Below are 72,089 nucleotides of genomic sequence, written 5' to 3'. Positions count from 1 at the left end.
CCCCATGTACAGACATGACGGAGACGGGTAATCCCCATGTATAAACATGGCAGAGACGGGTAATCCCCATGTACAGAGATGGAGGAGACGGGTAATCCCAATGTACAGACATGACGGAGACGGGTAATCCCCATGTATAGACATGACGGAGACGGGTAATCCCCATGTACAGAGATGGCGGAGACGGGTAATCCCCATGTACAGAGATGGAGGAGACGGGTAGTCCCCATGAACAGAGATGGGGGAGACGGGTAATCCCCATGTACAGAGATGGAGGAGACGGGTAGTCCCCATGTACAGAGATGGGGGAGACGGGTAATCCCCATGTACAGACATGACGGAGACGGGTAATCCCCATGTACAGACATGGAGGAGACGGGTAGTCCCCATGGAAAGAGATGGAGGAGACGGGTAATCCCCATGTACAGACATGACGGAGACGGGTAATCCCCATGTATAGAGATGGAGGAGACGGGTAATCCCCAAGTACAGACATGACGGAGACGGGTAATCCCCATGTACAGACATGGAGGAGACGGGTAATCCCCATGTACAGACATGACGGAGACGGGTAATCCCCATGTATAGAGATGGAGGAGACGGGTAGTCCCAATGTACAGACATGTGTTCCGTGTAGTGTTTGATTACTATGACATTGGTAGTTGGTATTGGAATGAAGTAATTTATTGTAACCTAGTTAGAAAACTAAGTAAACATAATGGAATCATATTGTATCATACAAAATAGGTATTGAATGCTCTTATACATGTATATTAAGAAAAAAAAAAAAAAAAAACGTAACTAGACGGATTCGTTACATATATCCATCCATACGAATGTTAGCGTTGTTTCGTCGTTTCCCTGATAATAAACAAAGAAGATAAACCTTAAATTACAGAGACAAAATGCATGTTAAAATCATATTTGCACAATACGTGAGAAACTATAACTTTCCTATTACTTACATACTTAAACACATTACTTGTACCACATATGTTTACGGTAGAAATGTTGGTTTTTTTTTTTGGTTTTTGTTGGGTTTTTTACGAAAAAAGTAGTATTGATTATGTAATTATCTAACTACACTATTTTATATATTTATCAGACAGTATTGCATAATCTTATTTATCAGTTGAGTTTATCCCCGTCCTCCGACAATATCCTGATATATAACTACTAGTTAAGCTGATACAAATCCTCTTATTTAAATTATAAAGTTACAAAATTTCTTTATTCACATCTTCCGACAAAATAATGATACATATTTATCTAATAAATCTATAAATCTAATAAAGTAAACCCTAAACATCACGACCGAATCCCGACTTACATTTTTGTTCAGTAATCTGTTAAACTTGACTAGTGTCACTGCTCGGAAATCCATGACAAAATGTTGATGTCCCGGTATTTAAAAAGATACCCGGACATATGTTTGACATAGGTTAATATATGGTCACCAGACAAGATATGATTATGTTTATTCTAAACTACACAAATACTCTCAATCCATTCTATAATATTGACAACTTCATGTGGCAGTTAATCCCCTGATAGAGATTCGGAATCTAGTGATATCATATGAGATATAAATACTCGTCATATGAAATATGAAGTAACCTTAAATATCATTGTTCGAGGCTCTACAAATCTTATAGTCCAACATGAGTCTTAAGATAAAGTGTTTCGGTCCGGGATCAATACTGATCAGCACCCAGATCTAACACAGAACTACCAATACTCCAAACGACACTTAAAAAAAGACAACATATTGAATCATTATAGAGCAGGCCTAGATCACAGATTCTGAATTCATAGATTATTGATATATATACACTAAGAAATAAAAGGATTACGTTTTTATTCATGTTTTTATTTATTCATTCATTCTTCTGTGAAGTTTTATGTGTATTTGAATACAAACGAATTAATTCAAAGTCTTCTCTAACATCTCAGAGTTTTTATTCCATTATTTAAGTTTGCGCATGAAATATTGATTTGTGAACAGTGTATGTCGAGATGACGACAAAGATAGACAAAAGAAAAGCGAGTATCAATTAGATATTCCTCTCGTACCATCTATTACTGATCTGTACATAAATCTTTTATCTTTGTTTTCAAATTATTAAAATAATCATTAAGTACAAACATATTGTTACTAGGGTATAACATGTTTCCTTTCTAATTTAGGAAAATTGATGGACATATTTTTATTCAACATCGTAAATGTAACTTATGATATAATTGCATGTTTATATTGATGCAGTTTCATTCCTATAACAATTGATTTCAAAGTAAAAACAAGCAACTTTAATTACAATACAGCCATGACTTTGACTTCTTGAATTAATTCAATTTACAACAAGAAAGACAAATTTCTGATCAGACAGTTGTTCTAAGAACTATCAGTCATAGATACAAGTGTAATTTCTATATAAACCGTTGACTGTTTAAACGGATAAGCGGACAATAGGTTTTTCCATTGTTACTTTTGACATATATATTTTAGTTACGTTTACAGACAGGAATGCGATTAGTCGACCATTAGACCCTAACATCCGAGATTCCATCGCATTGTTTGTTCAACAATAAAAGAAAAATGAAGACAAAGATTATCAAAAATCTAGAACCAAAATACAAATTCCAATCAAATTCGTACCTGTTCAATGCATAGCGATTTAATAGATGTATTCGTCTGACCGGTGTAATTTAATGTTTTATATTTTCTGCTAAAGATGACATGACATGAAGCATTTATTGGATATAACCATAAATATCACAGACGTTAAAGTGGTATGCATTGTTTGTATTACATATCAATGAATCCACATTCCCCGTCCCGTCCGTCACATGTGTTAACGTAATGATTCATCTCCACTAACTGGCATACATTTTTGGTACATTTCTTTTTCATTTTATATACATTGTTATATGTCTTTATAAAACTCGTTTACCAATTCATCATATTCGTCTTATTGTACAAATCTTTCATTTTGAGATCATACCTGGTCCTGATGGCCAGTTATACATGTATATATTGATCTTACCTTTACGATCAGAACTGCTGAGAGTAACGTCACCTCCCTATGTAGTCCTTCCAGGTCTTACATGTCGCTCTGGGTACAAATGTGTTATTCGACAGAACAAATTATTTTGAATTAGCTTTGCTGGTGTGAGTACAAGACAGTTTCCACTTCCACGTTTGGCCTGTTTTTTTTTTGTATTTATTTAGCCATTTTGCTACAATAATAGTTATTGTTTTTGTTATCAATTCTTAATATTGAGAGAACAATGAATATGTCCGTCAACATGGCTAAAAGTAACAAGAAATAGATTATTTTCACAAAAGTAAAATATATATATATATAATATATGCCATATGTTTGTGCACTATTCTATAAGTTTTTAAATAGTTACCTAAATCGAGGAATGGTGTTATTTAAGAAATAATTAACGATGATTCGTGTATTATTGCAGGATATACAACGAGGACGAGGATATTTTGCAATTAAATTAATAACGAAGGCCGCAGGCCTGAGTTATTAATTAAAATTGCAAAATATCCGAGTCCGAGTTGTATATCCTGCAAAAATACACGAGTCAAAGTTGATTATTTCTATTCTACCATGTACTGTTTAGTTCTGAGATCGACCTCTTTCTAATAGAAAAACAGCAAAGAAACCCCGGGAAAACCTTGTAATTTATTTCTTGAGTATTGCATTATTTGTTGATGAAATATACAGGCAATACAGTACTACGATCAAGAGCATCTATCATTGATTTTGAAAATTAAAAAAAAAAAAGGATAAAAAAAAAGAAAAAAAAGAAAAAAAAAAGAGAGGGGGGGGGGGGGGGGGCTCCGTAGGATTCGAACTCGCGTCGTGATAAAAATATATTGAAAGACTAACCCATTAGCCCACTCGGCTATAGTAACCTTTTATGAAACGGGTGAATATTAGATATTTAACAGTAACAGCCGTGACTCACGACCGTGTATTATTGGCACGAGCGTGGGTTATTGGAAAATAATACATGGTTTTAAACCAATCAAAACTAACGTTACATAGCAAACATGGTAGAATATGAAACAACCACTGTTCCTGCTTCTCAATTTGTTTCGAATATTTTGCAAGCTGTGTTGGAGGACATAACATAAAGATTATCTTACAAAACTGTATGAAAATGTTGTTTGAACTTTTATTTCTACATTTTTCAAGAAACGTTGTGGATCGATAACACTGTGAGATCAAACTCCCATCTAGATTATAAATACATTTATATGGCAACATTAATCATACATCAATAGATGTATATAACACGAGTATGATATTGAATCTCGACATTTTAGAAACTATCTTTTGACTTTCATGCCACGTTTTTTTTTTTTTTTTTTTTAATTTGTGCGTTAACTATCGATCCGGGCCACGCGCAATTAATATAAGTTGATATCACTTGTTTCGAAATTGTTCTAAATAAATAAATTTTACTATATACCACAATCACCTGAATGTCTTTAAAAGGAGTCGTTCTTGTCCAATTTTGTAGCAATATCTTTTACCAGGACCACTTCATGTTGTAATGATTTGTTTTGGATTGAGTCGTCCTCATGTTGTAATGATTTGTTTTGGATTGAGTCCTCATGTTGTAATGATTTGTTTTGGATTGAGTCCTCATGTTGTAATGATTTGTTTTGGATTGAGTCGTCCTCATGTTGTAATGATTTGTTTTGGATTGAGTCGTCCTCATGTTGTAATGATTTGTTTTGGATTGAGTCGTCCTCATGTTGTAATGATTTGTTTTGGATTGAGTCGTCCTCATGTTGTAATGATTTGTTTTGGATTGAGTCGTCCTCATGTTGTAATGATTTGTTTTGGATTGAGTCGTCCTCATGTTGTAATGATTTGTTTTGGATTGAGTCCTCATGTTGTAATGATTTGTTTTGGATTGAGTCGTCCTCATGTTGTAATGATTTGTTTTGGATTGAGTCGTCCTCATGTTGTAATGATTTGTTTTGGATTGAGTCCTCATGTTGTAATGATTTGTTTCGGATTGAGTCCTCATGTTGTAATGATTTGTTTTGGATTGAGTCGTCCTCATGTTGTAATGATTTGTTTTGGATTGAGTCCTCATGTTGTAATGATTTGTTTTGGACTGAGTCCTCATGTTGTAATGATTTGTTTTGGATTGAGTCCTCATGTTGTAATGAGTTGTTTTGGATTGAGTCGTCCTCATGTTGTAATGATTTGTTTCGGATTGAGTCCTCATGTTGTAATGATTTGTTTTGGATTGAGTCCTCATGTTGTAATGATTTGTTTCGGATTGAGTCCTCATGTTGTAATGATTTGTTTTGGATTGAGTCCTCATGTTGTAATGATTTGTTTTGGATTGAGTCCTCATGTTGTAATGATTTGTTTTGGATTGAGTCCACATGTTGTTATGATTTATTTCTGATTGAGTCCTCATGTTGTAATGAGTTGTTTTGGATTGAGTCGTCCTCATGTTGTAATGATTTGTTTTGGATTGAGTCCCCATATTGTAATGATTTGTTTTGGACTGAGTCCTCATGTTGTAATGATTTGTTTTGGATTGAGTCCTCATGTTGTAATGATTTGTTTTGGACTGAGTCCTCATGTTGTAATGATTTGTTTTGGATTGAGTCCTCATGTTGTAATGATTTGTTTTGGATTGAGTCCCCATATTGTAATGATTTGTTTTGGACTGAGTCCTCATGTTGTAATGATTTGTTTTGGATTGAGTCCTCATGTTGTAATGATTTGTTTTGGACTGAGTCCTCATGTTGTAATGATTTGTTTTGGATTGAGTCCTCATGTTGTAATGATTTGTTTCGGATTGAGTCCTCATGTTGTAATGATTTGTTTTGGACTGAGTCCTCATGTTGTAATGATTTGTTTTGGATTGAGTCCTCATGTTGTAATGATTTGTTTCGGATTGAGTCCTCATGTTGTAATGATTTGTTTTGGATTGAGTCCTCATGTTGTAATGATTTGTTTCGGATTGAGTCCTCATGTTGTAATGATTTGTTTTGGATTGAGTCCTCATGTTGTAATGATTTGTTTTGGATTGAGTCCTCATGTTGTAATGATTTGTTTTGGATTGAGTCCACATGTTGTAATGATTTATTTCTGATTGAGTCCTCATGTTGTAATGAGTTGTTTTGGATTGAGTCGTCCTCATGTTGTAATGATTTGTTTTGGATTGAGTCCCCATATTGTAATGATTTGTTTTTGATTGAGTCCTCATGTTGTAATGATTTGTTTTTGATTGAGTCGTCCTCATGTTGTAATGATTTGTTTTGGATTGAGTCCTCATGTTATAATGATTTGTTTTGGATTGAGTCATGTTGTAATGATTTGTTTCGGATTGAGTCCTCATGTTGTAATGATTTGTTTCGGATTGAGTCCTCATGTTGTAATGATTTGTTTTGGATTGAGTCCTCATGTTGTAATGATTTGTTTTGGATTGAGTCCTCATGTTGTAATGATTTGGTTTGGATTAAGTCCTCATGTTGTAATGATTTGTTTTGGATTGAGTCCTCATGTTGTAATGATTTGGTTTGGATTAAGTCCTCATGTTGTAATGATTTGTTTTGGATTGAGTCCTCATGTTGTAATGATTTGGTTTGGATTGAGTCCTCCTAATGTAAGAATCGCAAACTATAAATATCAGTGTAAGTCCTAAGAATTAGCGGGAGTTAACTCCACTAAATAGTAAACGACTTGATATTTAACAATTTCGACAGCTGGAATAATAGGAGTAATCAACAGAGGATTGATACAAATAAAAAGTTAAATTGACTCTGAACAAAGAATACAAAGAATACCTCTACTTAAGACCGTTATTTAACGTGCGACATTAAATTTGGAAGTGAGTGTAATATTATAATGACGGAATTTTGTATAACTTCACGTGAAAAAAAAATCATTGAGATGGTGTTAATGAATAATAGTTTAAGATTTAAACTGAATATTAAAACAGGAGACATAATATCTAGTTGTTGTTACGACGAGTGACATAACAATACAATTTCCAATTATAATGTAATAAATGATATATAGTATAGCTTTGGTGTGCAAGTCAACCATAGCATAATTGTTACCAGGGACTTTAGTGTGACAGTTAACTATAATATAATTGTTACCAGGGACTTTAGTGTGACAGTTAACTATAATATAATTGTTACCAGGGACTTTAGTGTGACAGTTAACTATAATATAATTGTTACCAGGGACTTTAGTGTGACAGTTAACTATAATATAATTGTTACCAGGGGACATTAGTGTGACAGTTAACTATAATATAATTGTTACCAGGGACATTAGTGTGACAGTTAACTATAATATAATTGTTACCAGGGACTTTAGTGTGACAGTTAACTATAATATAATTGTTACCAGGGACTTTAGTGTGACAGTTAACTATAATATAATTGTTACCAGGGACTTTAGTGTGACAGTTAACTATAATATAATTGTTACCAGGGACTTTAGTGTGACAGTTAACTATAATATAATTGTTACCAGGGACTTTAGTGTGACAGTTAACTATAATATAATTGTTACCAGGGACTTTAGTGTGACAGTTAACTATAATATAATTGTTACCAGGGACTTTAGTGTGACAGTTAACTATAATATAATTGTTACCAGGGACTTTAGTGTGACAGTTAACTATAATATAATTGTTACCAGGGACTTTAGTGTGACAGTTAACTATAATATAATTGTTACCAGGGACTTTAGTGTGACAGTTAACTATAATATAATTGTTACCAGGGACTTTAGTGTGACAGTTAACTATAATATAATTGTTACCAGGGACTTAGTGTGACAGTTAACTATAATATAATTGTTACCAGGGACTTTAGTGTGACAGTTAACTATAATATAATTGTTACCAGGGACTTTAGTGTGACAGTTAACTATAATATAATTGTTACCAGGGACATTAGTGTGACAGTTAAATATAATATAATTGTTACCAGGGGACTTTAGTGTGACAGTTAACTATAATATAATTGTTACAGGGGACTTTAGTGTGACAGTTAACTATAATATAATTGTTACCAGGGACTTTAGTGTGACAGTTAACTATAATATAATTGTTACCAGGGACTTTAGTGTGACAGTTAACTATAATATAATTGTTACAGGGGACTTTAGTGTGACAGTTAACTATAATATAATTGTTACAGGGACTTTAGTGTGACAGTTAACTATAATATAATTGTTACCAGGGACTTTAGTGTGACAGTTAACTATAATATAATTGTTACCAGGGACTTTAGTGTGACAGTTAACTATAATATAATTGTTACAGGGGACTTTAGTGTGACAGTTAACTATAATATAATTGTTACAGGGGACTTTAGTGTGACAGTTAACTATAATATAATTGTTACCAGGGACTTTAGTGTGACAGTTAACCATAATATAATTGTTACCAGGGACTTTAGTGTGACAGTTAACTATAATATAATTGTTACCAGGGACTTTAGTGTGACAGTTAACTATAATATAATGGTTACCAGGGACTTTAGTGTGACAGTTAACTATAATATAATTGTTACCAGGGACTTTAGTGTGACAGTTAACTATAATATAATTGTTACCAGGGACTTTAGTGTGACAGTTAACTATAATATAATTGTTACCAGGGACTTTAGTGTGACAGTTAACTATAATATAATTGTTATCGGGGACTTTAGTGTGACAGTTAACTATAATATAATTGTTACCGGGGACTTTAGTGTGACAGTTAACTATAATATAATTGTTACCGGGGACTTTAGTGTGACAGTTAACTATAATATAATTGTTACCAGGGGACTTTAGTGTGACAGTTAACTATAACATAGTTGTTACCAGGGACTTTAGTGTGACAGTTAACTATAATATAATTGTTACCAGGGACTTTAGTGTGACAGTTAACTATAATATAATTGTTACCAGGGACTTGAGCATGTCAGCTGGCTACACTTGTACCCAGGGATTTCAGTTTGACATATCACTATAATATAATTGTTCTCGGGGACTTTAGTGTGACAGTTAACTATCAATATAATTGTCACCAGTGACTTTTGTTTGACAGGTCACTATAATCCTATTGTTACCAGGAATGCTTGTTTGCTAGTTAACTATAATCTTAGCTTGAACTTTATAAAAAAACAATTACAGGAAATGAAACTGTTTTAAATTAATTTGAATAACCAGGGACGCTAGATCGAGAGTTATCTTTAATGATTATTTGCAATGACGCATGTTGTTAAGTTACTTACAATAAGTAATTGTTTTTCACATCTTTAATTCTGATAAGAACGTGACAATGACGTTAGTTTGACAACGACGTACGATCATTTAACTATTAATTACTTACGTACATTAAACGACTTACTCTCCTAGGAATCTTCGCTGTAGTCGTTTTTACGTTGGACAGTTTTTATCGGTTTGTTTCAACTGGAACCGATATATATTTTTTTTTAAACATGTCTAGATTCCAATCTTGCATACACTCATGCCAATACAACTGGGAAACTCCTTTCCCTGCTGCACCAATCCTTAGTCTTAAAGTACAATGCCCGTATTCACGAACGTCACCTGACTGAAGACCATGTTGAGGGTAGTTTTAATTTGCACCAGTCTTTGTTCATTATGAAGGTTTCACATCAGTATATTTGATCATCAGTTTCGTCTAAGATTAAGTTGTGTTGGATTGTATTGCTCATAAAACCACGTTATACTTGTATATTTACATTTGTGCTGCATTGTCACTATATAAACGTAGTAAGCTGCGTTTCTGTTTATAGGACTATGTACCGAAATAAGCATGAATACGAACGTGAAATGAAAGTAAACAAACAATGCTAGTCACAATTGACTGTCGTCTAAACTTAAAGTGATAGAAAACTTCATTGTTCCAGTTAAATTACTAATTTTTATCACTTTTTGGACAGAATCGAATAAACCTGTCTAAAAATTAAAAAAGAACTTAAATCATTCCTTGCCTACCATATGGATGCCCTCGTTATTGTATGTAATGCTAGGCATTGTCATCACGCCTACGTACATGTATCTGGATACAGATGATTCGTACCCCTATAAGCAGCGTAATCGACCAACAATGCCATGCATGTATTTGGATTCTCATTCAACGCAATATATAGCAGCCGTATCCGCAACAGCACAAATACAGGACGCTGATATCTTTTTTCATGGCGATCGCATTACTCAGCTTTCAGATTCAGCGGACATGCCTCCGCAGTGTGACGTAATAAACAAACAAGGCCATTCATAATAATTATAATTATTCGAAGTGTGATTACAGCACTTTAAGACAAGAAGAGTGCAAACAAAGAAAAAGTTTGAACTGGTTCAGAACAAAATTATTTTTTACGCTAGCTGTTTTCCACGGAATTCATTTCAAAGTTTCTACTCCAGAAGAAAGCGCGTGAAAAGTTTCCGTCGCGGAAAGAGAGAGCATGCTACGGGCTGTTCTGCCAATTCAACACTTTCAGAGATTCTTAGAGAACTATGCTATTCAATTTCTGGTAGTAATTATTTCATTCGTGTGAAATGGTCTGACTGATGAAGGTTTATAGATAAGAAGATATGCAGTGTGTGTGTCCGTAAATTGGGACGCATCTTCTGTACAAATTGATAATTTTTAATGAACTGTCAGACGATTCCGATTAATATGAAAGTATATCCCACCCTATGTTAATTTAACGTTATGTTTCTAACATAAGACATTTCCATCATCAACACCCCGCCTATTAATCACTTCCGACAGATCCGCCTCTGTTATTGACATAATTTCAAAAGATATGCTATGAGCGAATAGCAATTGCGTATAACCAGTTATTTTTGCGAGTCAAAAATTATTATTCAAAACCAAACAATTTAATTTGAACGAATCTAAATATTGCGATATGATATTTTGTATACACTACAGACAGTTTAGTTCGTAGATAATATATTCCTGCGTCTTATTAATTCAAATGTCGCAACTACGCCTTTGAAATAATCAGTTTCTGTCTATGGCCTCCATTTTCCATACATTGATAACACTATCATCTATACATCGCTCCGATTGGACTATTTCATGTAATCTTTCTATTTTATACTGGTCATGCTGCCTAATAGATAACTGGCTTAGCGTCAAAATGCAGCCAAACGAAACATAATGTAGCTATCTATTATGATAACATTTACATAGAAATATAGGTTGGGTTCCGAACCGTACGCTACATATGCTGAGTTTGTTAAATAGGAAACAATATGTTGGAATTGATTTAGTTTGACAACATCTGAACAGCGCGACCTTACGACTGCTGCCTACCTTATATATTCATTCAGTGGCCCTCGCCGTGATACCAATCATCATTATCTATTGTTTTACATACCTATTAAGGGTCACAAAAAAATGTGACCTGACTAAACGAAAGTTTACTATGGTGTAGTCACCGTTTCTATTTGGAATGAAAGGGTATATGAAATTTATATATACTGGACCATTTAAAGAGCGTGAACAAAGGGCCATAACTCTGTATATAGTGGCGCTAAATATCCCAATTGTATAAGATTGATCTCTGAAGAGTTGTTTATATTGAACTAACTAATTATAGGGTGACCAATGCACACAGAAGAATACTGAATATGAATTAACAGGACAATTGGAACGCTACAGCTGTTCTTCTAGGACTGGTCATCGATGTCCCGGGGTCAAACGTATGGCAATCCACACGGAATTTCTGAAACATAAATCATATCTTTAGATTAGAATATAAAAGAGATTTTGTATGAACCCCATAATTCAGTATATTTCGTAATATACATGTATAGTTTCACAGGTATTGGGGGTATGAAAAGGTGACTAACGGCTTTCACGGACAAAGGAATGCAATGTTACAGTCCTCTCCATTGTAAGCAGTGGAAAACCCGCAAACTTTTTCCATCAGTGTAAAGTGATATTGAAAATCGCACACCTAGTTGGGGAATTTGATGAATACTATCTATATTTATAAACAAATCTCCAGGAGAAAAAACGTACGACAGTCGAACAGGCAGTGAATCTGTTTCATTGACAGTTATTTCTGCATTTCTATTCACATTTAATCATGCTTTTCAAAACCAAGACGCGATGAGTTAAATATGATAAACAACCAATTCCCGAGCGAGTATTAGAAGACAATATCAGCTATTTAATCTTAAAATGGTGCAGTAATATTAATCGTCTCAGAAACCGTGTAATGAACATCGATAGACAATCAGAAAATCAGCTTTAAATTGGTATTTACAGACTAAAGACTATAAGACAAAATACAAAGATTAATTCACCTAAATTGCTGTCGCTGGATATTTATTTAATTTCACAAGACGGGATTGCATATGTCTTCATTAAATCGTAACAGATCCGTTTCTACTGAATACCGAAATAACGATACTCGTTAGGCATTACACATCGCATTTCCGAACAAAAACAGTACCGCTCTAAAACCCTCTGTCACAGCATGTCTTTATTGATTGTACAAGCTATTTAATACAAATCTTCATTTACTTACAGGGACTCGACAAGGCTCGTAAATAATTGAAATAATTAAGATTGTAACAGAAGATCTGTGTAGCTCATAAAGCCCATACAGCATGTTAATCGTTTCCTTTCCCACTGGTTTGTTTTACTCAGACTTTGGTTAGCGTTCCTATCAATGTTTTCATCAGTACAGTTAGCTTTCACTGATAAAAAGATAGAACAATTCAACACAAAACCGAGTTACAACAGCTACCATTCCAAACCATCTAACGTCTTTATCCACAGATTTCTTAGGGTAATTTTGAAATCAACTCGATTAGGTTTTATTGAGTAAAGAGAGTTTAAATGTGAACTGCTATATCCAATTGACAATGCGAAGTGAATTAAGCTTTAGTGCGGCGACTGTGATGTATTTGCGATCAGTCTGTACTTGTCTTACTGGGAGCCGTTTAGCACCTCCTTATTGATCTGTGTTATTGTCTTAGAAGAAACCATTATACACCATGTGCTTCCTTTTTAACTTCGCCTAATTCGTTACGATGACGGACAAATTAGCAGTGTCGAACAACGTGATAACACTACAGTACACTATCCTTTCTTAATTAGGATCAATGACGGCAACCCTTTCACGCGCGCGTGAGCTCGTGCCTGCCGCTTTCCTCGCTCTGTTATGTAAACATTTTACTAGTGTGTGTTAAACATTTGCTTCTCAGAATGAGGGCGGGGTGTCGTTGTGGCCAGGTCGAGGCTACAACAGTTGTATGTACGGAACGGTTAGCATAATTGAAGTGTGCTAATCTTCGGACCCTTGAACTCTGTCTGCGCGAAGCCATTGGTGGTACGCTAGGCGCTGACAGAAAACGTCAGCAGTATCGGTCTAATTTATTTTGAGATATCACTTATCTGTAAACGGAATTAAATACTTTTAAAGATAACCTTTCACTTTCCATGATGGATATGGGATAAATAAAGTAGCATTCTTGTATTAATTAGCGTTGCTCTGTTTATATAAAACAGGACTTGTTTTAGCGATAGATATTTCGTCGGACATATGTATGGAAGGGATGTATATAGTTTTGTCAGAGTAGGACACTTTTATATATACACTGCCAGTAAATACGCCAGTGGACATTTTACAAGTGTTAGCAGTACAGATTAGTATCGACCAGTTATATCAATCATAAAGTCAGGCAATAGCTATCTCGACATGATTCCTTTCGTGCTTGACAAATAAAAACGAAAATTGATATTTTATTTTAAACAAATCAGATAAAATTAGTGAGTATGTGACTTTCGTATGTGTGGGAAACTGCTGTATTTTATAAGTTTTACATTATGAGGTTTTTGCCCTTTTTATCAGTATTTAAAGGCTAAAATCAATTAAACAGAATAATAAGATTATATTTTCAGGACATTGGAATGCTAAACAAAGATATCAGAGCAAAAAGCCCTGAACGGGTTTCTTAAGAAATTCACAATGAACTATTTTATTATATCAACGTGTGATATTGTTTAAGATACGATGTAAACAGTGATTTCCCGCGGAAATTAAATACTAACAGCATTCGTGTTTGGTACTACTCCGAGTAGGGCTATACGTTACCATATTAGTCTGACCTTGACAGTAAGCTAAAACCTTTTAGCGTTGAGAGGGTAAATTGATTGAACCTTGTGAGTGAGGCATACGAAGTCATGATGTAATTCATTGTAATTAATGTAATTAATGGAAGTCAGAAAATATTTAGTGTCGGAATACAAAAGCCGGAAAACTGAAAATAATCCGGATGTAGACCAATATCTTCTTTTATCTAGTTGCCAACACACATGTGCAATTGAAATTTTGCGTTACTTATACACTTTGGTAGGGCTTTTATTTGAAACTACAAGTATGTGTTAATTGTTTATAGCATCTATTTCAGTATTGAATGTGTATTTACCCTGTTGTTGTACATCATCTAGAGGTGATGAATAATATTTGCTCAGTAACAAATTAAGGAATTCAATCAGGTATCGCTTCTTATCCGAGAAATGCCTCAGGATAGTTATTTACAAACAAAGCTATACGTGCAATAACATATGTATTTTTGTACAATGTATTTATATAGATATTTAATGTATGGTAAACCTGATGGTACAGGAAATTCTGATATTTGATTCGATCTTATAAGAAATACACCAAGAGAAATAGTTGATAGACCCCAATTGATTCGAGGAGGATTACCGCGCGTATATGGTTAAATATGATATAAATTGCCTTACCTTAGTATCAAAAGATTAGGCGAGAAGCCGGTGTTGCACAAACCGATATCATATTTTCACTCTGTCTGATTTTCTATTTTTGTACATAGGGATTATACTGCTATTCATACTGGAACTAGAAAATACTAATCATTATTTAAAGATCTGCATAAAACACGTACTTAACAAAATTGATACTAAAAGTTATATACATTTATAATACACGTATAACAAAAAATGTTTGAAACAAAGAATAACCGAGAAATACAAATTGATCATTGGGTATCAAATAAGCTGATGTTTAGCCAGATATATCAAGATTCGACCAAAGTTAAAAGGACATCATTCCCGCTTTACCTTATGTTTAGTCAGACATATTAACGTCCGTCTAAAGTCAAAATGGCATCATTCTCCCTTTACCTTATGTTTAGTCAGACATATTAACGTCCGTCTAAAGTCAAAATGGCATCATTCTCCCTTTACCTTATGTTTAGTCAGACATATTAACGTCCGTCTAAAGTCAAAATGGCATCATTCTCCCTTTACCTTATGTTTAGTCAGACATATTAACGTCCGTCTAAAGTCAAAATGGCATCATTCTCCCTTTACCTTATGTTTAGTCAGACATATTAACGTCCGTCTAAAGTCAAAATGGCATCATTCTCCCTTTACCTTATGTTTAGTCAGACATATTAACGTCCGTCTAAAGTCAAAATGGCATCATTCTCCCTTTAACTTATGTTTACAACTCGACTTTAAGTAAAGGACAGTGTGTATTTAATCTATAGTTATTGTATAAAATGTTCGAACATAAACATGTATATGATCTATAGTAAGTTAGTTTCATATTACATGTAATTTGATATATACGCATCATTCAAATCTCAATACTGTATCCTGGTTCCTTGTAAAAAATAAAATAAAATTGACGAAGATACAGTATGCTGTTTAATTTGCATTTTAAAAATATGAAACTCCAAAGTTTTATTGAAATCATATTTTTCTGATATATGTTACTATTAAATTTCTAAGCTAAATGAAAATTATTATTGCATACAACTGAAATCTTAGATAAACAGTATGTGGAAATCATGAGCATGGTGGTCTTGTTCAATTTTTTTTTTATCTTTCTTTCAAATAGTTCAAGAATATTTTGATAAATATTTTATGTGATGGTTTTACTTGGTACTTTTCAAATAAATGTTTCATTTTGAAAAATAAACCGCGAAATTTACGGAAAAAACGAATAAGGTAAACATTATAATTAGAGAGTAACAGAATTATTGACAACCACCAATTATTAAAAAAAAAACCCAGAGATTATAACATATTTGTGTAACGTCCTAGGCAAATCACAAATATATAAACATTTCTCTGAAGAAAGGATTTGGCGTTGATCAAAGGTGAGCCCCTACGTTAAAGTGTTGGCGATAATGGGTTACATAAATCCTTTAGTGTGAAATAGTATCATAGACTAGACAGTACATATCAACTGTTGGCAGGTACATTATACCTACATGGTCGACACGAGTAGATGCGAGACCTCTGATAGAGCTTAGTGAAACACCATGCTTATTAACGATAATATAATGGATACATGTATAGTTTCGAAATATCGAATTGCTATCAAATACCTTTCACAAATTCTGTTTTTTTATGGAAATTAATTAACTAATATGATATGTAAATTCATAAAAGTGCATTTATGACAAGATTTGATAGAAAAGTGTAAGATAACAAGCCTCGGCTAATCAATCCTATACCAAAGTACACATGATCTTAAAAATAATAGCAGAACAGGAATAGAAATACATATGCACTATTGTTGTTAGGAGGCCATCTATAATGTATGATGTACGCTCCCAACATACAATTTAATTCCAGTATGAATCTGTATTTGTCTGTTCCAACGACTGCATAGAAAGTGCTAAATGATATAATGAACAATCACACTCGATAGAAAACATCATAGAAATGTTCCACAACTCTTGTACCATAGAATACTGATTTTCTGGTCTTCAAAAATTCTGAAACAGATTTTGAACTGATTTTATCAAACATCTTTAAAAACCAAATATGAATAAATATTTCACAAAAGTGTTTAAACGTTTAACACCTCGTTTGGCAGGAATTGGGAATGCTTTACATTTTGGAAACAAAACCTCCAGTAATAAGTATGTAATACTAACATTGAATTATATATGTAGGAGACGCTTACCCTTCCGGACCCTCTGGTCTTAATATCCTTGTTCATTGTCAAGGATATTTCCTTCGGTAATGTCTTGCGATCAATTTTTTTTTTTTACATATAATGGAAGTTTTATACAAGTTCGGATTGTTTTTTTCTGCTTGCTTTAACTAAACATGCACCAGATGAATTAAAGATTATGAAGAGACGGATGGCCTCGAAATTACATCAAATGTCTATGTCTGCAAAGTCGATATTGTTTTTGTCGTTACCTATTTTATTTCTGTATACTTGACCTACCAATGTTCATATCACCCGAATAGTATTCTGTCCTTAAGCTGTTTTAACACATAATCAAATGGAATAAAGACTATATTTCTCCTATTTATAAAATATTAAAACACATTACAAAATGTGTTCCAAGCTGTTGTGTCAAATTATACGAACACACATTGAGTATATATTACAAACAATAAGTTATTCGTAAGAGTATTTTAACATTACCTAAGGTTTTGGTTCTAGTCTTTGTTATCATGCCACGGCTATTTTAGATATCTAATTCCTTTCATTGAGGTGTTTTATTCGTCCCTAATTTTCGTCATGATAAAAGCAATAAAACATTTATAATGGAAATAAGACATATATTACATTGAAAAGTAGTATCAAACAATTCTATAAGTGTTATTTTCAATAAAACTTTCAAGCAATTTAATGCAAAATTCAAAATTGCATGTGATGTCAATTTTACCAATAATGCAACATGTAACGTCATTTTGTGCTTCTCTTTAGTCTCCCACATATTTTTTTTCTGACGTCATCAATTTTCCATTTAGCTCAAATTTGGAAAAACTACGAAATATTTTCTCTCTGGATAAAGGTTTTTCACTAGTGTCGGTGATTTTCCATTTGCCTAATAAAGTTTTATCGTATCCATGTGCACACCATTTTTGCTATCCATCTTGGAAAATAAACCCAGCTAATTACCAGATTGTGATGATGTCATTGATGTAAGCAATGCCATTATCAAAAGCAATTATGGCATCATAAGTTTTAGTGCTGACTTGTAAACAAATAATGATTATATATTCTCGCAAATGCAATTGACAGTTTGTAATTATATTGTGAAAGGAAAATGATATAGGCATGTCAACTGGGGACGTGTGTTTTGAACACGAACATGGGGCAATGTTAGTTCAACTAGGAAGATCTCTAATTCATATGTTGTCCATTTGAGGGTCATTTTATAAAGCCTTTTAAATATATCACTCAGTCAATACGTGAACGTAAATGGTTGTAAAATCCTGTTTGAACAATACGATGTCCTTGTCATCTATTTTACAATGGCGCTATACACGTTGTATATATTTATCATTTGAACGTTACTTAACAGCTTTGGAGGGAAATGAAAACAGCTAGATTTGTGTACATGTCGAAGATTGTAGATTATGGGAACCGGACATGAAAACTACAATTTTTACAAAATTTAAAGAAAGCTATATAATGATTTTTTTTTTAATTTTGACATTCCAAGAAGTATTTGTTGACATAAATATAAGTAGATTGATGTCTGATTAATAGCAAAAACAAGTTACATAACCCATTACTAGTATATATAAATCATACATAAAGCAAAATTCAAATTCAGTTTTGTTGATTTTTTTTATATGTAAATTTATAGGAACAAATTGATAAAGACCACAAATTTGTTAACACAGATTCATTAATTAACTTTACTCAAACCTAGCCAGAGTAAATCTATCACGTCATTTCGAGAGAACCGGAATTGGATTGACAACCTCATAGAGGAAACAGCGACATCAAAATATTGCAATTCACCCCAAAAGTGCCTTTGACATGTCTAGCGAAATCATTTGTGGTTTGTGTGTACGCGCGTCAAATTACCGAGTAAACAGGGAAAAAAACGAATGGCGTCGGGGCGGGGAACTATTTAATATAAGACCCTCCTCCATTTGTCAAGAAAGCAAGCACTTGGCTCATGTGAAGATATATCGCTTATACTGGTCACTGCGAGTCATCACCGCAGGGGAAGGAGAACCGCACCTGCCGAGCAGTGATGGTTCGCCGGCTGTATTAGTATTTACGGTCGGCAGCTTATCCGAATGTACACTGTTTGCCAAAGTGTCGATATCCTCTCACTCGTTTAAAATCGATAGAACATCACGGTTCCCCTTATCAGCAGTAGCCCATGGAAATAGAATGGACAACAAGAACAAGTGTCAAGATAGAGGGGATACGCTGTCGTCTTCAATTCCATCTAAAGAGAAAGACGACAACGAGCATATGGATGAATCGGACGATAGATCGCAATCACCAATTTTGATTACACACCACAAGGAACAACAACCAAAACAACAACAACAACAAAGTTGCGGAAAACAACATGTTTATAGTTCAGGAACAACAAAAGTACGACCCAGTCTTTCATTTGGAATCAGCAGAATATTAGACAATGATTCGAACTCTGATTCGGACTTTCTGTCAGGTGGTGAGGACAATGGGCCGTGTGATAGTCGTACGAGGCGCGAAAATGTGACTCCGGACAAACATTGTATATCTGTGAAACCATCCACAGATGAGGATGAAAAACCTTTCATTCAAGTTCCTAAACTTACACCAGAATTATTTGCGTCTGTTTCAAACGGTTACCATGGATTCCACGTGCCTCTGACGGTACCTATACACCGACCCCACCCCGTGTTTCCCACAATGACGTCATACACATTACCAGGATGGCTTGACCTACGACGGGACAGATTTGGTGGTAAGATGTAGTCAACATTAATTTCATTGCCAACGTGTCAATTGATGTTTCGTTAGTATAGATACATTAAAAGATTCTGATCTTGCGTGTTATGGCGCATATGGCACTATCAGTGTATTGATTTGGAAAAGACAATTATAAAGTATTGACCAAAATACTAATTATTCTCAGGTGCATTAGAATGTCCAAATGATAACAGAATAACACAGCAATATTCATCACTAAAAAGTAAATAACATCACACATCCATTCAATAACATATAATTATGTTTATTCAGCAATTAATATTACATTCTCATGGTGTTAACCATTCCCAAGTGATATCGGTCTAGGTATTTTCGTCGAGGATTTTTTTTATTAAATGTCTGCACATTTTAAAACATCTGTCCGACTGTCACACATCGAGTTATAAGACGCTGATTGAGGTTTAACATAAAGACAGAAAATGCACTAAAACAATTGATCAAACAGGTATCCGTGTACAAAAGACTGTCAGTTAACTCCACGAAGTGCATGTTTTACGCTTAAATGAACAAGTATAGCATTCCGTTTCCTTAATAAATTTATACCGAAAAAATGTGATCAGTTTAAATTTTTTTTAACAAATCGTGATAATGAAATCTAGGTTATCATTAGGATAATCTCCTCACAACAAAAATCAGAATGAACGTTTGAAACGTGTAATACAATAGACTTTGGTCGGTAATGATGTAGAAGTGTTCTGACTGAGAAATAATTTGATCCCGTTATACAGCCAGATATTTATCAATCACAGAAGGCGAATAATCAGTTTCCTAATTCTATAAAAAAGAAAAAAGTAAATTTTATTAAACTTCGACATCTTTGTTAACAAAATATTAGATTAAACACTCGACAGGAGATATAAATTCACAGGGCTCCCTCTTTACATCGTTGCATTCAATTCTAATTAAAAACTTTTAGAAATCACAAACGTAAACCCATGACCTGGTTTGTAATTCAATTCAAGGCTGATATTACCTGGAGGATGAAGTTCTAACACTCTGTTCATAGCAATCAGAGCGCAATAACAGTTTTATTGTAACACTCCTCTCTAATTAATTGGTTTTTGGCAGCGCTGAGCTATAAATTTTACCTCTAATTACTACGAGATTTACACTGTTAATGATGTTTCGGTATTTGACAACTATAAAACAAAGCTACAGTGTGAGTATGATAGGTTGGAGATAGTTTAACAAGGCATTGTTAGCTTCAAATAACATTTACTAGACGAAATAACAGACACACCACAGCACTGCGCTATCATTTTCGCATTATTCGTTTTGCCATTGTTTGTTGAGACACATTCTACTTATATAGTATATAATCTAGCATGTTTTTAAGAAATCGCAAACAGATTAAACGATTTTTATTTTCATGCAACATGATCACAGAAAATATTTAATCTAGTTGTTGGAAAAAATGATAATACTAAAAATCCTTTAATAAGAGCGATATTATGAATAACATTCGGCCCAGGGGTAGTAAGTGGATGTTGAACTCATAATTTATTTTATTTGTATTTTGATTTGATTTTTTGTGATTTCCCATATAATATATAGTGATTTTCGGTTTTCTATGTTTTATTTTGATTGCATTTTAATAAAACATGTATGAAGAATTGAATCAGAATATTAAGAGTATATTGATGCATATACGGTATATCTTTTTAAATAAGTAATGACGAGAAAACATAATAATAAAAAGGGATGAATTTATAAACTTCGGAAAATACAACTAGTTTATCTGCAGGTTCCTGGTGTGACACAATCGATCACCTTTTAAACAGAGGAGAATAAAATAGAAAAAAAGAGTAATTGAAATTAATAATGTTTTAGAGAATAATAAACGAAGTTTTCATTGAAATAGTCCGTTTTTCATGTAAATTATATTTTCTGATCCATTTTTGCTATTTGTAAGATGTTGTAACTGCAACACAATTGATAATCCCTCGATTTCTGTAGCATGTGTCTAAAGCACAGACAGAAGTACTGATTTACAATTCTAAGATAAGTAATTATTCGGTTGCCAAACAATCAGTTGTTCGAAAATCTCCATCCTATTTCGCTCTTCAAATAAATATCATTTTTAGTAATGTATGATTCTCTAAAACATAAATATCATTTGATAATTACAAATTATATACGATAATTCCTATCATATTAAGTCATCATATTTCTTTTGTTGTTGTTGTTTTGTTGTTGTATACAATTCTTTAGCATTATAATATAAGTAAACAGGGATAATGGATCTCCTGTCAGATTAACCTCAAAGTGTCTTTTTACATTCACGTAACCTGTTTACCATGTTTACTCGCAATTCTCAACCATTTGTTCCATTTTATTTTGTTTTGATGTTAAACATACATTTTGCAACTTGCATTAAACATTTTTTTAAGCAATATGCCCTTTTTAGTTTCACGATGTTTATTTGTTATCCAAGCTGTCAGGTATTGAAAGGCTGACATAATGGAATAATAAAGCCTGCTGTTGTTATATCGTTGTCTATATATGAAGTTAATTTAAATTCAAAAGGATTAGTCAGATTTCAGTTTAACGTTTTTAATATCGGTTGTCTTGAACTTAACTTTTTCTTAAAATGAGACTAGATTTATTTTTCTCCGTGCAAAGTATTTATTGTGGAATGACGGTAATTAAAACCCATTGCAAGCAAACCTCGCACACGAAAACCCGCATTTGATATTGAAAACACATAGTGCCCCATCGTTCCATGTCAAGTAAACTGCCAGGTCATGTAGAGGGAAGAAGATGCATAGGTTCCTAATTAATGACAAAGGCTAGAAGTCATAAAATATTCACAGCTAAAGATTTATTTCAGCAAATACCCAAACTCATCGAAAGCAGCAGAAACTGACTGGATGGTAACAATACATTACACGTTTCAGTTGAACTTTCTATCAGAAGTGCAATACAGTTAGCCATACACAATAAAATACGTCTAATGATTTTATTCTATGGTAGAGGTAAGAAATATAGTATTCTAGTCGGCGTTTGATAATTAGTTAAAGTATGATATTGATTTATGTACGAAATGAAACAATTAACACAAACATAACACGATATAGACATAGAGTTATATCCACCTAATTATCACTGTGTTAAGGCGTACAGTGATTGTTTTATGTGTACTGTTAGGAGTTCTTCATAATGTATGGTTTTGGTTTTGTATTTACACAATGGAACTGGCCGTACCTGCTGAGTCGTATTGATCAATCGAGAGCGAGTGGGTGAGGTCACTCTCAAAGGTTTCTTATCTTCGAAATTGATTTAGTATATTCCCAAAACATACCATTTATCTATGATACCGGGGAATGTGGATCATTTCAATTAATTACACTTAATGTATCCCATAAAACTAAATAAAAACTTGAAATGAACGGCAGTTAACATTTAACTATATGGATTGTAAGGATAATGGTCAATACAATTAAAGTGTAGGGCAGATATAACTTTATATTACATAACTACCACGCTGAGATTGTCAAATGTTTAACTTATACAGTATTGATACCACGTCAGGAGAATTATAATGCTAATGCTGATATAACATTAACATGGGTACATTTAAGTACGTTTATTGTCTCATTGCCTATAAAAATATTAACATTTCACGACACCAATCTGTGTAGATCGGGAATATGAAATATTGAAATATCATTTGAGATAGGAAACAGTCGAAATATCTATTACCATCACCGCTACTAAACGATACATACATTTTCTGTAATTTATCGATCAAAAACATATTCATAGGTCACATATCATATTACTGTTCATTAATAATGCATTCTGGTATTGGGACATTACTGTTATTGATTATGTAAATGTTGTACATAAATATTGCATCTTAGTTATATCAATATGTTACTACTCTCCGTGGTATTTGTTGAAGACACGAGTGAGTTTTATATGACACACGTAAGAAGCTGTCATATATACCACATCTTAAAATAAAACCAAATTCACTTTGATGACAGGAACAATTATAATACCGTTTCATTTTGGAATGTTTTACAAAATTGTACATATATAATGATGTACATGCGAGTAATACATTACAGGCTAAGAAACATAAATAACATACTATTGTATACATGCTGATTGATTCTTGATGAACTTGTGACAAATCTTCTCAAAAAATGTAGTCAGCCATTGAATCGTCGAATATGTATTTTCATTTTTACGTATCTGCTTCGAAGTCACTCTTTAAATTGTATATTAAAATATTTGTGACTTGATTTAGTCCGATGGATACATAGAAATAATCTACTTCCGTGGCAGATTTATACTGGCTGTATTGTAAATAATGTATTATGCAATACAGACGCACGATATCAACTTAATCAATTTCATGCGCTAATGGAAATAATGATATGTTACTTGTGTAGAAGTAATATTACTGGGCATCCTTAATACAGCTTGGCAAAAGGAGAATGGCGTAGCATTAAACTTAAATGAATTTTTTATTACTTGTCATAATTTAGTTTTTGAAGAAAAAACAGCACAACCCGAGATTACTTGATATTACGTAACATATAAATCTTTCTTACAGTAAATAAATATATTTTACTCCCCAAAGGCAAATGCCCTGTCCATACAAAAATATATATATAAAAAAGTCCTTCTTTGAATTGTAGATTTTATTTCATCATTTTTTTGTTCAGACTTATTTAGGTCCATTGTAATGAAGAAATGAATTGTAAAATGTAATCTTATTGTATGCATAGGATATTGTATCAGTCGCATTTATTGGTGAGTTAGTTTCGATTCTAATGAAAAAAAGCGACATTGAAACATCTAACGTGTCTACTACTTACATCTATTACATTCTTTATTGTAATGTTCTCGCGTTGTTCGCTATCAAATCAATCGTAGACTTAAGGTTATCTCCCTTCGCCATTGCTGTGCTGATTTTTTTCTTGTTCTATATATTTTTTTTCCGTACTTGCAATTATCTAATTAAATGTGTATAAATAGGACGCATATCATGAGACTGCACTTGGCATAATTGAAATTCTTTCAAATAATTTCTTTTAATGAAATTAAGTGACGTTACATTTTTATAAATGTATCAGGATTTAAATTCCTCGATTAGTTATTTCATTTCATGAACCATGAGAAATGAGAAGGTTTTCAAATCGACTGAGTTGAAAGAAAAAAACAAATAAGACATTTTTATCACAGCAAAGTAAATATATTTACCCTATTGCATTCGGCCTGTTATTTAAAATTATGTCTTTTGTCGATTTGATAATATTTGCATTTACAAAGTGCGATGAAAAAAAACTTATATCCTCTCCTTTGGCTGCATTGAACTCTTTCTTGCTTACAAAAATTAACCTCCTTTAGTAACCCATCCAAATCCATTTTTTTACTTTTACGTTTCAAATGTCTCTCTGTAATTCGTATTTTTTGTTTGTTTCCATTTTGTCATCGCTTCGTCAATTATGAGTTTGAATGGCACATATTTACACTTTAATATCACTCTTCCCTACGTTTTTTGTGTCACGCAGACAAGATATTTATTTCTTACTTTTGTTCTTCCTTTATGTTATTTATTCATTTTTGTAAATTGCTTCATTGCGTTTTTGTTTTTATGGGTTTTTTTTTTATCATATTTCGTTGATTACGTAAAATACTTTAAAAAATATTTTTGGTATGCGGGTTTATAGTATTCATGTATATTCTGCTACACAGTCGTCATTTTTTTTCTTTCATTTACAAATAGTATTATTGATATCAAAAAGGAAAATGAATAAATGAAGTATATACCATCTAGTATGTATCCTAGGTGTATATTTATACATTATAGGTATTATTACCTGGTTATAAGTACCCTGCTGGTTTTACTACTTAAATACTTCAGTAATATTGTAAAACCATTTTACAAGATGTAGTACATTGCATGCTTTCACTGCACATATGTCAAGGTATTCAACATTGTGTAATTGTGTCAGAGTAATGCCTATGGTATCAGTTAAAGGGTGTGGTATTCTGTACATTATAAAGGTTATATGTCATACCATATAACCTGTTATTTTTGCAATCTAACAAAACTGTCGATACCATATAAATTGCATCACTAACTCCTAACAAGACAAGTGCTGATTCTTGTGAGAAATTGGCAATACAAAACATTGTTATCCGTTTATAGTTTATACCAAGTTAGGAGGTGTGTTTCCATAACATATCACAGGAATATGTATAATATTAATCTATTGTTCGTGGTGTTGTATTGATACTTTCTGCACTCGTCATTCGATTACCACATTTTGACATTATTATTAATATTTTGGTTGGAAATATCGACCAATTTTAAAACAACTGTAAGTCGGTATAATTTGTATATTATATCCATATAACACTATGAAAAATAATTTCCCGAGATTGATGTATAGAAATGGTCTATCGATCGTGTTAATATTCTGTAGATGACTTGAGTACTCATACTACTACCATATACATCACAGCTATGATATTGACGAGTAATAATTATCTCTGTGAAAACATCTCAGTCGATGTTAAAAGAACGACATAATTTACACATTATGTCGCAATATTCATTGATTACGACTTAATTTTCGTACACTGTAATGACACACACAATTCATGAATTTTAATTTCAATAAAGACAATCATATTGAGTGATCATAAATGTATGACGTATTATTTGATATTGTACCGTTGCATCCCGATTACAGATTTATCAGTAAATCTTAAAGACTTACAATAAAGTCATCGTCAGTGTTTATGAATTGTTAATATATTGTTATGATGTTTATAACTGTGTACTATGTCAAATGATACACTCAGTTATATCGACGAGGTTAATATAGTTCGCCCTCAGTCAATATGTGCCTATCAGGTCAGGTCAGGACCATATGAACTGAAAGCATATGTTCTTGATCTTAATAAAAAATATCTTATATGAAAATATCTTATCTTCAAATGGAATATTCAGACAAATAAATAATAAAAAACGTGTATAACAAATATAATGCCTAAATTATCACACTCTGAATTATCCTCTCAGACTATAATTTCATCAAATTGGGCATTTTTTAAAATTCAGTATGAATATACAATGTATGATTTATGATTCCATATGGGCAGACTGTTCTGAAAAGCATGAACTACATATTATGTATAGATCTGCACGTGACATTATCTTATCTAATCAGAACTGGAGGGAATCTTAATAAAGATAATACTAATAATACTAATAATGTTTATCCTTATATGATAATCTGTATATACTAATATAATAATGTATATAGTAATATAATAATGCATATGCTAATATAATAATGTATATACTAATATAATAATGTATATACTTATATAATGATGTATATACGAATATAACAATATATATATATATATATGATAATGTATAAATTGATATAACAATGTGTATATTAATCATCGTTATATCATTGTTGTATTACGAGGTATAATGTCATTCCGATAGTATTCACCAGTGTAATGTTACAATGCATTTCATTTTTATATCTCAAATATACCTGTAATATCACACATTTCGTTTTACAATGCTTTACAGAGAATATCACATGAGTGGGCAGAAGTCATAATTTTTTGGTCGGGATCAATATTGTGCCACGTGTGTTATATCAAATTGATGATCTTGTTTGATATTTCAGATATGAAATGGACACAGTTGTAAAATTCATTTTATCAACAATCTTGCTTTTATGAAAACCAAAATAAGCGAAACCTAATTAGTTTCATATAAAGTAGATACTTCATCGACTCAGATATAACCTTCGTCATTACTGAGACAATTCTGTGACAACATTTATGTATGACGTATGTGATATCACACTGTTATCACACGTTTGTAGTTTGCCAGAAATGAAATTTAATGGATATGTTTCTCTGTTAAGGTGTGGGATTGACCTACACGATCGTGTTCACTTTCGAATATTTAGTGACAACTTGACCAAAGTTATTTTATTGACACATTTAATCATTATCTTTGAGAAAACGATATAATTTAAAATGACAAAAACATGTAAATGTATGACTACAGGTTCATATAGGTGACCTTCGACATACTGTATTTAAGTATCCAACTTAACAAAACACATCCACAATGGTCTCTGTTTAAAAAGAATCTTTTCCTAAAGCGGGAATCTTAAAGCGACAACGCCATTAGATCCGACTGGGCGTAATAGGAATGTTGGTTTCCTAGTGTGTTATTTATTTTGTTTTTGTTTTAAATGTGCACATTTACACGCGCTGATCATCTCACTAATTAGAAACCAGTCAACACCAAGACGGTAAGGGATACACTGTTGGTGGAGACAGGAATATCACTATAAAAAAAAGGGTACTGCAAACGCTCTTAATTTGACGCACACAAATTTTAGCGCAAAGCCAAATTAAAACAGTTTATTGGAATGATGAATTAGTGTACCAACACTGATTGCCACAGAAACCAATGTAGATAAACAACAATCAGCACATTCATAATTTAACGGCATGCTTCCAGCGCGAAAATGCTAAAATAATAGTACCGCTAAAATATGTACATTTACAGTATCTTCATTACCGTTAAGTTAAAATCACTGCATTGATGAGATGACAGAGTTGTTAAGAATTTCTAACGTAACTATCTCTTTTATTATGTTTTTTTTTGCAAAGGATCAGTATAACTAATGCTGTATCCGTGTACGGCTTCAATAATCATTGTTCGTTTCAATTGATTTTAAGGTAGAATATCCCATTTAGGTTCCAGGTTATTTTTCTCTGCTTGTTTTGTTTTACGCCGGTGTACTTTGAAATTATTTATACTTTAGATCTCAATCTCATCTTTAACATACAGCATATATTATCAAAAATAAATATATTACCAGAAAAAAAGAAAGAGTTCATCATCACATTACCTTCATAATCATATCAAATACCCCTGTAATCATATTAAACTCGTCATAATTCTATAAGTTTCAAAAACTGACAATCTTGAATCATCAGAAATGATATTTTATTTCATTAGTCCAATAGCTGGTATCAAAGGTACTTTACACGGTCGATATCATGTATATATCGAGGAAAGCAACACGACATTCTAAGTAGAGAAAACCGGACATTTCTTCAAATATATATACAAATAATGTATATATGGTATATTTAATGGGTCCGCGCTGTCATGTTTTATCTTTCCAACGAGTGTTCACATGAAGATATTGGCCAAGTATTGAGCAAGTTATGACTAAAGAATATGTGAGTGGTAGATTGTTCGATAACGGTAAACAAACTATCAGAGACATTACTGTATCGATGTGACGTTTGTGGTTCCATTAAGTATGTCAAACCGAGTTAAATATTTACAGAGATGTTGTTATGGTCCATCTTTCGCAAGAAAACCGAGTTGGAATCATTTAGCCCTGAACATTTTCTACTGGGGCGGCCATGTTAACTTGGACTCTTTCGTGATCGGTTCAATTAGCCCAGAATTGTTCCACTTTAATATATGAACTGATCTTCCGTTCTATCTTTACAATATGTTGATGATAGTAATGGTTACTTTGTTATTTGTTATTTACAGACAATCACGTTTTTGTCATAAAGTATTATACTCCACAAGAAATGGCCTGCTCTATCGCTGCTTAGCACTAAAGCAACCATTACCAACTATATAGGGATAATCGGGAAATTCCACGTGATGAACTAACTAATCAATAACAGCCAATTAAATTACATCTGTTTTCCAATGTATCAACGGGGACTTATTGTAGGTAGAAATATCTCTGTAATGTCAATAGACTATGTAACACATTGTTTCGGCAATTTTATCACAGTTCTTGGAAATACCTTAATAAATATATATATTGTAACTAACTCTATCTATTTCAGCAAGTTAGGCCATTGGTTATATGTGATACCTGAACGTTTAAGGAGTCATACATTTTCAATCCTATTCAGAGAAAAGCTTAACTGAAACCTTTAATAAATTAACATTACAGCATATACCAACAATTCACCACATGATGTATCATTCAACCGTTCCCCCTATTATAACACTTTATATCTAATTATTTTAAAAAGTCTCCGTGACATTTTGATTTACGATTACGTATCGTGGAAGAAATTTAATTGAGTAGATGATGTTAAGAGCACTGCAGTTCTGTGAGGAAATCGTTACTCACTATTAAACATTGCCACTGATCATATGCGGGGATTATACGGGCTTCTACTGCAGAAAGACGAGCTATTAAAACACAATACCAGATTTATTAGGCAATGCTGCCTCCAATCTGTCGATTAGGTAATACAAGCACTCTAAGAGAAACGAATCTCATTAATTTCAGAGACGAATGTATCTCTAAAAAAAAACTAACCCTCTCCCAAAATGGTAGGTAACGTTTTATACCACTTGGCAGGAGGAGTGCTAACTCCGGTTTACGAGGACATACATATATATATATATATTAACCTATATTGATTTATACCGTCGTTATTACTTACTAGACCCTATATATATAATTATATATATATACAATAAGGAGGTAAGGCTATTTCGACAACCATTTTAGGTTAATACGTCATTAAGACCTATGCATTCCATGTATGTGGGCCTCGTTTACTATTAAAACTATAAGACGATACCAACGTGGACAAACATTAGTAACATAAACGAGGGCGATAAAAACGAAAATACCGACAAAATAACAAAATCATAATTCTAACTCAAAATAACAAGGGCGATAATAACGAATAATACCGACATAATAACAAAATCGTAATTCTATCTCAAAATACATAAAACAAGGGCGATAATAACGAATAATACCGACATAATAACAAAATCATAATTCTAACTCAAAATACATTAAACGAGGACGAAAACACAACGGATAATACAGACATAATTACGAAATCATAATTCTGCCTCAAAATCCGTTGGACGAGGGCAAAATATGAACAAGACATATATATGTGCATGAGGACCATACAATTACACGGAGATTAAGTCTTCATCAGCGACTTCCGACATTGAAATCTAGGTCAAAATCGTATTGTCTCATGGAACCGCAATGTATATCAACAAGCATCGAGCACGTCTGACTTCATATCGCATAAGAAAATAAGGATATGTATTCGTACTCGCAAGTAAATTCAACTAGTATGTAAAGTGAAGCCCGGGTACTACACTTAAGGACACCCTCACTCCTACTCAACCACCTCATGTTTAGATTTACATTCAATGGTGAAATGAGATTATTGCAGAAACTCGGTCAGATTAGAACAACGTTCATCATTATCCGTTTACGATTACATTAATGTAAATCTATCCATTTTTCTAAAATACTTAATAAATTGCGTTAGTATTCATTCCTTAAACTGTATTATTTATTTTCATTACTTTTGACCTAAATTGATACAGAAATGTTTAAACGTCCCAATTTAATCAAATTTATATTTTTGGATACAACATAATTTTCCAAAAACATAAAACACGTGTGCATATTCTGCACTTGTGCCATTCTTCATAAGAATTCAAACGTGACTTACAGGGTAAAGACAATAATCGGAGACGGTCAGTCTACCAGTAGAGTTTATCATTAAGCGAGCTCAAGGAATTTATCAAAACAACACAAAAGAGAACGGAGCCTTAAGATATAGATATATAAATACAATATATGTAAAAGCCGCACCATTAACATATTTCGTCCTTCTAAAAAGAAATAAGTCCATGGATGATGACGTGTACCGGAAGGATAACTGTCTCCTATTTCTGTAAAACAGGATTGTCCGTATGATGGCAGTGGCATTCAGCTGTTTTATTGATAATTATGCTAATGACGATTATGCGCCATCATGTTTTTCTATAATATGAATTCATCACATGCTTATGATATTACGAGTGAAATGGTTTCAACAACACACAAATTCAATGTCGTTGACCTATTTCCAGTTGTTTTTATTGCTTCGCAAATATTAAATACATATCCATAGATATACTCTTTGTAATTGACTCCAGTTAACGGCCAAGCTGTATAGGTTCTGTATTGTACAGTCCCATATTTAAAGGACATATGTGAAACCTAATTGATACATTTGTTAAAACAGGTGCCGGGATCACACAGGCTCGCCTTATCACTGTATAACTACAATGGTGATGTCTGGATTGGGTAGTGGTTAGGCTTGTTACTTAGACAGAAAACCCCTCTTTAACCAATCGCTGAGCCATTATTGTTGCCTTCCACAGTTTGATCACTTTATGACTCGTGGGAGCTTTAAAGTATCCGGCCCGAACAAAAGCTACAATCAAAATATATATTTAGGATGAAGGAGACGAATAAGCTTGAGCAGTAATAGAAAAGCTCCCGAGTAAGGCGTCCGGTAGGATATCTTCACGCCCGCCGGTGCGATTTTATGGCATGCTTTGTTTAACTAGTCCTAGACGCATTAACCACTTTGGCTTGAGTATAAAGGCGAGTTTTAAGTGAGTACCATGGCAATGGTTTGCATTGCAATTATAACACAATAGAAATCAGCGAGAAGGCACAACATGTTCTTAGCAGGCGTATTTTATATCAATTATTAGTATAAAAGTCTTTAGTAAAAGTGATATTTTGTTACTGTAATCTATATACGCCAGAAATAATGTTTAACCAGCAACACCGATGTTCCATAGTTTATCGATGTTTAGATATGTCTGTATTTTGTAATCGTGTTTTTGATAAAGGAATTGATAATATGATATATAACATATTTCTTTCCTTTAGAATATCATTATAACTATATTTATTCCAATGAAGAATGACGATCTGTATGGGTTCTTATAAGAATGGTCACCAGCAAAGTGACAGTATATTTCATTTTGAATACTTTAGTGATGTTAATGACTCAAAAACACAAAATAAAAATACCTGTAAGTTGCACTCTATAAACGATAGAACAAGACACAAGACTAATATCCACAGACATATCAGAAAGGCCAAGAGGGGTTCCCAAACTTCACTTGCTAGTAATGTATGATATTATGATAACAGTAAATTACAATCTCTGTTAAACACTCGATCAATATCTGAATGTAATCTACGACTACGGATTTAATTTTGTTACACTTTGATGATCAGAGGTAGTCTAACTCGTCAACATGTCAGAGGTGAAGGCTTCGGATGCCAAAACCATCCCTCTATAGCGATTTAAACAGTATTCCAATTCCATTTGATATGTCATTGTAAATATTTAATGCATCTTAAAAGACCTACTCAAAGAAGTTAATGTAGGAACGAAAGTATGACTTATATGTTCTTTTGTCGTGTGGCTGACGGTCAAGGTCAAGGATACGGGTCAATTGTCAAGAACGTGGGTCGAAGGTCAAGGTTAAAACTCTCATTGCCAGTCATGGTTTATTTATTTATGTCGGATTTATACGATAACAGATTTACATCAAGTGAAATAATCGATGTCTATTCTGGACACTGTGACCAGACGATTCGTCTAGAATTGGTTATTCATCTTTATTTCACATTTCATTACTTCAATTTCTGGCAATGCTGTTTATTTATTCCTAAGTTAAGTACACGTTTGTAATGATATGATAAACAACTCACACATAATCAAACCATGGATACATAAAATAGCATGTCGTTATATCAATTACATATCTCATTACATATATATCGGTTGAGGATTCGTACAGACTAGCTAGATATAGTGGTTGAGGATTCGTACAGACTAGCTAGATGTAGTGGTTGAGGATTCGTACTGACTAGCTAGATATAGTGGTTGAGGATTCGTACAGACTAGCTAGATATAGTGGTTGAGGATTCGTACAGACTAGCTAGATATAGTGGTTGAGGATTCGTACTGACTAGCTAGATGTAGTGGTTGAGGATTCGTACAGACTAGCTAGATGTAGTGGTTGAGGATTCGTACTGACTAGCTAGATATAGTGGTTGAGGATTTGTACCGACTAGATAGATAAAGTAGTGGAGGATTCGTATCAACTAGCCAGATATAAGGACTGAGAATTCGTAACGACTATCCAAAAATAGTGGTTGAGGGTTCGTACCGACTAGCTATATAAATATATCTAGATATAGGGGTTGAGGATTTGTACATACTAGCTAGATATAGTGGTTGAGGATTCGTACATACTAGCTAGATATAGTGGTTGAGGATTCGTACATACTTGTTAGATACTGTGGCTGGAGATTCGTACAGACTTGTTAGATATTGTGCCTGGAGATTCTTACCGACTTGTTAGATATTGTGCCTGGAGATTCGTACTGACTTGTTAGATATTGTGGCTGGAGATTCGTACCGACTTGCTAGATATTGTGGCTGGAGATTCGTACCGACTTTGTTAGATATTGTGGCTGGAGATTCGTACCGACTAACTGTATAACGTACCAACTCGTAGTAAATCGCATTCTGTCCGAATGTCGCTCATTTATATTGAATTAACTGTGTACTAATGTTGCCTTGTGCTATCTTGAAAACGAGTACTTCGTTCTGTAAACTACACTATTGGGTGTCTGGCACACGATAAGGTGGACGCTATTTATACACAAATGTATGTACATGAAGTATCCATACATATATTGTATTCATCAGATGTTGTCAGACACCATGGGTTATCTACACGAAGGAATGAATCGTCCAAAAAATAAAATGTGTTTCCTGTGATGTTCATTTAATACACACGTATTATTTCATATCTCTCTGATCAATTTGATAATTAAATTTATCAACAAATTTTAAAATATCTAATATTAAGATTGATCATCATTTTGTCACTGCATTCCGTTCCGGGTTATTTAAGCATTGAACGGCTTTCAGTTGGCATTCATATTGACTATGAATGCCAACTGAAAGCCGTTCAATGCTTATATTTACCATCTGCGATTTTTTATTTGTCGTGCGATTTTTTTTTTTTTTTTTTTTTTTAAATTTTCAAATTCTAATTTCAGTTGGCAGTTCATAAGCTGGTGAACTCGCAACTGAATTGGTAGGGTTATATAGTGGCAGTGCCATACAATGGTAAATATACGCATATGAACGCCCACTGTATGAACTGTGCTAATCTTACTGTAATCTCACGTTTGTTACAAGTGTATAACCTTATAGCCCGAATCAGTAATTACTAGGTTTATATACTAGCAGTGATACTGTAGATAATGTAAATATATAAAAATCTGTACTCACATTTTATACTACTGGCATTCAAAGTGTGGTACACGACATTAAAATAATTAACAAATTGATAATTCATTACATAGTTATATGTAACAGTAAAGATTTCTATTGATCATAAGTGTAATAAGTTAATGTTTCTATTTTTCAAATGTCGATCTCGAAAATAAATGGTGAGCAAACGACATTCCAAGTGGGACGTTTTCGTCACGTATGTAACACGGAAGTGAATTATGAATGAGTGGTAAGAATCACGTGTAAATGATATAACATTACAAATATGGAATGTTTGGTTAGGTGGCTTAGTGGACAACGCCTCTCCAAGCCAGCCAAGATAACAAAGAAAATAAACGTAAGTTGTTAGAAAGTGTTGCGTAATTATTGTAAACTAAATTTTTATGCATTTTCACAAATAAATATTTCAAACAATACCTCACATCCAACGTGAAACCAATCGAGACAATTTAACCTCTATTTCAGTACAGCATTGTACTATTCGCAATTCTGACCTTTTATGAGTTCAAACCCATATGCTGTTTTTTTTAAAGACGAGTCAGCTCTTTCAATTAGAGTAAACTATACTCAGACATCATAACTTTGCCGGGTACGGAAGTATCACAGGCATTTAAACACACTAAATTTCCGGCCGTCATTCTGCCCTGCCTTTCTCCACGAGATGAACGGTTATAATTAAATCTTGGTGGTTGCCTGCCGCTTGTCCTATTTAAAATTAAATTTGCCTTCCGCGTCCGCCTATTTCATTTTGAGCGTATAATGTTACATTTTCGTCCCTTTTTTCTGTTTTTAATGATGTATGCGCCTTCCTCAATACGTAGTATTTGAACACGGACAATAAAATTATTTTACAAAAAGAGAAAGGGAATTAGATAAAAGTAGATTAATAGTTGTAGACAAGAACGGTTTTGTTTTAAAAAAAGGTTAAATGATGTTGAAATGTAGCAATCGATAGGGCCGTGAGAGGGCATAGGCTACAAACACATTATTTACTGTGACCGTGTGTGTTGTATCGCGTTCAAACTGAATTGGGTACAAATAGGTTTTAGAGTTTAATGTTGTCTTCAAGGAAATGACAAAAGTACATACAAACTAAGTGGACCCTCATAGTTCCTTTGTGTATTATTTCAATCTATAATATATGATAAGTGATAAATTGGAGTGTTCTGCACAATATTCTGGTAGTGATACATGTATACGAGACAACAGGGCCGAGGGCACAGATTGGACCTCCTTGATAACCCTTCAAAACACTACATTCCCCTCCACCTAATAACGCTCATAAACAAATCCACTAATATACAACTATATATAAGTTTATTTATCAGAGGAATTCATCTATATCAACCGTTTTTAACAATGGTATAATTTTCAGTGTACTTAAGTAGGAACACCGAATCGTTAATCGTAACGAATGTTAGGATTTGACTGATAACTCGTGTACTGTTAACTAATACACATCCTAATTGAATTAGGTTTGCAATCACGATATATTTTTCATTTTAATTCAACCATAATAATTTGTAACATCAAAGAATGTAAGGCATATTGTTTACATATGCATCTTGGTGAGCAAATATACAGACTCTAATTGTCGCGGAGTGTCCTTCCTTGTTAAACAAATACAAGTGTATAGATTTTATTAACCTGGGATGTTCCTTGGTCAGCGAAATCTTATTTTAGTTTTCTGATTTGTGCCTTGTAAAAAAATTAATATGTAGCTGACTGAAATGACACATATGTTTTATGATAAGTTTATTAAGTTGGATAAATAAATTCCACAAATCAAACAAGGTGAAGGATATCATGTATATGGCCAGTCAGAAACAGTCCGTACTTAATTTACGACTATTGATATGATGATATCACCGGCATGTATTGATCTAATAGAACTGGGTGCGTTTTGATTACAATTTCCGTGACTGTAGATACATTTTACATCAAAAGATTATTTAACATGTTAACATTGACATCACAATGCACTACGTACTCTCTAATGTTTAATTTTCCAAATATGTGTTTTTAATCCATTTGGATTTGTTTACATAACGGATGTTATGTCTAGCTTTTCAATGAACTACTTGAATGATTTTGATTCTCAGGAAGATCTTTCAGTTAATAAGGGGGGAAAAGTGCAATATGCAGGTAATCATTGTCTAGATAAAGCTGATAGGAGGTTATCTATTCTCGTTACTGACGTCCTTTAGAATATTCATAACAAAAAATCTTGTTAAACTTTCATTGTTTTCTAGAAATTGATAAATCTCTTTTATTGTACGTTTCGATACGTTATGGCCACACCCTCTTTAATATAATAGCACTCATTGTTTTAGAGTCCTAAAATCATATCCATGTTCATAATAGGTTTTCTCGAGCTTTGCAGTGCACCTATTTCAAATTGGAGTTGAATGTGCGATTTTATGTCCAGCAAAAAATGACTGTTTCAAATATGATACATTATATATGTACATTTAAAAGTATACCACTGAGTGCAGTAGAAAAAGTAGCATTAAGTTATTATGTATCCCGAACTGAATCTTACCAAATAGTCTGAAACAAAAAGGCCGCCAAATGACCTATTCGAATAGATTGGTTCTCAGTAAAGCCCAGCTGACATGCAATAAACCTATCCGCTCGATTTAAGATTCTTTTAGTTTATGTCCGTGATGTTACGAGGAGGTCCCCATATATGATGTGATTCCATAATGCCCCTTTAAAGTGGAACATATTGTGTAGCTCGCTTATCCTCATGGGATTTTTTCCAACCTATAAATCTATACACACATGAACATACCGTTAAATACCCCATAGCAGTGTTGTATAAAGCCTAGAACCAGACATAAATCATCAGATATATACTTCAGTTACAACAGTGATGTACAAGGTTATAGCTAAGGTAAAGATGATATTTTGAAATAAAAGATACACAATGTAGTATTCTTTTATTAAAAAAAACCCATTTCACTTATGTTATATGTATATTGACAGATCTGAGAGCATAGATTATTGTAGAAATATCATTGCATAGTAATGTCCAATTGTTATGTGGACACATCCGCTACTATTCCATTCTGCGTAAGTCGCGGTACAGCGTTTCCTCAATTAACATGTGTTTTGATGTACATTGTATGTCTATCATATTTACTATGAAATGTGAATTACGTTTGTCCTTCATTTGAGGACGATGATGATCATTATCTACTTAGTATTTTATATCATATCTGGTGTTCTTAAACACTACATTTACCATTTTGTGTCGATTGATATATTTTAAACATTGTTGGAACTCGTCAACATGCACGCTCTTTTAACAAGATTTAGGGTCAACGTGTGTAGAGATAATACAAGAACAATATCGTTTGTAAAGTAATGTATGATTTCATGCAGGAATGGTTTGTTATTCTTTGAAAGTTTGGTTTTTATAAACCGGAGGCTGATTGTTTATGCTCATTGTAATAATAAGATATGAATATATAAGGCTGTAAACAAGAGATTTATTGATTTTATTCTGTTTATTTATATTTCTTAGTAACAAGAAGAATAGGACATCCATACCAAAACAGAACGCCTCCAAAACGGAAAAAGCCCCGGACATCATTTACTCGTCTCCAAATCATGGAACTTGAAAAACGCTTCCACAGACAGAAATATCTGGCCTCAGCGGAAAGGTCGGCGTTAGCGAAAGCACTGAAAATGACAGATGCACAAGTGAAAACATGGTTTCAAAACCGCAGAACAAAATGGAGGTAAGATTCCACTACCTACGGAATTCTAACTAAGAATTAACAAAACGAATAAGAATATGAAAACAAAATATAAAATGTATATGGAGATAATCAGGAAGATCGTCTTCTGATTCACGGCGACAACCGCCATGTAAATCTCCAAAATATTTATTATAAAAATTAGAATTTCGAGAGTGACAAAGGATCTATCTGGCATTCCAGTATTGAAACGATAATTTCCCTTTTCGCACAAGGACTCCTCCAGGTGAGAAAATATATCTCAGAGATTACATCATAAACTAAGTATCCCCAGCAGACGCGCTAGTTCACTCCATATATTAATTAGCTGCCCACGTCACCTCCATATAGTATAAAGACGCGTTCGTCATCTCCATATATCAATTTGACGCGCACGTCAACTCAACATGTTAATATGACGCGCTCGTCAACTCCATTTATTACATTTTTACCAGTGAAATATCAAAAATTATTCATTCTATAAAAGTGATATTTTTCACTAGTGAAAAATATCACTTTTGCTGATTTGACCAATCAAATTAATGATTAGAAATTACCAAAATAATTGACCAATCAGAAAGCCCGACATATATGTCAGCACCTGGACAGGGGAAACTACTTTTTTTGTTAACAAATTATCGCTGTAGTCCTAGTTAGCATACGGGGTAGGGTTTTTTACGTTGATAAAAAATGTAATAAACAGAATATCTAACAGTGTCTTCAGTAAAACCAAATATATTTCACTCGTGTGGCTAATATTTTGATATTTTTCACTCGTGCTGCGCACTCGTGAAAAATATCAAAATATTAGCCCCACTCGTGAAATATATTTGGTATTACTGAAGACACTGTTAGATATCCTCTATATATTAATTTGACGCGCTCATCAACTCCACATGTCAATATGACGCGCTCATCAACTCCACATGTCAATATGACGCGCTCATCAACTCCACATGTCAATATGACGCGCTCATCAACTCCACATGTCAATATGACGCGCTCATCAACTCCACATGTCAATATGACGCGCTCATCAACTCCACATGTCAATATGACGCGCTCGTCAACTACATAAATCAGTTTGACGCGCTTATCAACTCCACAAATTAGTAAGACCAGCACGTTATTTCCGTATATTAATAAGAAGCGCTTGTAAACTCAAAACATTAATAGACCGAACTGTATCAATACATCCAATACCAGCTGTTCCTAATTCATTTATAAACCGTAAATATAAAACATAACGTGTCTTTTTGCATATAGATGCATAAAACACAACCACAGCATAGGTATGTATTTGCGGAAACTCTCACAGGACTTGCATTGTCATGAAGAACATACCATATAATAAATGACGCGTCTATGTTCATTTAGATACAAAAAAAAACAACATATCTACAGCGATACGTATATGTATACAAATATATATTCTGTTTGTAGGTCTATATATACTCATATGGGACCTGATATATAGGACAATAATGGTTAATATCACCTGATAATAACTGCAACCTAGGTAATAGTAACATAGACAAATAACACGAGTTTTAATGTGAATCGGCCTACAACAATGTTCTTGATGTTATGGAGGAACATTGCATTGGTCTTCATGTTAATAAAGCAATAACAATGTTCTTGGTGTTATGTAAGACAATACTACCATTCTTTGTTTTATATAGGACAATAATATTGTTCTTTGTGTTATATCAGACAGGAATACTGTTGTTTGTGTTATATCAGACAGGAATACTGTTGTTTATGTTATATCGGACATGAATACTGTTGTTTGTGTTATATCAGACAGGAATATTGTTGTTTGTGTTATATCAGACAGGAATACTGTTGTTTGTGAGACCAGGATACTTTGTTTTGTGTTATATCAGACAGGAATACTTGTGTCTCGTGTTATATAGACAGGAATACGTTGTTCTTTGGTGTTATATCAGACAGGAATACCTGTTGTCTTGTGTTATTATCAGGACAGGAATTACTGTGTTGTGTTTATAATCAGACAGGAATACTGTTCCTTGTTGTGCTTATATCAGGACAGGAATACTGTCCTCGTTTGGTTGTATTCAGGACAGGAATACTGTTGTTTGTGTTATAACAGACAGGAATACTGTTGTTTGTGTTATATCAGACAGAAATACTGTTGTTTGTGTTGTATCAGACAGGAATACTGTTGTTTGTGTTATATCAGACAGGAATACTATTCTTTGTGTTACATCAGACAGGAATACTGTTGTTTGTGTTGTATCAGACAGGAATACTGGTCATATTGTAGGAAATGATTTAAATCCTGTTTTCGTGTACTTCTCGTGACAGCTATTATATGGCCATGATAAATGAATATTAGCAATGATCAAGCTTTATTCGTGGTTATTATGTTATTCAAGTTCAATACATTTGTTGGCAGAAATAAATTGTCAATAGGATTGGATTTCAGACATAATCTTTTATAAGTAACGTTGAATTCGAAATGCCTCGGGTATACAGCACACTATCATAACAGATACACCTGCTCAAATTGCATAACCGGATGATTGTCTGCATGCTTATGATATTGATTTAGGCGTCCAGTCCACGTCACATACAATGGCGCATTAATCTATCAATAAGCAAACGGTCAACATACAAAACGATGGACGATATATATTAGTCGTGTAATGAATGTTTAAAATGTGATTGGAGACAAAGGGTTCTGAGTGGTACTAACGCTTGTAGAAAGGAATCATACAGAATGCCTGATGATGATATCATACCAAATATGAGTAGGGATTCGATTATTTCAAAACATAACCCCCTCCGAGGTACAAACTGGTTCGAAGAACCGAGTTCGTATCTTATCTCCGGATATCGTTGGTGTCTTCACAATCCTGCTGTGAAGAATGGATCCGTTACCTTTTTTACAACGTCTCCGACGGATGGGTGATGTTTAAAGGCACGCGCCGGCTCATCTATATTTAAGCGGGAGCGGTCTTTGTATTGTTTCGTGTTAGTCAGGGATCCGAACTCCTGCTGTGACGCCATATTGGTTCAATGTCTGACAGAGCTTAATTATCTTCAGTAATTCACATTTACAAGCATTTCTATCATGTGTCAACATCGTTGAGGAAATTGGTAGTTATAAAATTGAACTATTAGAATGTTCGTCAATGAAAATACACTAATGGTTGGCTAAGTTAATAATTAACTATCTTAACAAGCACCTAATTGTGGACGAAAAACGTTAATTAATATCATCAGGAAAATGATATTTTGATAGCCATATCAAGAATCCTGAAACTTTGCAATGTGGGTATTGGCATGCAAATGTAGATATGAAAAAATAAACACACATTCGTATTACGATTGAAAAAAACAACAACACTATTTTAACCGCGCTTGCTAGTCAAGAAACCTCGCGAAGTCTAAATATGAGAGGATCTATGAAGAAAACCCTCACGATCGGGCATTTAGCTCTGAACCTTTCTACGCTGCAATCAATACGCAGATCTAATTGAAACATTTGACGTCATACAAGTATTAACTTATGATATATATGCATAAATACTTCGAAACAAGTGACATTCAAAACGAATTGATGCGAGATACCTATGTTATTACTTTAGTTACCCTATCATAAAAATCTTAATTTAAATTATCATATTATAGGGGAAAACAATCATGATGTACATAATAAACTTTGGAGAATTAGTATTACCTACCCTGAGTGTTGTATATGTTGTATATTAGCATGTATAAGTGGTATGTAAAGTGCCTCTGATATATCAGATATACAACTGTATTGATCGATAATGTATGTATATAACGATTCACATGATGTGCGCAAACATCGTTTTCATTGCATAAACGTCACCGATATACAAATTTAAAGTATGCGGGCAAGATAGAACCGTTCTCAAAGTGTCGAACAATGTGATAATTTCATCAATAAGAAAGTTTAATTTTTTGCGTAGGGTATCCATTCAATGACGTGGTAAAATTAAAATTGTGTTTTTATCTTTCACACAATTTAGCTAAATCTGGTATATAGACGACACTATTATATAACAATGTGTATCTGCAACAATGTGTATCTGTAACAGTGTGTATCTGTAACAATGTGTATCTGCAACAATGTGTATCTGTAACAGTGGGTATCTGTAACACTGTGTATCTGTAACAGTGTGTATCTGTAACAATGTGTATCTGTAACAGTGTGTATCTGTAACAGTGTGTATCTGTAACAGTGTGTATCTGTAATAATGTGTATCTGTAACAGTGGGTATCTGTAACACTGTGTATCTGTAACAGTGTGTATCTGTAACAATGTGTATCTGTAACAGTGTGTATCTGTAACAGTGTGTATCTGTAACAGTGTGTATCTGTAATAATGTGTATCTGTAACAGTGTGTATCTGTAACAGTGTGTATCTGTAACAATGTGTATCTGTAACAATGTGTATCTGTAACAGTGGGTATCTGTAACACTGTGTATCTGTAACAATGTGTATCTGTAACAATGTGTATATGTAACAGTGTGTATCTGTAACAGTGTGTATCTGTAACAATGTGTATCTGTAACAATGTGTATCTGTAACAGTGTGTATCTTTAACAGTGTGTATCTGTAACAGTGTGTATCTGTAACAGTGTGTATCTGTAACAATGTGTATCTGTAACAGTGTGTATCTGTAACAATGTGTATCTGTAACAGTGTGTATCTGTAACAATGTGTATCTGTATCTGTAACAATGTGTATCTGTATCTGTAACAATGTGTATCTGTAACAATATGTAACAGTGTGTATCTGTAACAATGTGTATCTGTAACAGTGTGTATCTGTAACATTGTGTATCTGTAACAATGTGTATGACAATGTGTATCTGTAACAGTGTGTATCTGTAACAGTGTGTATCTGTAACAATGTGTATCTGTAACAATGTGTATCTGTAACAATGTGTATGACAATGTGTATCTGTAACAGTGTGTATCTGTAACAGTGTGTATCTGTAACAATGTGTATCTGTAACAGTGTGTATCTGTAACAATGTGTATCTGTAACAGTGTGTATCTGTAACAATGTGTATCTGTTACAGTGTGTATCTGTAACAGTGTGTATCTGTAACAATGTGTATCTGTATCTGTAACAATGTGTATCTGTAACAGTGTGTATCTGTAACAATGTGTATCTGTAACAGTGTGTATACGTAACAGTGTTTCCTCCCATCCTATACCTACAAGGATTGCTATTGTCGTCAATAAGGCACCAACCAACGCCAAACTAAAAACAGGTTCGCCATTGTAGGATTTCTAACAGTTTGTACAATGTATCAACTGTACTTTTAATACCAAAATATCTCTGTTGATATCTTCTATTAGCAATCGTCTATACCTCTAAAACCTCTATACACCGGTATATTTTAATACACGTATATAAAAAATGGTAGACACTCGTTCAACTCTTGAAACTACATCGAACGCAACATCGAAAATCGGTATACCGAAAACAGCTCTAGCAGATGGCAGAATATCTACATTTTGTTATACATAACATCGTAATGTATCCTAACCATCATAAAGTACTGATGAAAATTAGAACAATAAGGAAAGATTATGTTTCACTGTAGACTGCTTACAACTGTAACATAACAAACCACGTCCTACAATGTCCATCCCTACAGACTGTCCAGAACTGTAACATAACAAACCACGTCCTACAATGTCCATCCCTACAGACTGTCCAGAACTGTAACATAACAAACCACGTCCTACAATGTCCACCCCTACAGACTCTCCAGAACTGTAACATAGAAACACGCTCCAGAATGTCCATCTTCTACAGTCTGTCCAGTCAACCACGATTCTGTATTAATTTTGAGAATGAATTCATACAGGAATAATAAGACTATGGAATGACTAAAAGAGAAGAATTATTCGTATTATATACTTGCCATATCCGTTTTTTTTCGACATTCAGACATGCAGGTACGTCAACGACCAACTAGATATTTTACAGCTCGTGCATTCTAATGGAATGGCACTATAGATGGAACCAAGTCTTCAGTTTATCAGTTTACATATTCATTACGATCTCGTCAACAACTATCAAGTTATCCACGTACACGTGTATGTGATGGTTATCTTCTTCTGCACCGACAGCTGATTCGCTTTCCAGAAGCGTTTGAAGCGGGGGTCCTTTTGATGTGTGATATGTTCGCCAGCTCAAAAGCCGGATAGGTCCATTTGTGAACCTTCAATTTTTCAAGGAAAATTGATATGTTTCGACATAATCATCAACAACATATGAAATTAGATAGTCAACAATGATCAAACACTTTGTATGGTGATGTAGGTAGTTTACAAAGATTTTGTTTAAAATCACTAACGTCTGGAGCCAATGATGCTACTTCGGGGTTTGACGGATTACATTTGCAATATTCAGCATCCTTGCTGCGCTTGATTCGTCTGTAGCGTATTGCTGAGGATTTCCATGACGTTGATCAAATTGACGTAACATTCACCACATGTGATCTAAACTGCATCTATGTGGTCATATATGCAGCCCAGATTAAGATTGGGGTAAAGAGAGTTTGATGCGTCATATGTAAATATTATAATATATATAGTCACATGTGATTGTAATGTGTATCACATTGGCTCAGTGGTATAAGTTGCGGGTATTTCTGGCTAGGCGAGTAGGTACATTAGATCTGGAGTTCGAGGGCCGGTGATGGCACCAATCATCAAATTGTCTTTCTTCGTCATTTACGTACAGTAACTATGTTGTATACTTTAGATACATGAATATACATGGAATTAACAACTTAACTATATCATTAACCGGTAGAGTCCGTACTGAATTATGAAATCAATTTTTCGACAGTAAACAATATTTTGACTTTTCATTTTTCGTCTTTTTTAAAGTGTACAGCTTTGATTTCAGTTATACTTCTAAATGCCTTTAAGTAGCAGCACGTATTTGTTTTTTTCTTCATTCATTTGATGGCGTCATATCAAATAATATTGTTTCATAAACTACGTTTTAAAATATGTACATATGTACAAATATACATGAAACGGTTAGATAAGTAGAATTACATTCAAACTGTTGCTTATGGAGACAAATAAGATTCATATTGCGCTTTTGTTTTGTAGACGGCAGACGGCCGAGGAACGGGAAGCCGAACGTCAGGCGGCCAATCGGTTGATGATAAGTCTGCAGGCGGAAGCCAACAAGACAATCTATGACATAAGAGACCCGTTGTGTATGAGTAACTCTTCTCTCCACGCACTTCAAAACCTTCAACCATGGGTTGATGATTCTTCCCGTAGTGATCGGTGATTGATGACGTTATTATGACACAGGGGAAGATCCCCAAGTGAGAGAACTCCCGAAGTGATAGTTTATGAAAGACAAAACCCCATGTGATGAATAACAAAAGGGAAGTTCCGAATTGAATTGAGTGACCATGACAATTGGTAAAACTCGTCTCTTACCATACGAAATATATTTCGAAAGAGAGATTGTGATTTAAAACGACATCCCGGCTGAAGATGACGTCATATTATTCCAAATGGCGTCATGGTTGATCAGTCAATCAGGTCGAAGAATTTACTCATTTAAACTCAGGATCTCAAGCTAACCAACAACCTCACCTTTTCATATGATATAGTACTGCAGGGATTGTTGGGGATGATGGGATATCCCCCGTGATATCGTCAAGTCTCATGTCCCAAAACACCATTGAAATGCATGTGTTCATCCCTCCCTTTATCAATCTTCGTGTTGTCATCTTGATTTCATTTCAAATACCCGACTTAATTACGAAAATCACAATCAATCTTTGACGACATCGATTAATTTTGTTAATGTGGCGAATTCATTTTATAAATTACATGATATTCGATGAATCATTTGTATATGTTGCACTGGTAAAATAGTAGCCGCTTCTTTTGATTCTGAAAGGGACTTTTCTTCTTTTGTCGATTCCGTAGAACGCCGGTCTGTTAAACCAAAGGCCCTGCGTTCGACTCTCTTGCAATGGAAAATAGTGTTACACACACAAACAATATCAGCCAAAGTGATGATGTTTTTATCATCAATTTTGTTCTCTGAAATGCAGTTATTGGACGATTGATTACAAATTGCACGATTCAATTGGTACCTTCTATTTTTTTTATCAGCAGGGATTCTCGACAATTTGTTTCATTTGAAAGCATAATAAAATGATATAAAAGCCCAATTGATGGAATTGGAAATAGGCCTAAATATTTAAAAAGGGGAGATAATTTACTTAATCATTTGATTTTATATTTGTTATATCAAATAAACGACTGTTGGAATATATCATTATAGTGGCTTGTAGAGAACAGAATAAAAGTGTGTAGTGTTAACTACTATTAATGATATTTAAACCTGGTATCCAGGTTGAGGTCAAAGTTCGTTGTTTTTTGCAGAAGGAGCATTTTGTTCGTAGCGTAACTTTGTGGAATCAATGGTACCACAAAATTAGATCATATTCGTTTAAATATATAATATTACATCTTCTGCAAGTTACTTTTTTTATCATGTAAATGACATCTACATCCAGATACTGAAATATTTGTGAGATTAGTTCGGATATATACATATACATTGTACGAATTGCTATACGCAGAGTTCTGATCTGAAAAAATAAATAAATGAATAACGGTAAGACACATGTAGCATTACATTGTCTATCTTACATTTATAGAAGTTATGTTATATTGATTTATGTTGTAGTATTAAAATTGGTGGGGTTTTATTATATATATAATTATCTATAACTACAATATAAAATAAATACGGGTTACACGACGACAAATGATATTGGCTCATATTTACGTTGTACAGTATGTGGACTGATTTAAACAGCACATTTATGATGACACACGTGCTAAATGTATTATCAAATCATGTTCTTAAATATTTTCTTATAATTTCTTTTGAATAAATTATATATTATAAAACACTTTGTCAATATTTAACTAGTAATTGCTTTTGTAAGTTTGTCATTTCCTTCAGAATCTGTCTGTGCAGCGTTTACTGTGAGTAAGTCATTGTCTTCAACTGTGCGACTGTTACGAAATTTCCACATGAGAATTTCATAGTCTATATAACATAAGATATTCACAGTCATTGCGCTAATCGTAAATTAGCCAGAATACGTAATACATACGTAGTTAAAAGTCTACTCATATCTAGCTCCGTGGACTACTCACATCACTACACTCAACACGGCCAGGCCGTGGGAGCGTGACTAGCTAGCGAAACTCGTAAATTGTTTTAAAAATGGACTGGAAGGATGGAGCATGGTACAGTTTAGATCATGACATTTACCAATCGGATTGACCTTCTCCTTACCGAGAAAGATTGGAGTGTGAGGACATATACAACAGTTTCACAGTTTTCTCGGTAATGATGATGGAAGACCAGAGAAAGCGCTGACGGTCGAAGTAGCTGTTGGCCTGTAATTTAACAAAGTCTGTAAACTATATAAAGCTGCAGCCTCCCTCATCCAGCCAGATTGTGATCTATTTATTTCTTCAATATATTTTCTTTGTTTTGGTTTCACAAATATTTTTTGCGTGTCCTTGCAAACTTTTAGTCACTAAGCATCCAATCGAAACAACTTCAATGCGAAGCTCTGTTTGCTTATAAATTAAAATTAAAAACAAACAAACAAACAAACAGACAAACTCCAACACAATATGTAAAACAATGCGAGAAAATAGCACACTTTTTGTTGAAGTGACCTATAGTAATTATTTTGCAAGAAGAAATAATCACCTATATAATATCTTAATATATAATATAAACATCAAAGTAAAGCGACAATTTTGCGAGATCAAATTTAAGGTAAGTTTCATCGGGTTCATTAATCAATGGCACATTAACACTATCTGTAACAGTAATGCATAATGCCGCTGACCGAACCGTTATAAGTCTCCCTATATTTTATCCAAAAACACTAAAATAACGATAACACAGAATCATCACATGTTCGTATAAAACGTTCATGCATTTATGATTGCAATTTTGCTTGAATAGACTGGGGTCAAATAAAAGAAAAAAAAATATAACATAACGACAGAAATTTTACTTAAAAATCCAACAGATGCTTTCATTATCTTGGTAACATGAATCAAGTCATATATATACAATGTACGTCAATGGTTTCTTTCAAAATGTCACATACAAAAGTGTCTTTACCGATTAATCATACCAGGCCAATTACAAATAGGAACAAAGAAAATACTACAACCACGTACATTTATGTACATATGCAGAAACTATTTTATGTGTCAGTTTAAACTCCAAGTGCGGTAAAGACGTCGTGACAATGAACCAATTGTTTGTATTGTTTTATTTACGATCGATGGTTTTTCTAATATCTGTTTTATTAATTAAATCGAGTATTAGCATGTGATATATATTATTTGTTTTACACGACGTGAACTGATAGGCCAGATATCAAAAACTATGAATTACACATTCCGGAAACAGAACAAAGACACGAACATACATTGTACATCTAGTAGTGCTATACGATGACTTCATTGTTCCAGGCAAAGTGGAATGACAAATATGACATACGACCACATACCACATATAAAGATTACTTTGATTAAATTTGTTCAATCTTTAATTTTCTTCGTCGATTTTGTTTCATTTCATTTCTAACAACAAAACTTAGCTGTTGTATATAATGTATGCCTATGGTAGAGTGTGTTCACTTTACTATAACCATGTTGAAATGAAACTTTTATTTTTGTATATACTTGGTATATGTAATTTATGTTAATACTAAGAAGGCTTCTTTCAGCGAGATTGGCGCAATGAACAATGGCGGTTATGTATTCATTCTGTTGTAATTAGATGACGGTGGATTTGTGATTGACTGGATTTGCGATTGACTGACCTCCCTTTAAATTTGAGAATCAGATATGATACACATAATAAAGTTGTTAAAAGACGATTCAACGACAAAATTATAGAGAGATTTTTCATCACACTGAATAAAATACTTAAAACCACAATATACGTATCTTTCACCTAGAGCAATTCAAGCAAAAAAAACATATAACATAAATATAATTAATATTTAGTAATCTGAGATACATCCATGGCGACTTTGTGTGGGCTGGTGTCTACAATTAGACTATTACCAACAGTAAACGAACCTCTGTTGTAATCTGTCCTTTGTTGGTAAGGAGAGTGTCCGGGACCTTATGTCTGTCCTTTATTGGTTAGGAGAGTGTCCGGGACCTTATGTCTGTCCTTTGTTGGTTAGGAGAGTGTCCGGGACCTTATGTCTGTCCTTCGTTGGTAAGGAGAGTGTCCGGGACCTTATGTCTGTCCTTTATTGGTAAGGAGAGTGTCTGGGACCTTATGTCTGTCCTTTGTTGGTAAGGAGAGTGTCCGGGACCTTATGTCTGCCCTTCGTCGGTAAGGAGAGTGTCCGGGACCTTATGTCTGTCCTTTATTGGTTAGGAGAGTGTCCGGGACCTTATGTCTGTCCTTTGTCGGTTAGGAGAGTGTCTGGGACCTTATGTCTGCCCTTCGTCGGTTAGGAGAGTGTCCGGGACCTTATGTCTGTCCTTTGTTGGTTAGGAGAGTGTCTGGGACCTTATGTCTGTCCTTTATTGGTTAGGAGAGTGTCTGGGACCTTATGTCTGCCCTTCGTCGGTTAGGAGAGTGTCCGGGACCTTATGTCTGTCCTTTGTTGGTTAGGAGAGTGTCCGGGACCTTATGTCTGTCCTTTATTGGTTAGGAGAGTGTCCGAGACCTTATGTCTGTCCTTCGTTGGTAAGGAGAGTGTCCGGGACCTTATGTCTGTCCTTTGTTGGTTAGGAGAGTGTCCGGGACCTTATGTCTGTCGTTTGTGGGTTAGGAGAGTGTCCGGGACCTTATGTCTGTCCTTTGTTGGTTAGGAGAGTGTCTGGGACCTTATGTCTGTCCTTCGTTGGTTAGGAGAGTGTCCGGGACCTTATGTCTGTCCTTTATTGGTTAGGAGAGTGTCCGGGACCTTATGTCTGTCCTTTGTTGGTTAGGAGAGTGTCTGGGACCTTATGTCTGTCCTTCGTTGGTTAGGAGAGTGTCCGGGACCTTATGTCTGTCCTTTATTGGTTAGGAGAGTGTCCGGGACCTTATGTCTGTCCTTTGTTGGTTAGGAGAGTGTCCGGGACCTTATTTCCGTCCTTCGTTGGTTAGGAGATCTAGAGGTTCCGGGACCTTGCAATATGCCGATGTGTTAACATTAATACATACATGTACGTATATATATATACAGGCCATAGAAAAATTGTTATAAATGTGTAAAATGGCGCCACAATTTTAGCTTGTTTTGAAACGTTGTACATGTATACCATTGTGACGTCACATTATTTATGACGTCATTAAGTTGTCTTTTCAAAATAAACACTTTCCTGATGAGCAGCAAGAGCTGCGAAACCGCTTGAAAGTCAGTCGTCGAGTTTTTTTTTATTATTATATCTTTATTCTTACTTTCACATGGAAACAAACTATTTTTTCACTTTATATATATATATATATATATATATATATATACGTGTGTGTATTTTCACATCAAGAAGTCGAGGCAGTTGTCTTTAATTGAATGTTTACCGAAGCCCTTATAACGCCTAACTGTTCAATTTCTCCTAAATACCACAAACACGAATGGCTTATCCAGTGGAAAGTCATTTTCCCATCTCGTCTGATTTTGGCATGAACAGTAACAAGTATTTGTTTTTATTGAATTGTTGGAACTATTTCACAGATACGTATATTGTGGCTTTAAAACATTGAACTAGGGAAATGTGACAAGGTGCTTTTACATACATAATGTAGTGTTGTATGACATCATGATCAAGGTTGTGACCCTCGGAGAATAATATAAAATACTTACCTATCATTATATGATTCGAATTCCGCGTGTTGTGCATTTTCCTCTTTGTATGTATGGCATTTACTTATAATTTGAAATGTTATCAATGAACAATTAAAGATATTTCCCTCTTGTATTGCTGAGCTTTTTTTTAATTATATTGTCCATCAAATGAACCATTTAACGACGAATTATCATTACATATGTAAAATCAGTATTGATATTGAAATGATCATATTTAGTACCGGGTCGTAGACCACCTGTTACTGATACTTACTAAACAAACTATATAATATGATTATCGTTAATCATACCACATAACGACAACAAACACAAAATATATCATTCTCAACAAACTGAAACCGAAAGTTAACACTACAGGGACAAAATAAATCACAGTGTACGTTACTTCTCCCATCCATTCTCTGATGTAATGTGTCCATGTGATCACCTATCACATAACACGAATTTACATATACATGTATATTTATATATACATATATATATGTAATACGAGTTTTTGCTGTGTTCATCCTTTAGTTTATATAATAATACTTATATAATGGACCATGGGGTTGGGAATTCGGCAAAAACCATGTGTATGTGGATTATACAGAACGTGACGTCAGATTTAAAACTGTCAAACCAATTTATTCACCATCAAAAACTGACATGTGTGTCGAGATAATGTATTGCAGAAATAACCAATCACGTCGAAGTCATCAGATCTCCGGTACTAAGGAAGATAACTCTTGCACTAAATAAATATGCCAAATTTTAGCTGATAACACGAATTCCGCGACGGCACCAAAATTGATTCTACACTTCTGAGATGTCAAATATTTCCTGTATTAAATTTGTTTTCCTCATAGACAATTTTTGGAAAGGGAGTTAATGGCATAACAGAAAATGCAAGAAGAGTTATATGACCGGTCAACTATACCAGCTTGACATAAAATGTGAAGTTTTGACCTTTTACCACACAAATCCATACAATATCTTCCATATGTGATGCCACATATGTATGGGTGCTTGCAGAACTGACAACAGTATTTTCTATTAAATTGTGGAAGTTAAATTGCTCTTACCTGTTCATTTAATTCAGAATAGCAATCTAAGTTACCCAGCTACTCCTTATAATTTTAATGGCAAAGTACAAATATTTTCACCATTTATTTTTTTTCCATATTAAGCTCTTTATAAAAAAAACGTTCTGCTATTAAACTTTTTAAAACATGTAGCTGATAAAAAAAAACCAAGAAAACAAACAAGCTGATCCGTTTTAGCCATAAAAAGGAGGTCCGTCTGCTTCCTTTTTTGTCCCATCATAACTTGCGTTATTACTCGCCATTTGGGGGTCAGAAATCCTAATTACTTTACTTAAGTGGGAAATGTAAACTATTTTTTCCATTGTATGGAACATTACAATGTTGTAAAGCAAAATTGAGCTTGCTACAATTAAATATGGGCCCTACACACTGATAATTTCAGTGACCAATCTACCGCCAAAAAAGTGAAATTTGGGCTTTTTCATGAAGGGGATGAAATACACATTTCAAAAATGGTTGCTGAATTAGTAAGTGATTATCATTCTTGTGAGAAAAAAGAAGTTCTATAAACGACAGACGTCTAGATTTTTGACACATTTATCAAATTCGCATTTGCTAATAAGATTGAAAATATTTTGGTAAATATAACCAAAACAAAAAATTACATAAGATCAAAACGATATTTGGACGTGATTGCAACCATACTGTATTTTGGGTACATCAAATCATACAGTGTAAGTAAGCAAAAATGATAGATTTTGCTTTACATGTTTAGTTTCGTCACAAAACCCTAGGAGAGAAATGTATGCTAATCTGGGCAGCTCTTTGATAATTGGAATGGAAATTGTTAGGAATTTTCGTCGTTTTGGTATAATGATTTGGAACAAACGTGAAGTAAAAGATCATTTCCCGAGAGAAATCTCCAAATAGTTTCAGGTCGACTTTTGGGACTTGTTGAGTCACGAAGTGGATATATAAGTGTTTATTGCTTGCTGTTTCTGTCCGTTATAAAGGTGTGTCTGTGAATGGCTAATTTGTTAAAGCTCAATCTCCTACTTAAACTGAGGAAGCAGCCGAACCCCAAGTTGTTTACGCCGATCACTTGGAAAGGAGTTCAAAAGGCATTCAAAATAAACTCTTGTTGGGCATCACCATACGAATTACAGTCGAACACCGCCTAGACAAGGCAAACATAATAATGGGAGTGGTCAATGATACAACATTTTTAAAGATTAGTAAAGTCGGTTTGTTTTTCAAATAAGTGGCTGGAAAACCGCGAACTCGTCGTACTATTCATCACGTTAACTGATCCACTGTCATTTGTAACACGTTTACACTGTTAACTCATAAAGTCATGCTAGGAAAGAGACGTGCAAACGTATAACAGCTGACGAAAGGGCTCGGTTATAAATGTGTTTATAAAATACGTTTTCGTCTGACAAGCCAACTTAACATATCATTATTACTAAAGAACCATGAACGTTAGCCGACTCGGAGGATGAATTAGGAATCTGGTTATCTAGTTTCCACATGTATTGTCTTTTTCCTGAAGAAGTGTCAGAAAGCAAATGGTTCTAAGTTCTTTAACTATGTAGTACCATTCCACCACTTCATAATCAAAATCTCGACTCCTGTAAAATTTGATTTGCGACGGGATAAATAAATATATTGATGAAAAAAAACTCATCTAAAGTAAAATTTTTCAGTAATATTTATTTCCAGGTAATATAATAAGCAACGTGAAAACATTTGTATATTCAATAACATATTAAATTTTAACAAATAAAAATATGATAATTATTGCCAATATAGCATGTCTCTGTAAACGTGATGGGTATATACATACATGTACATGTATTATCAAATAAAAAAAATCTACATTGTAAAGTTGATGCAACTTTGCGTTTTATCTCAGTGGTTGAAATTCACACCAATGATGAGTATTAAATGAAAAAGTACGGGTTCAGAACTTCCACACATTTGTTTTTATACCCGTGCACACACGTGCATTATGCAGTATTTCAATCATTTTCAGACACATTGTAATATTTTTTGTTCTTGAAAGTTTCCGTAATTTTACATGTCGTATTTAAAACTAATATCCAAAAATCATTAAATCCCTCCCCTTCATTCAATAATGTTCCATTCGTTCAGACCTTTTTGATCTACCCGACTTCCCCCCTCTGGGATTTCCACACTTCTGATCGCCAGCACCAATGGATGGTCCTACACGTACCAGGACGAAACAGCTGTGTGGGGCTGATGGCATCATTAAGCATATATACTGTATAGATAACTTAATCCAAACGTTTTATTTCACGTGCGATTTTTATTTACATCACGAGGTTGTTGACTTTGCCAGTGTACTATTACTCCAGGCACTTTAGGTCATGTAAATGTACGCTGTTACATGTATTGGGTGGCGTGATAGGCAGCACCGATGATCTGTAGCAGTCTGTAGTTGTAAGTTTACGATGTATACTCTAACAACTATGTGGCATCTTGTCAACTTCTTGACAGTGTTAGTATCTGTAACCTGGTAACATGGATGTTAGTTTTGTACTTTTAATGATTTTATTAACAAATTGAGTGTACTTGAAGTAGATACAATGTATCTACTTAATATTTGATAAAGAGTGTATTCCCTTTTAGCGATACATTTTTAGGACACGACGTTGACGCCGATGAGACAGAGGACGTGTATCTGTATGGAACACCTGGTCTTCCTCCCACTGTCATTTGTCTATGGTCTCCAACTAAATCTATATGATCAATTGTCCCCTTCATCTTATCTATTCTTATCCATATTTTACTGGAAATTAAGCACCATAACACAGAGGGAAGGAACGTGTCAATACGAATTTACCTTTCAGCTGTTTCTACTGATAAGACTAGTCGGAAAAGTCCCATCCAGCTGTTTCTACATCTAGGACTGGTCAGAGATATTGATGCCAATGCCAATAGTGTGGAAATCCAGAAAATTAGTTGTCGAAAATAAAGTGTTCCAACAATTGTTACAAAACAAGAGTGATACATTGTACATACAGGATCACTAACTCCAGAACTTAATCAATTTGTTAAAATTTGTTATAATTTTGATAGATTAATAAAAATGTGTTATTCTGAATGATTTAGAATTTATTTTCACACTGAGGATACATAAACACTTATCAACATGTAATTTGGAACACTGCAGACACAGACATTCATTTTTTACCATTAGTACCACTTCTGATTAGTCCTATTTGCATGGCGAGGCCTAAATGACAAAGACAGTTTTTTAAAGTGTTTTGTTTTTGCATGGACTTAATAATTTTGATTACTTTCTTTCTAAATATTACATTGTATGCTGCCTTAGTGAATATTTCTAATGTCAGATGACTCGACAATGACTTACATGTACAGATTTACTCATCGGCATAAAAATCATGAATGAAGTAGTCAATTTACTAATATAAATAACAAAAACATATCTGAAAACATTAAAAATGCACCAATATTTTTAACTAGAAAACCATATCCCAGGATCAGGTTTTCAAAATGGCTGTCCTTCCGTATCACATAATTAACAAACGGGCCTGTATTGCTCACCTGGCTCTACAGCAACTTTAAAGTTAATCTAGGTCATTTTTACAGATACTATGCTGATTACCATTTTATTCAAATATAAGAGTAGGCAAGGTTCATTCATGTCAATATATTTTCTAGTCCTGCATTCAAGAATGCTACAGGCCGAAAATTAAGTCCCTGGAACTCTTGGTTATTAAGAAGAAGTCATTTGAAGATTTTATCCTATTTGACCTATGTGACCTTGAATGAAGGTCAAGGTCTTTCATTTGAACAAACTTTGTATGTTTTCACGCCAGCTTGCTACAGGCCTAATATCAAGTCTCTGGACCTCTTGGTTATTAAGAAAAAGTTCTTTGAAGATTTAGGGCCTATTTGACCCATGTAACCCTAAATGAAGGTCATTTGAACAAACTTGGTAGCCCTTCACCCAAGCATGCTACAGGCCGAATATTAAGTCCCTGGGCCTCTTGGTTATTGAGAAGAAGCCTGCCGGACAACGGACACCGTACCACAGCATAAGCTCACTTGCCCTTTGGGCAGGTGAGCTAATGATTAGACCTGAGATGATCAGTATAGTGGGGTCACGTGTTAGGAGTGGCGAGTGTAAACTTGGCAAATACAGGCAAATGGTCTGAAGCAGCTTTATGTCTGAAAAAAACAAAGAAACAGACAAGTTAACAAAATTATAGTCAGCAAACAAGGTAATACTAATATATATTAAGTTAATACTAATATAAAGTTAATACTAATACATAAGTTAATACTAATATAAAGTTAATACCAATATAAAGTTAATACCAATATATAAGTTAATACTAATATAAAGTTAATACTAATATATAAGTTAATACTAATATAAAGTTATACTAATATAAAGTTAATACCAATATATACATGTAAGTTAAATACTAATATATAAGTTAATACTATAATATATAAGTTAATACCAATATATAAATCAATACTAATATATAAGTTAATACCAATATATATATACGTTAATATGTACATGTAAGTTAATACTAATACCGGTATATAAGTTAATACTACATGTAATATAAAGTTAATACCAATATATAAGTTAATACTAATGTAAAGTTAACACCAATATATTAGTTAATATGTATATATAAGTTTAAACATTGTACAATGTGATGTTATATCTAACACTAATTATCTAACACTAAACAATACACAGTGTATGGGAATAAAGTTGACATTTTATTATCATTGCCCTTTTTTCTTTCAAACATGAAGTAGATGCATGTTTTTTCCATATATTTATGTTTTGGTTGCCATAGAAGCCCTGATTCCAGAACATCTAGAAGTGTTATATTCAAAAGTTTTTATCATAGGCTGCTTATCAAAATATTGGTGCATGAGTGAAAGATCATGTTGAAGAAAATAAAATTGTCTTTATATATTCTCAGGACTTAAGGGTTGGAAAAAGTAGCAGGTTTGGGTGAGAATTTCCTGACCATGTACATCTGTTTATTTGATAATGGCCAGTTGGTATGAATGCCTCACATTTGTATGCTACATGTAAGTGATAATTTCACTAACCCTCTTTGTTTGTTGTCAGGTGTTGTAACTTCAACAAGCTGCATGTCTTTGGACTTCTTCATAAAGATGTAATCAATCTACAAAAAAGTGAAATGTTAAGATAATTTACATCTAGTTTTTAAATTTTTATTGAGGACTCTATAGCAAAAACTGATTTTTTAATATACGGTAAACCTCCGATTAATTCGAACACGCGGATAGTTCGAACACACATTCTTTTCTAGAAAAACAGTAATTTTTTAGCTAGTAATAGTTCGAACTCTGACTGTTTATAACTGACACCATTTCGGATAGTTCGAACTTGTCAAATGAAGAACGTAAAGTAAGATTTTTTTTATCGGCAAACTCAATTGAAAGCTCGCGACGACCCGGCCCGGATGACCGGCCCAGAAAAAATGCCAAGATTTATATTTGATCAACAAGCACGTTTAGGTTATAAGATTGTATGCGTGATCATTAGAATGCGTCTGTGATTTAATATTTGCCACATATTTTAGCTTTGATTCAGTTTTTGTTACATTGCAAAATACACCACGCACGAGACAGTTGATTGCAAAATTTAGGCCCCGACAATGTATAAATAACATGCGATATTTGTATTCGCGCTGTGTATTGCAAACTAAGAAATCGTCCGTGTATTTTCACATATAACTAGTGGTAACTTAGCATTATGATTATTTAATTGTGACTGGACAATCTCTTAAGTATTGCCAATCAAGGTATTACCCAACTTCGCTAGCCAAGGGTGTTCAAGTATCGTATTGAACACCCTTGGCTAGCGAAGTTGGGTATTACCTGTAAACCTGCGACCTCACGCTAGGTAAGCAGGCCACGCGAGGTGTCGCTTGCGGTAAAGTTGAAAGGATCGGCCGCCCGATCGTGCTGAGTGACGTGAAGAGCATTCATATCCAGTCAAAACAATTCACAGGTGTCCCAATATTAGTGATGGATAATTTTGCAGGTATCAACTATGTTTTGTAGATAATACGACTGGGCATATTTAAAAGCAGACATGTTGATGTTCTGACCTAATTTTACCAACACATATCGCCTATTTTTACAGTAGTGGTTTCGTAAACGCAACAGGTTATGAAGACTGCTTTTGATGTATTTAAGAGACCATTTATTACAATAATAAAGTGATAGTTTCTCATTCAGATAAAAAATATAATCATGCAAAGATTATACTGTACAAATGTTTAGCTTTTGTGTCACAAATGAAACGTGTACTGTACTGTTTTGGGGCCTACTGTAGCTACGCATTGCCCGATCCGCGAGCGGCTTCGCGCAAAAACCATCATAATTATCGCGAAATGAAGAACGTTTAACGATCAATTAATATTGAATTAAATGAAAAACTATCATTTTACTTACTTATAAATGTGCTATTGTTCAGGCCGCCGTTATTACGTATCAGATTTACGATGGATGTGTTTGTGTCTAATGATTTTACTCTGCCGAGATTTTCGCCGATATTGCCTCGAATAGTTCGAACTCACGCATATTTTCTGAAGCATAATTTCGAATAATTCGAACAGGTTCGTCAATATTTATTTAATTTTGTTCGAACTAACCGGAGGTTTACCGTAACAATAAAAAACACCATGTCCACTTCATTAAATGGGATTTCTTTAGATAATTTTACAGGTGATTAAGGAAGCTTACTTGTTTGGACAGTTCCTTTTTCAGTGTATTATTTTTCTTTAGATAATTTTACAGGTGATTATGGAAACTTACTCGTTTATAAGAGAGTTCCTTTTTCAGTGTATTATTTTTCTTTAGATAATTTTACAGGTGATTATGGAAGCTTACTTGTTTGGACAGTTCCTTTTTCAGTGTATTATTATTCTTTAGATAATTTTACAGGTGATTATGGAAGCTTACTCGTTTAGACAGTTCCTTTTTCAGTGTATTATATGTAAGACCAGGCACTTCTCTGCCATGGGACTCAAACCAAACATCTACAAAACCTGTAGTTTGCTGTTTTTCAAGGGAAACCTCTCCTCGTAAAAATCTGAAAATAGATAAACTCAAATTAATGTTGTGTTTTTTTGCAGTGCAACTGCATTTAATCTCATGTTTCTTATAGTTAACTTCCATTGATATCATGTAAATTATAGTTTATTAAATACATGTTAATGTCACATTTATAATCCTCTTAATGTCATGATTCTTACAGAAAATCTCAGTTAATGTCACATTCTCTGTATAGTTAATTCCTTTTAATGTCATGTTTCTTTGAGTAAATCCCTGTTAATTAATGTCACATTTCTTTAAAATAAGTCCTCTTAATGTCACGTTTCTTAGAGTAAATCCCTGTTAATGTCACATTTCTTATGATTAACTCCTCTTAATGTCACGTTTCCTAGAGTAAATCCCTGTTTCTCTTAATGTCACGTTTCCTAGAGTAAATCCCTGTTTCTCTTAATGTCACGTTTCCTAGAGTAAATCCCTGTTTCTCTTAATGTCATGTTTCTTACAGTAGTCTTTTTATTGACACACCTGTTATGTCATTATTTGGTTAATACTGACATGCCCATTTTCCCATATATTTTTCCAAGGTACATTGTATGTTACATTTAATGTTACTTGCTGTTGTATAATTTTGAGTTTTTTTGTGTCATTTTATTTTGAATGCTTTCTTGCAAATATTAAGAGAAATGAGAAAAATGATCATGGGTCGATGTTCAGCTAGACTTTAGTGATCATGTTATATAAACAAAAATACCACCTCCACTTAATACTCTCCCTGGGAATCACTAAACATAGTTGAATAGCAAAATAAATACTTCATTTACTCTTGAATTTCATTTTAAAACTGTAATTATAAAGATAACTTGTAAGTAAGCATACTTTATTGCTCGTTCATCCGGTTCTGCATTCAGATCTCCCATAAATATAACAGGTCCCTGAAGTTGTCGGACATATCTCCATATCTCCACAACTGCTTTCTCCCTGGCTTCATGGCTCAGTGAGAGGTGTGTATTTAAAATATTTATCTGAAATAAAAATAGGAAATGAAAATGTTAGTTTTCCAGTTACTAAATAGCATGCAAGAAGAGTGTGGGTGAAATCGTACAAAGGGAGACAACCTTTACACAGTCGTGAAATAAAAACCAACACCAGGAAACTGAATCATTTAGTGCAGTACCACTCACAACACAATGTTTCCTCAAGAGATCTAGAATTCTTTGTTGTATAATGAGCCACACGGACTTGACACAATATCCAAACATGAGACATATATATGGCCTGTAGGAATGTGTGTCTCTGTGCAATAAGTCTATTTAAGTGGATGCTTTGTGTGGCAAGTTATAGCGCCCCTTCCCTCTGGTTTATTAAGTGATAGATCCTCTGTTCATGTTGTTGTTAAGGAGGTCAGGAAGTACATATGTAAACAGAGGCCGACGATTAGGTAATCTGTACCTATACATACGTGTTTTCCCTGTGGAATGAGAGACGACAGCATGGAGACACACCCTCTGATGAGTGTCAGCACTATTGGATCTATTCCTGTTTAAACAAAAGACAAAAATAATCCAGAACCATCTGTAATCTGACAAAAAAACAGAGACATGATTTGTCCAAATATAGCTTCGTATTCTACCTCATGTGAAGTAGCAACTGTTTCAAATTTAAACATTAGGTTTTAAGATAAGGAAAAATTACACAACTTTTCCTGAACTATGTCTTGTCCCAACGTTAAGTAATTTTAAAAACCATTATTGACAAATACTAAAATACTAATTTAAATTCCAACATCAAAATATTGAAATTGAATTATCTCCCCTTACTGAAGGAGATTATATAATTTATTTTTAAACATACTGCATAATTTAACAAGATATGAAAGATACAGATCTCTGAAGGGAGTCCCTAATAATAAGTTCGTAAATAGTTAGTTACATGCATAAATATGTTTTACATTGTATATATAAGACCTGTATACCGACCTGAAGAGAAGCAAATGATTGACTGAAATTATTGGGTACTTCGAGAAGATTGCCACACCCTCCTCCGTACGACCCTCGTACAGACTGTTTGGCTGCAGTTGGCCAGGTTGAAATACAAACTGATGGATAAAAGATATACTGATTGTACAAACTATTCTCAGTTTTCATGTGTGTTTTAAATGGTGATAAACAAGTTACACTTTTGATATTTACATTTTTGTTCCAATTTTCAACACAATAGATGAAAAATGAAAGAAAAAGGCTTTTAGTTGCTTAATTTTTCTTAAAAAATAAACCCAAGAAATGCTAATGATCGAGTACTAACCTGATAGCCCTCCAACATATCAGCCAGATGCTGAACCTGACTTGGACCAAGTTGTCCCCCCTTGGAATACTCATAGCGAACTTCTTGGAAACCTATGATATCTGGTTTAGTTTTAGCCAACACCTGAAATAGCAGAAAACTTGTCCTTAATTTTATTTCAGCATAAGATACAACATGTGAAAATAATCAGTGATTTGGTTTGGTTTATTTTGTTTAACGTCCTTTTAACAGCTAAGGTCATTTAAGGACGGCCTCCCATGCATGCGACATGCATGCGTGTGACGAGTGCGTATGTGTGTTTTGGGAGGCTGCGGTATTTTCGTGTTAAGTCTCCTTGAGATAGGCCGGAGCTTTTGCCGATTTATAGTGCTACCTCACTGAAGCATACTGCTGAAGACACCCAGCAGCACACCCCACCCAGTCACATTATACTGACAACGGGTGAACCAGTCGTCCCACTCCTAATATGCTGAGTGCTAAGCAGGAGCAGCAACTACTATTTTTAAAGACTCTGGTATGTCTCAGCTAGGGGACAGAACCCAAAGCCTTCCTCACAGCGGCGAACGCTAAACTGAAGATCAAATGTGAGGCATAGTCAAGGGAGACATTAGGAAGAAGAAAGTTGTTCAGAAAGAAGAGAAAAGATAAGATCCCAAACCTAGTCGCCTCTTACGATCATGCAATGGGGGCAACAGGTACAATTCTTACGTCCTACCTGCAGGGCAGGTAATCAGTGGTACATTGTATAACTTGATTAGATATTAAAAGCAAAATATATATCATTAATATTAAAAAGAAATAATTTAATCAGATTTTATGTATGTCTTAAAAAGAAATAATTTAAGCAGATTTTATGTATGTCTTAAAAAGAAATAATTTAAGCAGATTTTATGTATGTCTGTTCATCATTAATTAGTGCATTTAGCTATATACATACGTCAGTGAGAAACCAGCTACATCAGTACATACCGTATGTATATCAATATGCCAAGTACAGCAGCTGTCGGATGATCTCTAGATTGATAACAACCATTTAATCTTTCACTCAATATAACTATCTTTATAATGTATCCTAGGCAAAGTGTAATTAGCATGTAAAATATAAATTAGCATGTAAAATATCATAAAACATTTCTTTCAAATTTCTGAAATTTTTGCATATATTTTCTCTTCGACACTTAAATATATACAAAATGTATATTACATTATAATAAATCTAGCCATATACAGTACATACATCTATATCTACATTATTTTCTTCGTGGTAGTTAAAACACTGTAAACAAACCTCTCCAAAATCTTTAATTCTCTTCACATAATGTTTATCTTTCCCTGACAATGAGTTCATGTTCCATGTATTAAAGCTCATCACTGTAAAATTACGTTTTGATGAATATCCATTTTCTAAGTTGACAGGTTCCACCTCGCATGATAGTTTTTGTGAATCTTTCAACCAATGACTAGCATCCTTAGGTGAATACTCCTGGCTGCCTTCATCACTTTGTAACAAAACATCTGATTGGATATCCATTGGTTGTGGGTTATTTCCACAGGGCACTGATGTTGATGGTCTCTGTGTATGTGAGTGAAGATCCAAAAAGGTGTGAGAATAAATGCTCAGAACTTCTTTCGGAAACATAGAGACTGCAAACTGGTGTGCAAAGCCAGCTGTCTTCTCTGTCTCCCAGTACAATGTAAATTTGTACAGGAATCCGAACAGGATGAGATGGAGAGGTGACACACCATCATGTCCATCCTCGAGCAGGTCCTCCTGGTAGATAGGGTTTTCTTCATCAATAGAGTACACCAGCTCCTGTACAAAACATTAGGGAATAATCTATCATATGATTATCATGTTAAAAGAAACGCAAGAAAATAAACAAAACAGCAACTGATGCTGTGAAGCATAAACACATCAAATATACATGTACTTACAAGTTTCTGGATATCAGAAGTCTTAGTTTGGTTGAGAAAGTCAGGAACTGACAAAGGAAACCTCTCCTTCACGAAGTTGTAGGAAAACTATAAATTAAATAAGAACAGCTTACAGCAATGAGGGCTATCCCAGTACAATATCTACCCAGCGGACTCCAGGTTTGTCATACAGGGAGCACTAATACAAGTCATTTAATAGAATTATTGTACTATATACTATGTAATAGGCTGTATTTTCTCCAACACCCACTACACAGAATTTTTTTTTTGTCTGGGGTCCTCCCATAGGATGTTTGACATGTATTCTGATTTCCTCAAACATTGCAAGAGGTTTGTGAGTTTTGAAATATTTAAGTTAATTAAATTGACAATTTTTGGCCCCACCCATCAGCCCAGGGGGTCAGTCAGTGCCAACATGTGCATATCATCAAGCTGTCATCCAATATACAGTATGCTGATAATGTTATCAAAGTTAGAATGAATTCCAATAGAAATAAAAAAAAAAATGATAGTCCAAATTAAATGTGATTTCTCTTTATAAACTATAGTTAAATTTATCCACTCCCTATATAGGAGCAAACGTGAGAACCCAGGGTCATGAAATTAAAAATTTTGATAGAGCACCTTAAGACCCTTCCATCTATGAAGAGTATTTTATTCTAACTTATTTTGGTCTTGAGAAAACGTATCTTGAAATTTCAGCTAATTTGACCCCTTTTGGCCCAGCCCATAAGCCCCAGGGGTCAGTCAGTGCCAACATAGATGTAGTTTACAACAGGCATTCCATAATGATGATTTTGACCAAGTTTGTTTTATTTCCAAAGGCAATTGGAACAAATGATGCTAAAAAAATCTGATTCCCCTATATAAACTACAGTAAACTTTAACCCCTCCCCAGGGGGAAACATGAGACCCCTGGGTCATGTAAATCACACCTCAGGCCCCTGGGGGGTCGGGACCATATAATTTACAATTTTGGTTGAGATTTTGCCAGGGAAACTTCCTGCCACATTTCATTGAATTTAGTCCAGCAGTTTTGGAGAAGAAGTCGAAGATGTAAAATGATTTGCATGCTTCCATCTGAGCCAACAAGAGTATTGGATTAATACACATGTAATTCTTGTATAACAACCAGTTTTTTTTTAGAAATGTTAATTTACACTACATGTGCTTGGTTTTCTACACAAGTGTTTTTTATATGAATCACATTCTGTAATCATACATATATTGGCAAGTACATGTACCTGTACATGTATTCAGAATGATTCTTTTATTAGTAAAAAAGAAATTCTTTTATTAACAAATAAGAACAGAGTAGTTCAAGAATGAACAGAAACACTAAGAATGTAATAGAAAACAATATCCAACAGTTAAAATGTACAGGGAAAAACAATTACACGTGTATTGCATTAAAATGACAATGAAACTAAATTAGTATTCAATATACAATTTGTATACTGACCTGAATAACCGCTATAATATCCTTGTCCTGCTTTGAAACAGATTCATCCTTTTTGTGCAATATTCCCCCATATTCTATTTTATTATAATCTGTGAAAAAGAAGACAGATCATATTATATCTGAATGAGGAGACTAACCTTCATGTTTATAGTTCTTAGTTACAATTGTAGTTATTGGTTTACAAACATTCTCAGCCCCTATCAGCTATAAAGCTATCGCTAGACATACACCCAATACACTGTACTAAGAGAATGACAAAAGGACGGAACTCTGACAAATCAGAATGGCTTACAACCTACAGTATATGACACCTCCTACATGCTGTAGCTACATGTAGGTGTGTTCTCACAATTATAGTTAGTATAGTACAGCTAGGCATTGAGTCGAGGAAGTGCATTGGAACCAAATACAAAGTGTAGGTACCAGGGTAATTGGCACCAAAACCCTTACATACATTGTAAGAATACAGTCGACAATGCCCTGATGCTTACCACCCATATAATAACTAAAAGCTACACCTTTATCAGCTTTGATAATGTATTGTAGCTCTGGATGATGGACAGACGATTTTGGACAGATTGTCACCTGCTGGTGAGTAGCATATCATAGGAATGAATGTTTGTCATATATCTTTATGACCTATTTGTATGTTAAGTATTAGCTGCGATAACGTAGCTCTGGACGACGGACGGATAATTTTTGACAGATGGTCGTCGTCAGAGCTACGATTCCCTCCCATTGCTCGTAATGTAGCAAAACAGTGAACCTCGAAAATGCTACAAATAGCGGATATCGTTTAACTTTGGAGTAATAGTTCGTATAATTAAACATTTCTAATTCAATTTTGCAATGTATTAGCCTACCCTCTAATCTAGAAATCTTTAATTCGCATATTCTGATATCATACTGCTCGGAGTTGTCTCCATGATCCGCCATGATACTTCTCGAAGAACTCTCGCGAGGATTCTAACCCAAATATGGAACCCGTGATCCATATATGGATGAAGCTACTACGATAAATAAATACATAATCAGAGATATTTAACCACTCTTTTGTAACTTTTGTGAAGAAAGCGAATCTTACTTTGCGTAATTAAATAATTTCAGAATGAATTGACCTTCCTTACCGAGATATATTACTCCGAATCTGTTTTTCTGTTGAAATCTCGCGGGAAACCTCATTAGCATCAATTTATTTTGATTTCCTTATAAGGAAATTGACCTTTACACTTGTATCAAAGATGGCGGTATGTTTGAACTGATATCTCCGTGTGTCTTGCTCGTTTTGGATTTTACCATTTATTGTCAAACTTTTGAAGTAATGTGCAGGTTTGTTGCTTGAATATTCATCATAGATACTAGAATCATCAATTTACATGGGTTTTTTTATCCGAGAAAAATTTTACCACTGCTAATACTGCCCGATGTGAATCACATCGGGGCTTGCTACACTATCGGCAATGGGAGGGACTTCATACCCTGCCGGAGAGCAGTGTAGGCAGGGTATGAATATTCGTTCTAGTTAAGTATATGTTCTCTGACAATCATATATGTAGTATTGCTACATTGTAATCATATAATCTTGTATTTTTATATACAGGACCTATTAAAGTCTTATGAAGATACAGAATTAAAAATCAATTAAACTTAGCTTTTCACATTGACTTTACAATCAATACATATACACAATACAAAAATCATCTACATTTTTGTATGGAAGAGATCATTGTTTCCGTTTCTAATTAGACAACATTTTTTAAGGTACATTTTTGAACTTTGTATTTGACATGCAGTAAGTGATCTGGTGAAAATGTCATAACAAAAATCTTTTTCCAAAGCCATTATCATCTTGTTAATAAACGAATCATTCAAAATTAAACACGTGGCAAATTAGACCGATATCCAATTGCAAAGTATCGTCTGGTTAATGTCGACTTATTATTTGACTTGTGCAAGTCTACATCTCCCTCCAGGTGCCCGATGTGCTGATCTGTGATTCTGGAAGAGAATAACCGGGAGTTTTCGATATGAAATAAATAATACACTTTCACAGCATACTTACCCGGTTCGTCATGTGTAAATCGTCCGCAACTGACGAAATAAGCAGCTAGACAACACTGAACTATCAGTTTATGAACCGCATTCATCTCAGCATCTTTTGGAACTCTTCTGTCTGAAGGATAAGAAAAATAATTCCGAACGAACTGGTGAAAATGATAACTCTAGAGAATCCCAAGGTGTTTATTATTGTGATGTATTTTAAAAATCAGTAAACATGGTTGCGCGCGATTGGTCTGTAAATAAACATAAAAATGTCCATTTTCTGGCGCTCAGTTCCCACATTCTATAGCACGTACCTCATTTCCATCTAATTAACTTGTAATACACAGTACGGTTGTCTGAAGTCAAAAACTAGTTCTCGAGTTATTCCCCTTTAACCATGGATGTATCGGGTTGTCGGGTCCCGAGTCCGAGCTTGGTTACTTTTGCATCAAATGCAGTTAAAAACGAAACAAATGTTATATATATGTAAAATATATATATATTAGGTGACCATGAAATGTCTTAGTTCCGGAAAATGTCAGCCAGTTGTTTATATGTTGGTTCGAATATTAGTTTGCTTTGTTGTTTTCCGAAATATGAAAGAGTTGCCGCCACGAAGCGAGAATGATGGTGTTGTGTTGTCATTTCTCTGGGTAATTCCCCCAACGTATCCCTCGATTGTAACACAAAGTTAATAATGCAAGCTGAATAAGTGGATGTATCTTTTCAAATGACGCGTTAATAAAATTATACTCCTGATTTAAATGCAGTCTTATTATCACCAAACATTATTCAAACTGATCTAATTTTGTTATCCGTGCTGAAACTCATTAGAATCAGAGACCTATATATTAATATAGGTCTCTGTAACAAAAAATGTAGAACCTAGTTCGTTGATTTATTCAGAGACATATATACAGAGAGATTGGCAGCTCTCTATTTGCCCTTGTGTTTACATAGTGGCCCCTGACCTTCCGACAATCCTTTGCGGTCGCTCGGTTCAGTCCTCACTAGACGCCATATTGGAGAAAACTTGAAAACCAGACACATAATTATCGATAATTTCTATTTGAAATCATCACCAAGATCCAATTATGTGCGTTAATTTTATTAATATCAAAGTGCAGAAGTGTCATCAATATGAAATATATCACAATTTGCTGTCCAAGTGTTTGTATTTTGAGTATAAAAGTCAAGCACAGCGCAGGAAAGATCGGCGGGAATCTCCAATTTTCGAAAAGTCCCTATGGGGTTTTCGAGAATACGGATAAATGACAACAATGTGCATGATAATCAAGACCACATTCCATAAGTTTTTGGTTAATGTGGTAACTTTTGTAGTGGCCAAAATAAAGCGATGTGCTTTTTGTGTGCGTTTAAAATTGACGATGTTTTGGTCTGACGTAATGGCGGCTAATTACAAACTTGGACATGTCGAATAGGACCCAATGGATTTTCGAAAATACGGATAAATGACAACAATGTGCATGATCAATAAGACTATATCCCATAAGTTTGATAGTTTTTGGTTAATGTGGTAACTTCTGTAGTGGCCAAAATAAAGCGATGTGCTTTTTGTGTGCGTTTAAAATTGACGATGTTTTGGTCTGACGTAATGGCGGCTAATTACAAACTTGGACATGTCGAATAGGACCCAATGGATTTTCGAAAATACGGATAAATGACAACAATGTGCATGATCAATAAGACTATATCCCATAAGTTTGATAGTTTTTGGTTAATGTGGTAACTTTTGTAATGGCCAAAATAAAACGATGAGCTTTTTGTTTGCGTTTAAAATTGACGATGTTTTGGTCTGACGTAATGGCGGCTAATTACAAACTTGGACATGTCGAATAGGACCCAATGGATTTTCGAAAATACGGATAAATGACAACAATGTGCATGATCAATAAGACTATATCCCATAAGTTTTTGGTTAATGTGGTAACTTTTGTCTGTATATATGTCTCTGATTTATTACACTGGGAGTTTTACATTATAACCACCAGCATTAAAACTATGCCGTTCATCTTTTTTAAAGATATTTCTTGTTTTTGATTTTCTTTTTAACGGCCTATGGATTAAAGTTATTTTTTTCTACAACTATTCTTGTTGCTTTTTAACAGCTATCCGTGCCAGCAAAATTTTCCGAAAAGTACAATGTATTTTAACATTAAAAATCAACGATTTTCAGTTTTCACGGGGTGATTTTGTGTATCCTGCACTCGAGCTTGACTATTTACGTTTTTTTGCTGATTTTTCGAGATAAACATTTTCATTTTGTGAAATCATTTACACATACAACAAACCTAGCTGGTTTCAAAAATATAAATTTCAATATTATTATAAAATTTGTCTGCAATGATGTGCGTGCAGTTTGATAGTTGCCTTCCGCAGTTCATGTTACTGTTAGAGCGTATGCTACATACTAATCATGTTTTGCTGTTACACTTTTATGACTTCCCTTTACGAAAATAACAATTTTAGTAATTTATTATTTTAATACAGATAACGAAAGAAAATATAAGAAAACAAATCTAGATATAATAGCAAAAGTATAGCATGCAATCTCCGGCACGTATGGGAACTTATGAAATCACTAGCACGGGTATTCTCCTGGAACGGCTCTACCATCAGAAAAAAAAAATATCTTCAGACGGTTGACCTATGCCTAATTTCCTTTTTTAATCGTCTTCTTTTCCCAATCGCGGAACGTTACCTCTCAGTTTAGAAATGTTCGTAGTTACTTCAGAGACCTATATACCAATAGTATATATCAGAGACCTATATACTAATATAGTATATACATGTAGGTCTCTGGTTACTTGTACACGTCTCTGCTTGAAATAAAACACCCAAGTATTGTAAGAAAGCTCTGAGCCTTTCGTATTACGTGATTCTCAATGTAACCCCTCCTTTTCTCGTCATTTTAGCTCTTTTTTATCATCATTATGGCCCACTTTTTTTACTGACTAATTTATAGATTTGTTGAAATAACATAAGGAGCTTCTAGAATGTACATGTACATTGGAATTGAATAGTTTTCTCGGCGCCTGTCTTGGTAGAGTGCAATTTCAATTGTTTTAGATGAGCAGTTTTTAAAGTTGATGATATCAAGCTGATGATTCTAGCTGACTTCTGGGTGATCGAGGAGCCGCTTTCTGGCCTCTCTCTCATTAACCCATCTGTATTGCAAGCCAAGTTGTCATTTATTCGCAGAGCAATGTTGATCAAGTATTTTACCAAATTATATAAGATATCTTATATATTATATAAGATACATTATATTAGATATCTTATATGTTTATGAGATATCTTATATGTTTATAAGATACCAGGCTTATTTAAAGTTTATAAGATATCTTATATAATATCGTCTTGATGGAAGGAAACATTTTTTTCAGTTACCGAGTTATTGATTTATGGAATAGCTTGCCACAAATTGTTGTCAATCATCATCATCATACTTTATTTCCTCCGGTTGGAGATTTTAAATACAAGGAAATCGACATAAAAAAAATCAAATGAACAGAGGAATTAGAAGAAAACGCGAAAAAAATATGTATATACATCCAGATGCAAGCGCGGCATTGAAAGGGATTTTCATGTCCGCGCGAAACAGTTACGTTGGGTTAAGTCAAGACATTACAACAGACATCGCGTAACACGAGCGACAAATCGAACAGATTTCATGAGGAATTGTTCATAGTCTGTATCGTCAATGAAGGGAATTCCTGTATTGGCTCCTAATATGGTGCGGGTGAAGGCAGTAGCATCCATTCTCTCAATGAAAAGGAATACATTTGGACCGAAGGTAATGAGAATATCTTCCATAAAGCACAGGTGCCTGACTCGTTTTTATAAAATAATAACATATAGAGTACATATAAATGATTTATATGTACTCTATATGTTATTATTTTATAAAAACGAGTCAGGCAGCTGTGCATAAAGCTTTGTTTTAGGGCAATATTGACTATACAATCAGCACACAGATGAATTACTGCGACGTCATGAGACATTGTGCAGAGTGGACATTGTTCATCGGCAAGGCCACTAGGCAGAGCCAACACAGAACATATATAATAAATGTTTTGCATATCGGACGGAGATTCCGCAGCATGCCACAAGCTATATAGGTCATATGAGCAATGAAGCTTTTGGAAAAAGGAGAAGTCATTATCATTTGCCATACGTTCCTTGAGAGCCGAGTTTTCGTGGGACCTAATAGTGGATTTCACTATGCGTTTCCATTGGGACTTGGTTGGAAATATGTAAGACCGTAGATATGTCTCCAAATAATAAAGAAGATTGTATTTCCGGAGTACTTTAACTATATCAGGGAAATATCCTTTATGGTTAGCTGGTGTGTTGGGTAACACTGAAATATATAAATGTAGACGTATGGTAAAAATTTGCTTCGGCAGATAGGATTGGTCCATAGCTATCATTTTTTGTAGAAACAGTAGTTTCCTGCGGTCGACTTCTGCTGAGATTCTGAAAAGACCAAGTATAGATTCGGCTATATCTGACCTTGTACGACGCAGTAAACCCAGTATGAGTTTTACAGCG

At 34.0% G+C, this 72,089-nt stretch overlaps 2 protein-coding genes across 2 annotated transcripts; one reads left to right on the top strand and one right to left on the bottom strand.

Annotated features, from left to right (window-relative positions):
- Window positions 1–19,128: 19,128 nt before the first annotated feature.
- LOC117339996 (T-cell leukemia homeobox protein 3-like) lies at window positions 19,129–47,643 on the top strand. Its single transcript, XM_033901735.1, has 3 exons — window positions 19,129–19,751; window positions 38,505–38,721; window positions 45,859–47,643. Exons 1-3 carry the CDS (start codon window positions 19,187–19,189, stop codon window positions 46,043–46,045), a joined length of 969 nt encoding a protein of 322 aa, XP_033757626.1. The 5' UTR covers window positions 19,129–19,186; the 3' UTR covers window positions 46,046–47,643.
- Window positions 47,644–56,056: 8,413 nt separating this feature from the next.
- LOC117339844 lies at window positions 56,057–67,630 on the bottom strand. The gene is made up of 11 exons (XM_033901551.1): window positions 67,534–67,630; window positions 65,472–65,560; window positions 64,010–64,096; window positions 63,363–63,887; window positions 62,075–62,197; window positions 61,750–61,868; window positions 61,233–61,309; window positions 60,650–60,791; window positions 59,681–59,810; window positions 57,797–57,873; window positions 56,057–56,881 (listed from the first exon to the last, which is right to left on the bottom strand). The coding sequence occupies exons 1-11, from the start codon at window positions 67,616–67,618 to the stop codon at window positions 56,815–56,817; spliced, it is 1,521 nt and encodes a 506-aa protein (XP_033757442.1). The 5' UTR covers window positions 67,619–67,630; the 3' UTR covers window positions 56,057–56,814.
- Between the last annotated feature and the right edge of the window lie 4,459 nt (window positions 67,631–72,089).

This window comes from Pecten maximus, chromosome 12 (genome assembly GCF_902652985.1).
Source record: "Pecten maximus chromosome 12, xPecMax1.1, whole genome shotgun sequence".
Classification (NCBI taxonomy): domain Eukaryota; kingdom Metazoa; phylum Mollusca; class Bivalvia; order Pectinida; family Pectinidae; genus Pecten; species Pecten maximus.
Note: the sequence above shows the minus strand (reverse complement) of the source record. Positions and strands in the feature narration are given on the sequence as shown.

What these genes read in the sequence shown, in the direction of transcription:
- LOC117339996 (XM_033901735.1), top strand. Translation starts at nt 19,187, where the DNA reads ATGGACAACAAGAACAAGTGTCAAGATAGAGGGGATACGCTGTCGTCT. An exon ending in ACGACGGGACAGATTTGGTG is followed by an intron (nt 19,752 to 38,504) that starts GTAAGATGTAGT and finishes TATATTTCTTAG; the next exon opens with TAACAAGAAGAATAGGACAT. An exon ending in AACCGCAGAACAAAATGGAG is followed by an intron (nt 38,722 to 45,858) that starts GTAAGATTCCAC and finishes TTTGTTTTGTAG; the next exon opens with ACGGCAGACGGCCGAGGAAC.
- LOC117339844 (XM_033901551.1), bottom strand. Translation starts at nt 67,618, where the DNA reads ATGAATGCGGTTCATAAACTGATAGTTCAGTGTTGTCTAGCTGCTTAT. An exon ending in ATTTACACATGACGAACCGG is followed by an intron (nt 65,561 to 67,533) that starts GTAAGTATGCTG and finishes TCTTTTTCACAG; the next exon opens with ATTATAATAAAATAGAATAT. An exon ending in CTTCTGATATCCAGAAACTT is followed by an intron (nt 63,888 to 64,009) that starts GTAAGTACATGT and finishes TGTTTTGTACAG; the next exon opens with GAGCTGGTGTACTCTATTGA.